Below are 60,948 nucleotides of genomic sequence, written 5' to 3'. Positions count from 1 at the left end.
AACTACAGGATGTTCTGAGGAACAAAGGAGGAAGACTCCTTACTCAACAACCACCGGAAGGCAGAAAACGACCCCCTTCACAGCAACTGAAGAATGCGCAGAGTACCTACAGTGCTTCACGGCCACGGACTAAAATGTATAAAAAAGGGACTGTTTGAACTGATCAGCACGGCAGTTGGCGGAGCGCAGACTCCCCTGTCGTCCAGTGCTGTCTTTGCTCATATTCTACTTGCTACAATTAATAAAATTATAATTGGATTGTGATCCGTTGTGGTCTCAATTTATAACACACAGGAACATACTCAGGTGGGTCCTGATGACCTCCGAGGGAGCAGGGCAGCCTGCTCCACTGCTCTGTCACCCTCACAGCAAAACAGTTTCGTTTGGGATTTAGTTTTTTTTTTTTTTGGTCATAACTCCAATTTTACTAACAAGCATCAGACTTTTATAATCAGCAGCAAAGCTTGCATGTTTATACTACTTCTAATTGGTCCTTTCTCTAAAAGCCAGCTGCACTTTTCTGCGATAAGCCTTACGGTTTCACATACTCCTTCAGCCTCCTCGTTGCTCGAGCTTGTTATCATGTAGGTATTCTTTCTTCTTTTCTCACAGTCAAGAGCAGCTCAAGGACAATCCACACATTAGTTCTCAAAGCATGGGTTGTTCACTGTTACCAGACCATGGCCTCTTTCAGACAGAAATTCCTCCACAATTCCCCCTTTTTCTTTTTGAGCAACTCAAGGTTGCATGTCTAATACTACTTACATCACTAATCAAGTCTTCTTCACCTTCACCATTTTTTTTTTTTGGTCCCACGTATCCACACCACCCCCCGTCTGTGGCCAATGATGCAGCTGATTTTTCTCCTTTGTCCCGCCCCCATTTCCTTCAGACTCCATCTTTGGTGGGTCGTGGCCCGGCTGACTTTTCTCCTTTGTCCCGCCCTCATTTCCGTCAGGCGCCATCTTTGGTAAGTCGTGGTGCAGTTGATTTTTCTCCTTTCTCGTTCCCGGCGCCGGCGACGTAGTCCTCGGCACTTCTCCCGGTATTACTGTCTCCCGCGTTTTCTTTTTCTTTGCTTCGCCTCGCGTGCCCAATGGTACCCAATCTAACATGGGGTCACGCTTCCCCACTCTCCCCTGATCCTCTTGCACCGTACTCCCGCCCGACTCCACCCACTCGGCATTCCCTGCCCACATCCTCTGCAACTCGTCTCAGGGGTAGCCCAGAGGGCTCCGCTCCGGGGCCTCACTCCTCATCCTCCTTCTCGCTACCAAGCCCGTGACATTCCGCGTCCCCATACAGTGACGGACCCGTCTGCGCTCCCAGATTCTCTACCTCTACGCTCCACATCTGAGCCTCCTGATCACTACAAACTCTCTCGTCTGTCTGCACTTTCCGCCCCTCCCCCCGGAGAGCTTCCCACGCCGATAGCCAAAACTGTCTCTCCTCTGCTGCCTTAGTCAGAGTCCTCTTAACATCTCCTCACTTCTAAAATCCTGACCCATCCCCTTGGTCCGCACCAAGGCGGCCTGCAACATCTCCATATAGCGCTGGTTGCATGATGTATAGAAGGGGTTTTCCCTTTGAACATCCAGTGTAGCACAGGCAGACATGGTGCCAAGAGGAGATAAGCTTCTGTGCCAATGACTTCTGAACCAGCTCAAAGTCCCTCATATGCTGCTAGTTTTTCTTTTTCAGTTGGGGTGTAGTGGGCTTCCGATCCTCGATATCCTCGGCTCTAAAATCCTAATGGTCGACCTTGGGTTTCTCCAGATGTTTTCTGCCAGAAGCTCCAGGTGAGACCCTGCTCTCCAGCTGCAGTGTAGAGGATATTTAGCATATCTGGTCCTGTACGGATGGGCCCAAGGGCGATTGCACGAGCTATTTCCTGTTTAATTTGTTGAAAAGCTTGTTGTTGCTCAAGGCCCCACTCAAAAGAGTTCTTCTTTCTGGTTACTCTAAAAAGAGGGCTCACAAGCTGACTATAACCTGGGATATGCATCCTCCAAAATCCCACAAGGCCCAGGAAAGTTTGTGTTTCTTATTAGTTGGTTGAGACATAGTCGCTATTTTGTTCACAACATCCATAGGCACATGCCGACATCCATCCTGCCATTTTATGCCCAAGAACTGGATCTCTTGTGCAGGTCCCTTTACTTTGTTTCTTTTTACAGCAAAACCGCTTCACCTCACACGGGGCACCACTTGCCGGTCTCGGGTCAGCCAGGATCAGGGCAAAACGCTGAAACATATGAAGCCCACTCTGGTTTGCTGAAGGGTTTCCTGTATGCAAGCTCCCAATTTATTGTAAAGAATTGCATAATCTCAGTTTTGGTTTTATATCCTGCTGACCTTCAGAGTTTGCCTATATTCCACTCTCACGCTGCTGCTTCTCACACTCACAACAGGGCATTCTGTAACATTACTTCATTTACTAACAATCAGTCTCATACTCTGAAGGTCATTTTACATTTTTTGCCAATTACCAGTTCTTTATTCCCACAGTTACTGAGGAACAAACCACTCTCTCTTCCCCAGAGCCCATGGATTCAGCTGCAGGTGTTTTTGTTGGGTGATATCCAACAAATAAACTGCAAATGACTCCTCGATTTGCTGAATCCATGCCCAGAAGGCAGCAGCATGCTTCTGCCTGGCAGCAGGTGGGTGAAAGCCCCTTGTCCTTGGTTTGTGGGGAATGCAGCAAGGTGCAGCATCTTCCACCGCAACGTGTTTGCTCCCCTAGTTCTAGCATGCTGTCCATCAGAGCTCTGCTCCTTGTGCATCGCCAGCCTTCTTCCTCAGACCTGTTCTGAGCCATATATGTTCCTGTCTGACATCTATCTCACAATGGGGAGCTTCTCTTGGTTAGAAGATGCTTTCTCTGTATCAGTTGTTTCCTTGCTGTCAAGAAGGGATACTGTGCGAGGTGGCATTGGCTCAGAAGTGAATTCTGAGGAGCAATTAGAAGATCCACAATGATTAACTAAATTTTATCGAGCTTTCCATTTTACATGTCCTGCAAAGACAGCTCATCTATCCAAAGTATATTCTTCCTTCTCTTTGTGCTAGAGGTCAATCTCTTTGCACTCTGGAGTTCCTAATTTCAATACAGGAGAAACATATGAGTTTGAAGCATCTTTTTTTCTGGAGTTAAGGTGGCTTCACCCGAGTAAATGAGACATCTGTGTTTGGATTTGTATTGTTTGTAATCAGCTAGGAAATCTTTGCCATTCTTCCAGTTACAAGCAGGAGTTTCCTGCAGGCAGTAAGGCTTTTCTGCAGTATTGCTTAGAGAGGACTCAATAGATAAGTTGTAGCTCCAGTCTGATGGAGTTTTGCTGCAGCCTATATTTTTAAAGGATTCTGCTGTCTTTGGACTGCCCTCACTACCACCTCAGCTGTCATCTAGTTCATGTTATTGCATGGGTATTTGTGGTAATTTGACCCTGGCTGGATGCCAAGTGCCCACCACACCGCTCTATCACTCACCTCCTCAGCAAGCCAGGGAAGGGGAGAAAATGAGAGCCTTGTGGGTTGAGATAAAAGCAGTTTAATAAAGAAGCAGCAAAGCCGTGCATGTGAGAAGCAAAGCAAAAGCAAATGAAGATGTTACTCTCTACTTCCCATCAGCAGCGATGTCCAGCCACCTCCTGAGAAGCAGGGCTTCGCTACATGTAATGGTTGTTTTTGGAAGGCCAAAATGAATCATGCCCCCCTTTCCTGCTCCTCTCCCCCAGTTTATATTACTGAGCTGTTGTCATATGGTATGGAATATCTCCTTGGTCAGCCTGGGTCAGCTGTCCTGGCCATGGTCCCTCCCAAGATTGTGCCCACCCACAGCTATTGGTGAAGGTGGGGGAAGGAATGCTGGAGGGACAGCCCTGATGCTGTGTGAGCAGTAGTCATAACATTGATGTGCTATCAATACCAACAGTAGGCACAGCACTACAAGGGCTGCTGTGGAAAATCACTACCATCACAGACTCACTACAGTATTGCATATTGAAAAAATAAATCTTGTCAATTTTTACCTTTTTTCTCTACTTCAGTTCCTGTTCTCTTTGATGAAGGAAAAATTAATATTGACTGCATTTGTTGGTGTTTCTTCTTTTCACACTCTTTTGACTACAGATGGGTGAGAAATCACTGAAATCACTGTCATCCAAATCTTCCAGGTGCATCCCCTCTTTGCTCTGTACTTCTGTAGGAGTAAGGCTCAGTTCCTGCTTCATGTTAATCTCCTGGGAGTTGTAATGTGTTAAAAACCTCTCAAGGGGTTGACAGTTCAATTTTTTCTGTAGAATAGGTGGTTGCTGAAACTGCTAGTGATAAAGATGGAGGCAGTTTCAACACATTGTTTAGCAAAGGAGTTTCCCAATCCTGTATGCTGTTGGAAGGCAGATTTGCATCTCCAAAGGAAAAATCATCTTTAGAAACAAGCTGTTTCTGAACAGGTTGCACTGTCTGGACTTTCAGACATTGGATGGATGGTCTGTTTTCAATATACTTGTGTCTCTGGCCACTCTCTTTTGTTTCTGTTGTGGCAGCATTTTTTATTAAATCCTTTGTGGTGGGGTTCTTTTCAGAGTGGAGGGACAAATCATCAGTTTTCTTCTTCAGGGGATGTGCTATCTGTAGGACTCCCTTAACTGAACTAGGGTGGTGGAACCATGGTGAGCTGAGATTTCCTTTGTAGGCATGTCCTTTGCTGATTCTCCTGGGGGTAGAGGTAAAAGGGACACTTTGTGGCTGGAGTGCTGCAGGACATGCCTTCATGTTTGTAGCATTTGAGGGGTGCTGGAGGCCTAGCTTCACTTTCTTTGGAGAGCTCTTTTCCCCAGGTGGCAAAGAGGGAGTTTTGGACACATTTTGGAGATATGTTTCCAGCTGTCCGATACCTGTTTGTGACAGGGGTAGAACATTTAATCCTTTTCTTCATCTCTTTGACCCTGTAAATGAGGCTGGTTTTAGATGATGTCATGCTTTCAGATAAATAACAGGGTCTTCAGAATAAACTAATGCTTTCATATCTTAAGGCTAAAGACTGAACTCAATGTCATGATTTCTGTTTTAATTGTTAGCAATCCACACAAGCATCAAAATCTCTCTGCCAGAATGCCTGAACTTCTGGAAAGGTCTATAGCAGTGTCACTGAAATCAGGAATAAACTCCTCAACACCAATGTAGCATTAAGAAGCAGGCATTCCTTTATTGCAGTGCTGAGTGCATGGGGGGTTGCTCCACCTAACATGCATCCCACATGCTGGGTTGAACAAAGCTTATATTCCCTTTTACATGCATTAGATTTCCCAGACATATGTATACCATTTGCTGGAACTATCATATTTACATAGTTACTTCCTATGTGGCCTGGGTCTCCCTTGGGCTTCCATGGGGGTCTTCGATGGTCTCTGGTGCTCCCTAGTGGTTGTTGAAGAGGTGTCTTACAGATTTCTTAAGTTCTTTATCTCGATGCCCCTTAGCAGTATTTTGAAGTGCTCCCTTGAACAGTGCATAACAGGTCAAAAGGGTGAAGATGGCCTCTGTTGCAGCAAAGGGGTTGCATTTCTGCACTTTATAATGCATCACAGCACAGTATCAGGACAAAACAAGCTAGTGCTCTCCACAGCACATCATAAAATCCCACAAGACACAATCTAGGACTTTTGTGGTAATCACAGTGGAGCTAATTAGCTCAGGTGATATGCATACATGGCTACAGTGTTCCTGGACCAGACTCATCGGTGCAACTGTGAAGAGCTGCTATCCCCTCAACTGTTTCCTTTACTCCTCTTCCCCTTCCTTAAGCTAAGAATCTAAGAAGATTCTTAGCAATTCACATACCTTGCATTTCCTGTAAAGTAGCAGCTTAAGGGGTGTCAGGTGATGCACAGATGCTCTCTGTTTCTTTTTTAATGTAGTCCTCTTGCCCCAGTTTGTATTGCAATTCTTTGTTTACAATTTAAACTGAACATGACTGTTAATCAGTGCTCTGAACAAGGCCTTGCACCAGGTGCTACAAGGGTGCCCATATGTTTTTGAGGGATAAAGTCCGTGTTATAACTGGAGTGAAGAAATGTTGATGAAAACTCCCAGGACTGTTACTGCACAGAGGATGCAAGATTGGTTGCAGACTGTGAGGAGATGGATGGTAACTCAGAATGAGTTTGCAAGGTAGCATTTGGGGATTTTGATTGGTTTATTTAAGTTTTGGTTTATTTGGCTTTTACCATACTAGTTCCCAGGATTGACTAGATGTCGTGGTTTGGCCCAGCTAGCAAAGAAGCACCACAACAGTCTCTCATTGAGTGCCCCCCATTCAACTCCACCCTCATTAGGACCTCAGAGGCCCCAGCAAGATAGGAGGAAAAAGATAACCAAGGCTGTGGATTGAGACAAGGGCAGGGAGGGTTCACTGCCAATTAGAGTTTCGGGCAAAAGAGACTCCAGTACTCAACTGAGAGAGGAAAATAGGAAAGTTTATTCTACTACCTACAAGAAACAGAATAAAACAAAAGCAAAAAGGGAGTAGGATGATTTAGAAAATTACAACCAGCACTTTAAGATCTCCCTCCCCCATCCCTCCTTTCTTCCCAGTCCCAGCTCACTGCTCCTGATATCTCTACCTCCAGCCCCCTCAAAGGCTCGGGGGGGGGGCAGGGAATGGGGGATGTGGTCAGTCTCTCAGAGATGGTCTTTGCCGCTTCTCTCTTATCAGATGAGGACAACTTCATGCATTCTTCCCCTGCTTCAATACGGGGTCCCTCCCCCAGGACACAGTCCTTAATGAACTCTGGTGTGGGTTCTTCCCAGCAGCTACGGCTTCTGCCAATACAGGGTCCCTCACATGGGATGCAGTCCTTAGTGAATATCTCTGGTGTGGATTCTTCTCCACGGTTGCAGCTTCTACAGATATTGAGTCCCTCCCTCAGGACATAGCCTCTTCTGGGCATAATTTTAATGACCTTCTTTGGCATGGGTCTTCCCCACAGTTACAGCTTCTGTGAATATTGGATCCCTCCCATGGGACACGGCCTCCTCTGGCCATAGTCACTGCCCCTGGCACAGGGTCTTTAACGAAGAGAATCACTGCCCCTGGCTCGGGGTCTTCTTTAGCAAAATGAGTCTCTACCCTTGATGCCAGGTTTTCAGCAAAATGAGTCACTGCCCCTGATACGGGGTCTTTAATGAAATGCAAACAAATCTCAGCTTCACCAGTCCTCTCCATAGAATGCAGGGGAGTCTCTGCTCCAGCACACCTCCTCCTCTCTTCCCTCACTGACCTTGGAGTCTACATGGTTGCTTCTCTCACTCTTCTCTCTCCTTGCATCACCACCAGTCAGAAAAGAAGAAGGAACAGAAAAAGAAATAAACAGGAAGAAGCCTCCTCTTCCGGCTTCTTCTTAAAAAGTGATCATGGAGGTGTCTAATTGTCTCAACCCCAGAAGTGGTCTGGCTCAGAGCTGGGGTAGAGTTTTGGGCAACTTCTTACAGGAGCCATCTTTACAGCCCCTTCCCCTTACCAGAAACAGCTGTCATGTCAAACCATGATATTGGGGGAACTGACAGTTGGCCTTAATTATTTTATTATCTTTATAATGAATGCTTGGAAAGGCTATGCATTTCTCTTCAAGAATTTAGTAGCAGATTTTGAAGCATGCTTTTTTTAAAAAAAAAAAATGATATCAAAGAAATTCTACTGTTGCCTTTCTGCTTGTTTTACCTGAGTTAATTTGCTTTGCCAAGGAGATTGTGCATGTTCCTTTTCCAACACCCTAATGCATTCCTTTAGCTACCAAAAGAAAATAAAGAAGGGGAAAAACTTATCAATCACACGCAGTCAAGGAACTGAATTTCATCAAACCTAACCTACCAACATAATATTTTCCCAGTGCACCTTTGACTCTGTCCTGGGTTTGGCCATGATAGGGTTAATTTTTACAAGGAGCCAGCAAGGGGCACAGCTAACATCCTGGGTTTGTCTGGGATAGGGTTAACATTTACAGGAAGGTAGGAAGGGGCACGACAACTGAGCCAGGCTGGCCAATGACATTCTTTACTATTTAATTCTTGTATCAGTAGAACCAAGCTTGAACTGGATTCTAGTAGTTAACAGATAATCTGCTGTCAAAAAAGTTTGTCATGTATATTTTCAAGTAATGTGCATGTTCTAGGCAGAGTTGAAATAAAGGACACCTGAGGAAGACTACCAGAAACCCCCACAGAGTCTAAATATGCAAGTGTTATGGTCACGTAACTATGATCAAAAAAATAGTTGGAATATGTATATTGATTCTGGGAAATGAAATGCATATGTATGTAACTTAGAAATGAAAATAAAAATTTGGCATGCATGCTTTGAGGTATGAACTTCTGTGTGCCCAGCACTGCAAATAAAGAATGCTTGCTTTCTAAAATTCCAAAACGAGTTTTAGAGAGTCTTTGATTTGCTGACGTACGGTAACAACCTAACACATGCACAATGAGAAATGAAAGAGCACTCCTTATATACATTACAGAAAAATAAACTACTCGCCTAACCATTATGCATGCAATACAAGGTGACATTTAATGTGATATGAGTGGAGAGTTGAGGAACATAGTCATATATGTTCGGCCTAGAGAAGACTGATAGGGGAATCTCATTAACACAAGTATTTAAAAGGTGTATGTCAAGAGGATGAGGCAGCGCTTTTTTCTGTTGTCTTAAGTGACAGGACAAGGGGTAATCGACAAAAGCTGGAACACAAAAAGTTCCACTTAAACATAAAGAAAAAAATACTTTACTGTAAGAGTGATGGAGCACTGGTACAGTCTGCTCAGGGAGGGTGTGGAGTCTCCTCTGGAGGTTTTCAAAACCTGCCTGGATGTATTCCTGTGCTACCTGATCTAGGTGAACCTGCTTGAGTAGGAGGGTTGGGCTAGCTGATCTATAGAGGTCCCAACCCCTACCATTATGTGATTCTGTGTTGTCGTGGTTTGGCCCAGCTAGCACAGCAGCACCACGACAGTCTCTCGCTTGGTGCCCCCATTCACCCCCACCCTCGTTAGGATGGCGGAGCCCCCAGCGAAATGGGAGTAAAAAGATAAGCAAGATTGTTGTGGATTAAAACAAGGGCAGGGAGGGCCTGCTGCCAGTTATGGTTTCGGGCAAAACAGACTCCAGTTCTCGACTTAGAGAGGAAAGTAGGAAAGTTTATTCTACAAGAAACAGAACGGAATAAAAGCAAAAAGGGAGTAGGATGATGAGAAAATTACAACCAGCACTTTAAGATCTCCCTCCCCCATCCCTCCTTTCTTCCCGGGCCCAGCTCACTGCTCCCGATATCTCTACCTCCTCCCCGTGTTGTAGGCGTCCGGAAGATCTCGGGTTGTAACGCGAGAGGTGGAGGGTACAGAAGAGGTGGGTACGGGGTGGAGTGAAAGGAGGTGCTTGTGTTAGCAGATTAAAGCACATGGTGTAAACAATTAGTTGGAATAAAGCATCATCCATATTGAGTATGCAGTGATCTTGTCCTCTCAGCGGAGCTGGGCTGAGTGATCCGTGCGGGCGGCCTGGTGATGTTGCCGGTAGCGGCAACGTATGGTGACTCCGACGTGATCGGCAGAACTCAGGACGTCCGCGGCCATGACACAGTTGGAACAAGTGATTAAGGTACTTAAGGCGGTGGCGCCTGATGTGGGCGTGTGGGTTCAATGGACGCCCACGGCCGCGTGCATCCTATGGAGGCGGGGTGCGGTACAGTACGGGCACCCACAAAGTGTCCAGAATTGGACGGCAGTAGAGGAGATGTTACAGGCTGCTTTGGCGGGGACCAAAGGGATGGATCAGCATCTTAAAGCGTGGGGGGAGATTAAGAGACTCTGTCTAAGGCAGCAGAGGAGAAACAGTTTTTGTTGTCGGTGCAGGAAGCTATCCAGGGGGAGGGTCAGAAAGCGCAGACAGAGGAGGGAGTTTGTTGTGATCAGGAGGCTCAGACGAGCGTGGAGGTGGAGAATCTGGGGGCGCAGACGGGTCCGTTACTATATGGGGACGCGGAATGTGATAAACTTGACAGCGAGGAGGAGAGTGAGGGGTGCGGCCCCGGAGCAGAGCCCCCGCGGGAGAGCTGCTTCCCAGTCGAGCCCAGCCCGCCGAGTTATCCCTGGGACGAGTTGCCGAGGATGCGGGCGGGGAATGCCGAGCGGGCGGAGTCGGTCGGGGGTACGGCGCAGGATGATCAGGGGAGAGTGGGGGAGCGCGACCCCGTGTTAGATTGGGCACCATCGGGCACGCGAGGGGGGACAAAAAAAAACCGCAGGAGAGAGTAATGCCGACTGCGCCGCAGGCGCCGGGGACGGCACGGAGTGAGCCAGACCCACCCCCGCCACCCCCCCATCCCCCTTTCCATCCGCAGTCGCTTCCCGCGCCCGTTAAGTTTCTCCGGAGCGCCCCCCCCCCCGCGCGCCGACACCACCGGCTATAAATGTGATGATGAATAGGGGTTTTCTTACAGTGGAAACTTTCTAAGGTGTTTTAGGTGTCACGAATGGAACTTGGAAGAACAGAACATTTTGGCATTGAGAAGTCAGTGACACATTAAAAAAAAAAAAAAGAGTGAAGAAGGTTTGTGGGAAGTGGTTTGTGTTTTGGACTCATTGGTAAAGGATTTTTTTTTTTTTTTTTTTTTTGATCAGGAGTAAAAAATAAATTTTGGTCTAGTCTTGTGCCTATACAGTTACCAAAGGGAATTTTTCTGATTTGTGGGGACCAGGCATGGCCTGGAATACCCTCGAGATTACAAGGGGGACTGTGCAGATTGGGACGACTGATGATCTTGATGCCTAATCACACAATGATTTGGAAACATCGTCATCCAAAACGATTTCTGCATGCATTTACTAGCGAATGTGATGACCATGTTACCCTTTGGTCTCCCTCAGCAATAATAGCAACTAGTATATTTGCTCCAGGTGTAGGAGTATCTGCTTTATTAACTCAGATACGCAAATTAGGATGCAAATTAGCAAACAAAGTAATTAAACCTCAATAACATTAGAAGGATTGATTAGTGATGTAAGTAGTATTAGACGTGCAACCTTGCTGTTTTAGTTTAGCAAGGAGCAGCTTTTGCTTGGTAACAGGGGGAGCGGGTTGCAGTAAAGACCCAGTAAAGAGTTTGTGGCTCCTAGGTTCACTCCTCCGGCCCGGCTGGGCCAATCTGGCGCCTCTGCGATCACTGTAAGAGTGATACGAGATGGCTTCTTAAAAAGGCTGGTCGGACTCTTCATTGTTGTACTACTCTGTGTTGGTTTATTTTGGTTATGTTTTGGGGTTTTAAGGTTATGTTTTAGTTGATGTTGCATTAAAATATTTTCTGTTTTTCTTCCCCAAGCCGAGTAGCCTGGTCTGTTTTGTCCTGAACCTTAAGTGGCAATTAAGCTCTCCCTGCCCTTTGGCAATTCTCAGACTCTTCGGTACTTGAGGCTAATCGTTGTCTTTTGTTCCCTGATGGGCCTAAACCAGGACACTTGCAAAATAGAGATGCTATAGATTTTTACTTTGAGCACAAGTGTAATAATTTTGTTTCTCAGCTGTGCTTTTTTTTTTTTTCAGTGTATAAAAAGAAGCTTACCAGGCATGAGTTGCTCAAAAAGAAAAAGGGGGAATTGTGGAGGAATTTCTGTCTGAAAGAGGCCACTGCCTGGTAACAGTGAACAACCCATGCTTTGAGAACTAATGTGTGGATTGTCCTTGAGCTGCTCTCAACTGTGAGAAAAGAAGAAGAGAGAATGCCTACATGATAACAAGCTTGAGCAAGGAGGAGGCTGAAGCAGTATGTGAAACCACAAGGCTTATTGCAGAAAGAAGCACACTTGGCTTTTAGAGAAAGGACCAATTAGAAGTAGTGTAAACATGCTAGTTTTGCTGCTGATTATAAAAGTCTGATGTTTGTTAGTAAAATTTGAGTTATGACCAAAAAAAAAAAAAAAAGCCTCTTAGATTCAAGGAAAGGCTGTGGGAACTGGGGTTGTTTGGTCTGGAGGAGACTGAGAAGAGATGTTATTGACATTTATAAATATCTAAATGGTGGATGTTGGGAGGTTGGGACATTCTTTTTTTCTATTGTAGCTAGTGACAGGACAAAGGGTGGTGGGATGAAGCTGGAACACAAAAACTTCCACTTAAATTAAAAAAAAAAACACACAAAAAACCCAAACTATTTCACTATGAGGGTGAGGGAACAGTGGAACAGGCTGCCTGGGGGGATTGTGGAGTCTTCTCCCTTGGAAGTCATCAGTCATCAGCCTGGACATGTTCCTATGTGACCTGGTCTGGGTGAACCTGCTTCTGTGGAGGTGGGGGGGGGTTGGACTGGGTGATCTCTGGGTATCCCTTCCAATCCCTGACATTCTAACATTCTATGATTCTATGACTGATGGGGGCAGATATGAATAAGCTCCTCTAGAAACAAAGGTTGTGAAGGAGCTGCATGGGACTGTAAAGACACACATTTACAGATGACTCATCAGACCAACACAGTAGCAGTGGTGTGGAAACAGGGAAACAGATGAGAGAAAATCTTGCATACTGACACCACAAAAGCGATGCAATATCTAGAGACCAAGGCTGCGCCCTTGCCTTGGAGGCATGGCATCCAACACCACTCAATATCATCACTGACTCGAGATTCGTTGCTGAACTAGTTCAACAATGTGCACGAGCCATTTGTGCCTCCACCAGTATAGCAGACCTCATATTGAATGCCTTACAAATTTGTGCTGCCCCCTGTTCTATTATACACATCAAAAGTCACGCCAATATTCTGGGGGATTTCACGGAAGGTAACCAAAAGGCGGATGAAGCAGCGATGCATGTATGGCCTATCTCCACCCAAGAGGATTTCCCAGCAACCAGACAGCTACATGCCTTTTTGCATTGTGAAGAACAGGCTCTACATCATCAGGCCAAGATCCCTCTCCAAGTGGCAAAGCAGATAGTTGCTGTTTGCCCTCAATGTGGTTCGGCGCTACCATGGGAAGCCAGAGTTAATCCCCGAGGGTTGCTCCCGAATCAGATCTGGCAAATGGATGTCACAATTTATGAGCCCTTTCATCCCAACCACCACCTCCGTGTCACCATTGACACCTACAGTGGCTACATACTAGTTACCCCCATGTGCTGAGCTACAGCGCGCCACGCGATTAGGCACTGGCTACAATGTATAGCTGTCTTAGGATGTCCTGAACAAATCAAAACTGACAATGGGCCTTGTTACACCACCCATGTGACACAAGAATTCTGTCAAACCTGGCAGATCAAATTGGTACATGGTATCCCTCACAATAGCCAGGGACAGGCAATCGTTGAATGTGCTCACACTACTCTAAAAGTACAGTTCAACTGTTTTAGGGAGGGGGAGAGCATGGGACATAGAATTACCCCCCATTGGCAACATGATATTTTAATGCGCTGTCTGTACGTCCTTAACCACTTTGTTCAAGGGTCAGGACCCATAGTGGCGCAAGCACACTTTAGGGAGCAAGAACTGGTAGCAGTAGATAAATTTCCAGCAGTCAAATTACAGCAAATCGACACTGGGGAATGGGATTCAGGGTGGAAGCTTAGATGCTTGGGCTGAGGGTATGCTTGTGTAGAAAAGGAGGGAACCAAGCAGTGGGTCCCAGCAAAACTAATACGACCAGAGATATGAGTTTAATGGTCTACTGAGTCTCTTTTGCAGGTTGATGTGTTCTCCAGAGTGCTCGCCATGACGCAGATCAAGATGGAGTCACTCAACTATTGGCGAGATTGAATAGTGAAGTGGAACGCGACCAGCACCTGTTTATATCTTCCCGCAATTGGCTCAGCTAGCACGTGTGCTGGGCAGACATGTTATGTATCAGCCCACGTCATGGGATGCTGGAGTCATCGAGCATAGGGAGGGGGAGATGTTGTAGGCGTCCAGAAGATCTTGGGTTGTAACGCGAGAGGTGGAATGTACAGAAGAGGCGGGCACAGGGTGGAGTGGAAGGAGGTGCTGGTGTTAGCAGATAAAAGCACATGGTGTAAACAATTAGTAGGAATAAAGCATCATCCATACTGACTATGCAGTGATCTTGTCCCCTCAGCAGGGTTGGGCTGAGTGATCTGTGCAGGCGGCCTGGTGATGTTGCCGGTAGTGGCAACATCCCCCCTCAACGGCTCAGGGGGGCAGGGAGTGGGGGATGTGGTCAGTCTCTCACAGATGGGCTCTGCCGCTTCTGTCTTCTCAGATGGGGATGACTCCTGGCATTCTTCCCCTGCTCCAACATGGGGTTCCTCCCCCAGGACACAGTCCTTAATGAACTCTGGTGTGGGTTGCTCCCAATAGCTGTGGCATCTGCCGATACAGGGTCTCTCACACGGGACGCAGTCCTTGGTGAATATCTCTGGTGTGGATTCTTTGCCATGGTTGCAGTTTCTGCATTTACAGGGTCCCTCTCTCGGGACAAGGCCTCTTCTGGCCATAAGTTTAATGAGCTGCTTTGTCGTGGGCTCCTCCCCACAGTTGCAGCTGTGGATATTGCGTCCCTTCCTCAGGACACGGCCTGCTCCGGCCATAGTGATAAAGTGTCCCTCCTTCGGGACACGGCCTCTTCTGGTCATAGTTTTAAAGAAGAAAAAATCACTTCCCCTGGCTCGGGGTCTGCAGTGCAGTGGTTGGATCACCCTCACGGGACACAGCCTCCTCCGGCCATAGTCACTGTCCCTGACTCGGGGCCTTTAATGAAGTGAATTGCTGCCCCTCGTCTGGGGCCAGCTTTAGCAAAATGAGTCTCTGCCCCTGATATGGGATCGTTATCAAAATGAGTCTCTACCACCGATGCGGGGTCTTTAAAGAAATGAAAATAAATCTCAGCATCACTAGTTCTCTCCATAGAATGCAGGGGAGTCTCTGCTCCAGCACATCTCCTCCTCTCTTTCATCACTGATCTTGAAGTCTGCATGGTTGTTTCTCTCACTGTTCCTACTCCTTGCACCACCACCAGCCAGAAGAAGAAGGGGCAGAAGAAGGAAGAAGATGGAGGAAAGAAAGAAAGCTCCTCTTCCGGCTTCTTAAAAAGTGATTGTGGAGGCGTCTAATTGGCTCAGTCCCAGAAGTGGGTCTGGCTCAGAGCTGGGGAGACTTGGAAGAATGCAAGGAGTCATCCTCATCTGAGAAGACAGAAGCAACAGAGCCCATCTGTGAGAGACTGACCACATCCCCCACTCCCTGCCCCCCTGAGCTGTTGAGGGGGGAGGAGGTAGAGATAATTGGGAGCAGTGAGCTGGGCCTGGGAAGAAAGGAGGGATGGGAGAGGGAGATCTTAAAGTGCTGGTTGTAATTTTCTCATCATCCTACTCCCTTTTTCCTTTTATTCTGTTCTATTTCTTGTAGAATAAATTTTCCTGCTTTCCTCTCTAAGTCGAGTACTGGAGTCTGTTTTGCCTGGAACCGTAATTGGCAGCGAGCCCTCCCTGCCCTTGTCTTAATCCACAACAACTTTGCTTATCTTTTTACTCCCGTCTCGCTAGGGCCTCTGCCGTCCTAACGAAGGTGGGGGTGAATGGGGGCACCAAGCAAGAGACTGTCATGGTGCTGCTGTGCTAGCTGGGCCAAACCACGACATATAGGTACAAGAATATCTCGCCCATCAGAATCTCTGATGTTCTGCAATCGAGCATATCCTTGTTGTATTTGATCGACATTGTCTATAAGGCTTAACAAATCTTTTTCATGTGCTAATAAATTAATAGATGTAGCTCCACTATCCCTAGCTCTCAAAATCCATGTCATTATGCTTTCTCCACTCCTTTGCTGATAAATCTCTAAAAATCCCCTTAACTATTTCGGGGTATAAGTACACGACCTGTCCTTCTCCCATCTGCTTCCTTTTGCTGCCCCATCATTTGTATGAGGGGATCATGCTTCTACCGCCTTTTAGATCCAGATCAAATTTATACTTAGTCTCTGAGACTGACGATTCACTCTGAATATTTCCATCCTATTCCTCAGGATCCCATGACTGTTTTGTGGTACGAACGTGGGAAATGGAAAATTTACTTTTCCCGTATTTCATAGAATCATAGAATGATAGGGGTTGGAAGGGACCTTTAGAGATCATCTAGTCCAACCCCTTGCAGAAGCAGGTTCACCTAGATCAGGTCACATAGGAACGTGTCCAGGCGGGTCTTGAAGACCTCCAAGGAAGGAGACTCCACAACCCCTCTGGGCAGCCTGTTCCACTGCTCCGTCACCCTCACAGTGAAAGTTTTTTCTTATGTTTAAGTGGAACTTTTTGTTTTCCAGCTTCATCCCATTATCCCTTGTCCTGTTGCTAGCTACTAGAGAAAAAAGGGATGTCCCAACCTCCTGACACTCACCCTTTAGATATTTATAAATGTTAATAAGATCTCCCCTCAGTCTCCTCCAGACTAAACAGCCCCAGTTCCTGCAGCCTTTCCTCGTATGAAAGATGTTCCATTCCCCTGATCATCTTGGTTGCCCTGCGCTGGACTCTCTCCAGCACTTCCCTGTCCCTCTTGAGCTGGGGAGCCCAGAACAGGACACAGTACTCCAGATGAGGCCTCACCAGGGTAGAGTAGAGGGGGAGAAGTACCTCCCTTGACCTGCTGGCCACACTCTTCTTGATGCATCCCAGGATGCCATTGGTCTTCTTGGCCATGAGGGCACATTGCTGGCTCATGTACAGTTTGTTATCAATCAGGACTTCCAGGTCTCTCTCTGCAGAGCTACGCTTCAGCAGTTTGACCCCCAGCCTGTACTGGTGCATGTGGTTGTTCCTTCCCAGATTCAGGACTCTGCACTTGTCCTTGTTGAACCTCATGAGGTTCCTCTCTGCCCAACTCTCAAGCCGGTCGAGATCCCACTGAATGGCAGCACAGTCTTCTGGGGAATCAGCCAGTCCTCCCAGTTTGCTGTCATCAGCGAACTTGCTGAGGGTACACTCTGTCCCCTCATCCAGGTCATTGATGAAGATGTTGAACAAGACTGGCCCCAGAATCAATCCCTGTGGAACTCCACTGGCCACAGGCCTCCAACTCGATTCTGTGCCATTGATCACCACCCTCCAGGCTCTGTCATTCAGTCAGCTCTCGATCCACCTCACTGTCCACTCATCCAAGCCATACTGCTTGAGCTTTCTGATGAGGATGTTATGGGAGACAGTGTCAAAAGCCTTGCTGAAGTCAAGGTGGATGACATCTGCTGCTCTCCCCTCATCTAGCCATGTGGTTATGCACTCATGGAAGGCTATCAGGTCGGTCAAACAGGATTTCCCCTTGGTGAAGCCATGTTGATCCCCTTGATAACCATCTTATCCTTCATATGTTCAGTGATAACTTTCAGGATGAGTTGTTCCATCACTTTTCCAGGGATGGAGGTGAGGCTGACCGGCCTGTAGTTTCCTGGTTCATCCTTCTTGCCCTTTTTGAAGCCTGGCGTGACATTGGCCTTTCTCTAGTCCTCGGGCACCTCACCTGTCCTCCATGATTGTTCAAAAATTATGGGGAGAGGCTTAGCAATCACATCAGCCAGCTCCCTCAGCACTCTAGGATGCATCCCATCAGGACCCATTGACTTATGAGGCTTAAGCTTGCCCAACAAGTCTTTAACCTCTTCCTCTTCCACCCAGGGCAAGTCCTCTGCTGTCCTGCCCATCCTGTTATCCTTGCCGGACTGGGCTTCCCGAGGGTCAGCCTTGGCCATAAAGACTGAAGCAAAGAAGGCATTCAGTACTTCAGCCTTCTCTGCATCCTCAGACACCAGGGTACCCTCAGCTTTTAGCAGCGGGCCCACATTCCCTCTGGCCATCCTTCTGCTGCTGATGTACTTGAAAAATGCCTTATTACTGTCCTTTACATCCCTGGCTAAATTTAATTAATCTCTTTTTATTAGCAATAGCAACTGCTCTACATTATCTTACAGGTCATAGCAGTGCTCTGCTTGAACAGTAATCACATCTTGCGTGATCATCTTGCATCTTGCAAAGTCCCGACTTCCTTATCCAATGCTCTCATTTTACTCTGTAATGCAACAATTTCATGATGAAGAGCTCTAAGGCCGGTAGCTAAAAATCTTCCCAATCTTCCTGCTGATTTGCAAGAAGAATCCGATGCTGCTTTCCATGGAACTGGTGCATAGCCCTTTCAATTGCCTGGGTGGTAACCACAGCTCCATCCTCTATTTCACACCATGCTTCTGACAGAGACAATTTAGCCAGGAAAGGAGCCTCAGGGGTCCAGTCCTCAGTACTGGATTATCCCAGAATATGGGGAATCATCCTCCTGGTGTCCCCAGTCCCCGATTTTTTTCTGAATAATCATGGCATGGCTGTTCCTAGATCCTGTTGACTATGCCAAATGTGTGAGTTGACACAGGCAGGATGCAGGAACAATCACAGAACCGCTGATAAAATGCCAAGAACAAATTTACCTCATGATCCAGGGCATCTCCAAAACAGCATCTGGGCAGAGGCATGCAAGCGGGGATGCAGCACTGTGGAGATTAATCCTGCCAGCAGTAGAGTGAAAAGACAAAGACTTGGAACCTGCTGCTTTTGCCTGCGAATCAAGGATTGTTTTTTTAGGTGTAATTTCCCACTGTGCTTAGATCTTTCTCACATCAAGGCAGGAATCTCAAGAGTATCTGATAGGTACCTCTGAGTCCATCACAGGTCTATGTTATCTAAACAAGGATGTTCTACTTGCTGAGCACACAGGGCTAAGCAACAATATGTTTTTCAGCACTCCAGCTGCAGATCACTTGAGCATGTTTACAATCCTCCTCGCCAATCTTTTGTTATAATCCCACAACCATACAATGCAACGTTACATAGATACACACAAAAACTATAATTACCAGTATAACTATAATAATGTCATTTCATCCCTTGAGATAGATCTGAGAACCCTGGCAACCATGATCTCATCTTTTCCCATAATTCCTGAAATCCCCAAGAAGAATTGTCCTTCTGTATTTCATGCAAAACTCTAACCTGTTCCCAAATTGCTTTCAGGCCAGTTACTACCTTCTGAGTTTGGTTTATATATATGCAACATATTTACCACAGCACAGACTCCTCCCTGGGCTGAGAGTGGGTCTCTGCTTCCCCGTGGTCCTCCATGGACTGCAGAGGGACAAGCCACCTCACCATGGTCCTCACCACAGGTCATAGAGGAGTCTTTCAGGGCATAAGCACCCTCCTCCTCCTTCTTCTCCACTGACCTTGGTGTCTGCAGAGATGTTTTCACATTCTCACTCCCTGTTGCTGCTGCAATTTAGCAACTGCACAACAACTTCTTCTCAAATATGTTATTCACAGAGGTGTTACCTCAGACACTAATTGGCCAGGCCTGGGTCAGGTGCAGGGTCCAGCTTAAAATTGACTGGCCCTAACCCTATGAGCTACAGGGGAAGCTTCTGGCAGCTTTTTGTTTAAAGAAGCCACCCCTGTAGCCCCCCTGCTACCAAAAACCTTGGACCAGGAAAAACCACTACAGTGGGTATTCTCCTTTCTAGTGATCCATTTCCCTATAAACTGCACATTCATTTCTTTTCAGGGGTATGCATTGTAATCTCCCCTTTACAGAGTTTCCTCTGTCCCTTCCTCTGTGTCCTCTAGTTCCCTGTCTTACTAAAGCTGCCATCAATCTTCTGTCTCTGTTTTTCTCTATTTTCTCTATTACCTCCTGATTATTATATACTTTCCAAGCAGTATCCAATAGCTTATTAAAATTTTGAGAGTCTGCTCTCTCTAGCTTTTGTAACTTATTTCTAATATCTGGAGTTGATTGTCCCACAAACAAGGTAATAAGTTGTAATGTGTTTCCTTCTTGTTCAGGATTCAAAGTCGGAGCTTCCAAATCTCCTTGCTTTCTAACATCCCTCACTAAGAGTGGGAAGTGAGGTGCAGCTGGATAAGGATTCAAAAATAAAGACTCAATAACAAGGGAGTTGTTATGAAGCAGGTATTCTTTAATGCAATGCTGGATGCACAGGGATCCTTTAACCAAACATACATGCCACAAGACAAAAGTAAACTCATTTTATACATTAAGACATGAATATTCAACACTTTCCATGGGGTTAGTTACCATAAACACGCTTACTCCGAAAAGTATGTTTAGTTTTACATCATTATTTCATGGTCTTTCATTGCCATCTAGCGTCTTTTTAGCGTTTCTGCGGTCACTGTGGTGGTTGGTCATTTTCTCTAGGGGTCTTTCTGATAGTCTTCCTCAGTTCTCTGCTGGATGAACTCCCTGATTCTGTTTGCTTCAGCATACACTCCTTTTGCTCTTATCTTCAAGCAGCTTCACCACCTGGTTATCTTTCTCTCCCCCTTGCTTGTGGTTATCTCTGCAGATGGCCTTGTGCTACTTCGCTATCTATGACTTCTTAGGTTATGGAAGGGTTAGTTTGGAGAAGTATCTAAGGGTAATTAGATTTACTACTTTGTTTTTCACAGTTTATTTTTCTACAAGCAGAGCATATGGTTATCATAAAATTCAGTAGTTCTAAACATTTCTTCACACTATATACTCATTTAGCAGCTTCAGGATCCAAATTGGTATATTTTCTAGCTGCTGTCATTAATTGTTTAAAAAATTCAGGAGATTCATCTCTTCTCTGTATTACCTGATACAATTTTGACACATTAATTGCTTTAGGAATGACATGTTTCATCCCAAATATAATTAATTGTTGATATCGGGTTAATCTTTCTCAATGACCTGGGTTATTAGGGACCCACTGAGGATCAGTGGATGGGAACTGATCATCCACTGTGCCCTGCTGTAATCCTTGAGCATATACTCTCTCTGCTTCCTCTCTAGCCTTCCCAAACACCATGTATTTCTCATCTACCATTAATAAAGTATCTAATGCAACCTGTATATAATTCCAGTCCAGACCTTGGGATCTAATTATAATTTCAATTTTTTTCGCAACATTTTCTGGGTCCTCCCTAAATAAGAAACAAACAAGTTTTCTTGTGAAAGACTCAGGTCAGGCTCTGCAGTGAAGTACTTTTATTAAGCGTTCTTGCAAGAGCAGGTGTCCTAGCTAGTAGGCCCACCTGATGGATACAAAGGTTGACTTTTTATTCCTTATTCCTGTCTGCCAGGTCCTTCCCTTGTTTCCCCATTGGTTGAGTAGTCCAAAGTTTACAACTTACCCGGGATGTCTCAAATTCCTATGAGCTATGTTTGATCTCCTGCACCCCTCTTTGATGTATTAATTCCTTCCTATGACAAGATTTTTGTCGAGGAGTAGTTAAGGGAGAATGGACATGGATCCCGGGGTATAATGTTAGGCCTGATGGGGCAAGGCAATCTGAGTTCTAGTTATATGAATTTAATGCACAATCAAGACCAGAGTCAGAACCATGGTTAAAACAGTTGCTGTCACGTAGTCAGTGCAGACAGCAGGCCGCTTTCTGCTCCTTCAAGGTTAGGCTGTTTTCAGCTAACGAGCTAACAGCTCAAGGTGGAAAACAACTTCGGAGAGAAACAAGATGGGAAAATGTGAGGGAGCTTGCTTATCGCAGAAACCGCAAGTAGGATGAACACAAGAATGTAATCTATTAGCTGCTGTTGCTGAGCTAGCTTTGAAGCTGCTGGATATAAGTTAGAGCCTGCTCTCAATAAAGAAGAAGATTTCTGCTATCACTCACATTGAGTAGGACTGATTTCTTCCCACCCAGCTGAGAATCGGACCCTGGGTTGATCGCCGCATGAAGTAGGCTTCGAGCCTGGGTTTTTCAGGCTTTGAGCCTGGGTTTTTCAGACTTAGAGTCTGGTTTCAGACTTAGGGTCTGGTTTCAGGCTTTGAGCCTGGGTTTCAGGCTTCGAGCCTGGGTTTTCCAGACTTAGAGTCTGGTTTCAGGCTTAGAGCCTGGTTTTCAGGCTTCGAGCCTGGGTTTCAGGCTTCGAGGCTGGGTTTCAGGCTTTGAGCCTGGTTTCAGGCTTCGAGCCTGGGTTTTCCAGACTTAGAGTCTGGTTTCAGGCTTTGAGCCTGGTTTTCAGGCTTCGAGCCTGGGTTTCAGGCTTCGAGGCTGGGTTTCAGGCTTTGAGCCTGGTTTCAGGCTTCGAGCCTGGGTTTTTCAGGCCAAGAGCCGAAAACTTCGCGGCAGATTTTCAGTAGTACATCCTGATAATTGGCACATGATTGATTTCCACTATTATTAATCATAGAATTGTAGAATCATAGAATGGTAGGGGTTGGAAGGCACCTTTAGAGATCATCTAGTCCAAATCCCCTGCCAAAGCAGGTCCACCTAGATCAGGTTTCATAGGAACGTGTCCAGGTGGGTTTTGAAGACCTCCAGAGAAGGAGACTGCACAACCCCCCTGGGCAGCCTGTGCCAGGACTCCCTCACCCTCACAGTGAAATAGTTTTTCCTTATGTTTAAATTGAACGTTTTGTGTTCCAGCTGGTGACAGAGAGGGTGTGGAGTCTCCTTCTCTGGAGATTTTCAAAACCTAACTGGATGTGTTTGTGGGAACATAATAGAAGATTGGAGAGGAGGATTGTAAATACTCTCAAGTGATCTGCAGGTCTTGGAATTTTATCTGTGGTGCTCTGTTTTTTCCTGCGTCCTGCCTGTGTTGTCTCACACATTTGACGTAGTCGGTAGGATCCAGGAACAACCATATCGTAGTTTAGGAAAAAGTCAGGAACTGGGGAGGCTGTGGCAGTGACTCCTCATATTCTGAGGTGGCCCAGTACTGAGGACTATTTAGTCTAGAGAAGAGGAGACTGAGGGAGGATCTCGTTAATATTTATAAGTATATAATGGTGGATGTCAGGAGGTTGGGACATCCCTTTTTTCTATTGTATCTAGTGACAGGAAAAGGGGTAATGGGATGAAGCTGGAAAACAAAAAGTTCCATTTAAACATAAGCAAAACCTATTTTACTGTGAGGGTGAGGGAGCACTGGAACAGGCTGCCCAGGGAGGTTGTGGAGTCTCTTTCTCTGGAGGACTTCAAGACCTGCCTGGATGTGTTCCTGTGTGACCTGATCTGAGTGGACTTTCTTCTGCAGGGGGATTGGGCTAGATGATCTCTAAAGGTCCCTTCCAACCCCTACCATTCTATGATTCTATGACTGGACCCCCTAGGCTGCTTTCCTGGCTAAATTGTCTGCACCAGAAGCATGGTCTGAATTAGATGATGGGGCGGTGGTCACCCCCCAGGCAATTAAAATAGCTATGCACAAGTTGCCATGGAAAGTAGCATGGGATTCTTGCAATTTATCAGGAAGATTGGGATGGTTTTTAGCTACCGGCCTTAGAGCTCTTCATCGTGAAGTTGTTGCATTGCGGAGTAAAATGAGAGAATTGGAAAAGGAGGTTTGGACTTTTCAAAATGCAAATATGATCATTCAAGAAGTAATTACTGTTGAAGCAGAGCATTTCTATGAGCTCTAAGAAAATGCAAAGCGGTAAGTAGCGTGTATTGCTAATGAGACAAATATGGGGAAAGTAAGGTTTCAATTTCCCAGATTTGTGCCCTCACTGCAAAACACTCATGGGATCCTGAGGAATGGAATGGAAATATCCAGAGTGAATCCTTAAACTCAGAGACTGAGTTAGATCTGGATTCAAAAAGCAGGGAAGTGCTGGAAACACAATCGTGCATGAAAATGATGGGGAGCAAGAGCAAGCAGATATGGGAGTACAAGTTGTGTATACTTACACAACAAAAGAGTTAAGGGAATTTTTAGAAATCTATCAGAAAGGAATGGAGAAAGCATACTGTCATGGACTTTGAAAGGAGAACCTGTCTCACTAAAACCCTTGTTTATACCAGCAGTGACAAATGCTATGGGTAATACAAGTGCCTAGCCCCTTGCTGTGAGGGGGATCAACACCACTGTGTTCCTTTAACTATGGAGTGGCAGTCTGATGGGATTTTACATGTATTAGCTCTCCTGGATACTGGAGCTGAAGTTACTGTACTGCATAGTGACAATGATAATAAAAAGCTGTATCACAAAAATCTGGATTGGAGGGAAGCTTGACCACTGCCCTCCAAGCTAAGGTTGCCTTAACAATAGGAAATACTATGCCACTTACCACTATGGTGTTAATTGCTCCAATTAAGGGATGCATTTTGAATATTAATGTGTTGGCAGGAAGCATGGTTGAAACTTTAAATGGTCACTTTTTTTTCTGGACTTCCCAAGCAGCATTTGCTATTCGATCTGTAACTGTCCTGCATGGATTCCCAAAGTGGGATCTGGTGTGCTGCCCATGCCTACCAAGGTGATGATAGATCTTGCTAATCCCTTCTTTTCTATAATTACTTCAGAAAACCAAGACCAGTTTGCCTTTACCTGGCAACAAAAGCATTGTACGTTCCAGTTATTGTCTCAGGGCTACAAATACAGTCTTTCCATTTGCCACCAAATGATAGCAGCTGATGTAGCACTATGGTCTGGTACTGTCACTGTTTACCATTGTATTGATGATCTATTGATTATATCAGACTCACAACCAGAAATTGAAACAGCTGCTGAATCGGTGACAGCACATTTAGAAGAGCAAACCTAGACAATTAATTCAAAGAGCACTTCCCTGTCCCTCCTGAGCTGAGGAGCCCAGAACTGGACACAGTACTCCAGATGAGGCCTCACCAGGGCAGAGTAGAGGGGAAGGAGAACCTCCCTTGACCTGCTGGCCACACTCTTCTTGATGCATCCCAGAATACCATTAGCCTTCTTGGCCACGAGGGCACATTGCTGGCTCATGGTTAGTTTATTATCAATCAGGACTCCCAGGTCTCTCTCTGCAGAGCTGCTCTTCAGCAGTTCGACCCCCAGCCTGTACTGGTGCAGGGGGTTGTTCCTTCCCAGATGCAGGACTCTGCACTTGTCCTTGTTGAACCTCATGAGGTTCCTCTCTGCCAAACTCTGAAGCTGATTGAGATCCCGCTGAATGGCAGCACAGCCTTCTGGTGAATCAGCCAGTCCTCCCAGTTTGGTGTCATCAGCGAACTTGCTGAGTTGAACATGCTATGCTAAAAGCAATCAATTGATCCAAATTATATGAAGATTAAACAAGAACTAAATGAATTCCTGTCTGCCTTCGTGGAGCGGCTAAAAGCCACTGCCAGGAAACATACTAATCTGGACTCTGAAAAAACAGAAGAAGCTGTTCAATTAGTTTCTATTTTTATTGGACAGTCATCCCCAAATATAAGAAAGAAACTTCAAAAATTAGGAAAGAAGACTCAAGGGATTTGGGAAAAGTGTTAAAATATTGTGGATGTTTTTTTAATAATAGAGAGAAGGAAACAGACAAAGAGGAAAGACATCTCCTTTTCTGCAATCCCACCTGGCAAAAGGGCAGTGTACTATTTGCAAGGAAAGAAGACACTGGAAATAGAATTGTCTAAAAAAAGGAGGGAACTGATGGATTTGTTCCCTAATATACCCTGGTAAGGCCTCATCTGGAGTCCTGTGTCCAGTTCTGGCCTCCCCAGCTCAAGAGGGACAAGGAACTTCTGGAGAGAGTCTAGCACAGGGCCACCAAGATGATCAGGGGACTGGAGCATCTTTCTTATGGGGAAAGGCTGCGGGATCTGGGACTGTTCAGCCTGGAGAAGAGGAGACTCATTAATACTTACAAGTATTTGAAAGGTGTATGTCAAGAGGATGGGACAGCACTTTATTCTGTAGTGTCCAGTGATAGGACTAGGGGTAATAGAAAAAAGCTGGAACACAAAAAGTTCCACTTAAGGATAAACTATTTTACTGTGAGGATGACGGAGCACTGGCACAGGCTGCCTAGGGATGTTAGGGATTCTCCTTCTCTGGAGGTTTTCAAAACCTGCCTGGACACATTCCTGTGACCTGATCTAGGTTGACCTGTCAGAGCAGGAGGATTGGGCTAGATGATCTTTAGAGGTCCCTTCCAACCCCTACCATTCTGTGATTCTGTGATTCTGTGATCAAGATTAATGACTCTGGATGAGGCTCGAAGTGGACTGGGGCAATCATCCCCAGCTGAGCCCCTGGTTACAATAAATTTGGGGAATGCGAAAGTAAAATTTTGAATAGATACTGGAGCTACGTTCGGTTTTAAATACTTGCAAAGGCAATTTAAGTAAAGAAAGTGTGTCTGTTATTGGTGCCATGGGAGGAAGGATAACAGGCTTTTCTTTCAACAAATTTGGAATTGGAAAACAAGTGTTAACCCATTAATTTCTTTATATATCTGAGTGTCCTGTGGTAGGGAGAGATATACTTAGTAAGCTCAATGCGCAAATTACCTTTGACAAAGGGAAAATTCAAGTGCATATACCTGAAGATAAGGCCCTGGAGGCCCAAGTGTTTATGTTGCAGGGTTAAAAAGAATCACCACAAATCCCAGAAGAAGTGGAAAACGCGCTGACTCCTGTCTGGGCTGCAGGAACCCCAGGCACTCACAGGCAGCCAGTAAACAATCCAACTGAAACCAGGCACCAGAATGGTAAGATTTATTACAAGAGTGATCTAAAGCATCCTACTTGAAATCAATAGCCAGGAACTGTTTGGTTTTGAATGGGAGAATCCTGAAACAGGTAGAAAAGTGCAATTATGCTGGACTGTGTTACCACAAGTGAGGGTGCGTGTTTAATTGAAAAAGCATATGATTTGGACCAGCCAGATATTTCCTTAGCTTGAAGACAGTTGGCAGTTGAATAAACAGTGTTATATAATAAGGGAGTTGGTAAAAGATGGAACAAGTTGATGCAGGAATAGAATGCTGAGGGGCTGAAGTTGACAAGCTGCTTCCAGTCATTAGGAGCAGGTGCTGCGTGTTCAGCATGTGAATAAGATAGAGTAATCAATTGAGCCTTGCATGATTATGTGGGCAGAAGTAGCATATATAAGGAAGTAGAAAGCAAACAAAAGCTGGCTTTGTATCAACCATATTGGTTGTGCTGTGTTGTCTGTGTGCGTCCCTGCATGAACCATAGAATCATAGAATGATAGGGGTTGGAAGGGACCTTTAGAGATCATCTAGTCCAACCCCCCTGCAGAAGCAGGTTCACCTAGATCAGGTCGCATACGAACATGTCCAGGCGGGTCTTGAAGACCTCCAAGGAAGGAGACTCCACAACCTCTCTGGGCAGCCTGTTCCACTGCTCCGTCACCCTCACAGTGAAATAGTTTTTTCTTATGTTTAAGTGGAACTTTTTGTGTTCCAGCTTTATCCCATTACCCCTTGTCCTGTTACTATCTACTATAGAAAAAAGGGATGTCCCAACCTCCTGTCACCCACCCTTTAGATATTTATAAATGTTAATAAGATCTCCCCTCAGTCTCCTCCAGACTAAACAGCCCTAGTTCCCGCAGCCTTTCCTCATGTGAAAGATGTTCCATTCCCCTGATCATCTTGGTGGCCCTGCGCTGGACTCTCTCCAGCACTTCCCTGTCCCTCTTGAGCTGGGGAGCCCAGAACAGGACACAGTACTCCAGATGAGGCCTCATCAGGGCAGAGTAGAGGGGGAGAAGAACCTCCCTTGGCCTGCTGGCAACACTCTTCTTGATGCATCCCGGGATGCCATTGGCCTTCTTGGCCACGAGGGCACATTGCTGGCTCATGTACAGTTTGTTATCAATCAGGACTTCCAGGTCTCTCTCTGCAGAGCTACGCTTCAGCAGTTCGACCCCCAGCCTGTACTGGTGCATGGGATTGTTCCTTCCCAGATTCAGGACTCTGCACTTCTCCTTGTTGAATCTCACAAGGTTCCTTTCTGCCCAGCTCTCAAGCTGAATGGCAGCACAGCCTTCTGGTGAATCAGCCAGTCCTCCCAGTTTGGTGTCATCAGCGAACTTGCTGAGGGTACACTCTGTCCCCCCATCCAGGTCATTGATGAAGATGTTGAACAAGACTGGACCCAGAACTGATCCCTATGGAACTCCACTGGCCACAGGCCTCCAACTCGATTCTGTGCCATTGATCACCACCCTCTGTTCACTGTCATTCAGCCAGCTCACTGTCCACTCATCCAAGCCATAATGCTTGAGCTTTCTAATGAGGATGTTATGGGAGACAGTGTCAAAAGCCTTGCTGAAGTCAAGGTAGATGACATCCTCTGCTCTCCCCTCATCTAGCCAGCCTGTTATGCCCTCATAGAATATGCATGTATTTTCCAAGGAGTATAATGAATATGTAACTCAACAATAAAAATAGCTGTCTTAGTGCGATAAGACACACTTTGGAGGAAATATCCCCATGTGTCTCCATTGCTGCAGCTTTGAATAAAAGAATGCAGCTTTCTAAAACTCCAAACTGAGTCTTAGAGAGTTTACTGAGATCAGTTTTTATTTTGTCAGTGTTTTTAATCTCTGGGAGAGGAATTAAAACCACTGTTTTGTTATCATGTGTAACAGGCAGCTTATCATATGATTGTATTTCTGATCATGGAGTCAGGATTGTATTTGTCATTCCTTTACCTCGGGCATTTCCTCTCAGAATTCATTAGTAATCACACAGAGGGGGATACTTTCTCCCATTTTCTCATCTTCCCTTTCTCCTCCAATCTAATTACACCAGCTTTTGAGAATTCTGAATACCTTTGGGACATTCCAGTCAGCATGCTGTTATCCCTGTATCTCATGAAGTTGTTCCAGTTCTTGTTTAGGGTTGCAAAATTTATTTTTAAGAGTGCCACCCAATGATCTGCTCCAAGGCTGGACAGACATGGGTGGAATGGCATGTTGGAAAATATGGGCAGGTATCTAGAGAACTTCTCACCCACAATGGTTTGGAACTTCACCCCTGAACAACTCCAGACTGATAGAGTGATGGAGTATTTGAAAGTGCTGTGGCTATTCTAAAGAGATACAATTTACTGGACTGTGCTGGGCCCTGGCCAGTATCTACCAAACATTGCTTGATATTAAACAGCATCCTCAGGGGAAAGGAGGTAAAACTGACTAGCAGGTACTATGGCTAGACCAACCCTTGTGACAAACACTGCAGCTTCCTCAACCCCAGCAACAGACATTGCAGCTGAATCAGAGAATCAACCCGTGCCAGTATCAATTGCCCCTATACAGAAAAAAGAAATACACAAAGAAATCAGTTTGTCTTGTGAGGGATGAAGATGAACCAGGGCCATCATGAGAATGGGAGGAAGAGGCAGAGCCAGAGATAATCACTTGGTCCCTTGTCCCTGAGTGAGCTTTGAGATATATGAAAGGATTTCAGCTGCCACCCAGGTGAGCACATTATCACCTGACTGCTCCAATGATGGGAGAATGGAGCCAACAGCAGGCAACTGGACTCCCTGTCTAGGGAAGGGGGCATTGACAAGGCAATTGGAAGAAAGACACAAGTCCTCAGCCTCTGGAGATGACTTCTGTCAGGCATGAAAGGAAAGATATCCCTTCAAGGAAGATCTTATATGCCAACGGGACAAGTAGACCACCATGGAGAGAGGCATCCAGTACCTGAGGGAGGTAGCTATGCTGAAGGTGATTTTTAATGAGCAGTCACCCACAAACCCAGATGAAATCCAATGCACAAAACCCATGTGGCAAAGGTTTCTACGAAGTGCACCACCATCTTATGCCAATTAATTGTCAGTCATGTCCTGGAAGGAAGGCAAGGGGCAAACGGTGGATGAAGTGGCTGCCCAACTCTGGCAATATGAAGGAGGTCTGTCTTTCTCCCTACAGGCCTGCGTCTCAGCTGTAGAGAAACTGTCACATGAGTTCCACCAATTTAAAGAAGACATGTCCCAACCTCTACCTGCATGATGCCTTATTTCAGCTATTAGGAGTAGATGCCCCTCTGTTCAAGAGAGGGGATATAGAGGCTATAAACAGGTTTTACCTGTGTGACCCGGGAGAGAATATGAGATAGGCAACCTACCTCCACCCTAAAGGCATAGGTACACGAGTTACTAAAGGGAATTCTTCCTGGAAAAATGCTGCTCCAGTTTCAAGTGGGCAGTTCTCTAGATGTAGCTCTCTAGAGTCGAAGGGCTAATCTAGTGTCTGATCCTCTTGAAGGGACTTCCATTTCTTTCCCACTAGAAGTGCATAATGAATGTCATGACCAGTACTAGATGATCCCTGTCTTCAGTTAGGTGGAGGAGGACAACTGGGTTTATTGAACTGTGTGGATTTGTTGGCCTGACATGTCAGATCCACAGGAGTACAAAGCTCTAGTGTATATTGGTGCATAATGTACCCTAATGCCATCCAGCTATAATCTGTATTGCCAGAGTGACAGGGGGATCTCAGCAGCTAACTATGATGGAGAGTGAAGTGAGCCTAACAGGGAATGAGTGGCACAAACACCCCATTGTGACTGGCCCAGATGCTCTGTGCATCCTTGGTATAGACTACCTCAAGAGAAGGTACTTCAAGGACCCAAAACGATACTGGTGTGCTTTTGGTGTATCTGCCTTGGAGACAGAACAGCCATCCAGTCTGCCTGATCTCTAAGAGGACCCTTCTGCTGTGGAGCTGCTGAGGGTTGAAGAACAACAGGTGCCAATTGCAACCACAATGGTGCACCAGCAGCAATATTGCACCGAGACACTGTGAATCCCATCCATGAGCTGATTCATCAACTGGAGAGCCAAGGTGTGATCAGCAAAGCTAACTCACCCTTTAACAGCCCCATATGGCCAGTGCGAAAGTCTAGTGGAAAGCAGAGACTGACAGTAGACTATCGTGGCCTGAATGAAGTCATGCTGCCGCTGAGTGCTGCTGTGCTGGACATGCTGGAACTCCAATATGAACTGGAGTCCAAGGCAAGTCAAATGGTACGCCACCATCAACATTGCCAATGCATTCTCAATACCATTGGCAGCTGAGTGCAGGCCACAGTTTGCTTTCACTTGCAGGGGTGTTCAGTATACCTGGAATCGACTGCCCCAGAGGTGGAAACACAGCCCCACCATCTGCCATGGATTGCAAAAGGGTGAGACCTCAGAACACCTACAATATATTGATGACATCATTGTGTGGGCAACACAACAGAGGAAGTTTTTGAGAAAGGGAAGAAAATAGTTCAAAACCTTCAGAAGGCTGTCTATGCCAGGTCAGAGTGTCTGTGCAGGAGATCCAGGTTTTAGGAATAAAATGGCAGGATGCACGTGGGCACATCCCAACAGATGTTGATTCATAGGTAAATAGATAAGTTTAGATTATGGAAGCTTGCTTATTAAAACTTACAATATTAGTTAGAAAATTGCATATAAAGTTTTATGAAATTACTAGTCCTGTAAGCCCACAAACAGAGCTATTGGAATGACACAGCTATTTCTTGTAACATAACTATTGCTTAAGCGCTGATAGTTTAAAGGCTGATGTGTTCCTAAACAAAGTTACTATTTCTTAGCGCTGATAGTTTCAAGGCCAGTATGTTCCTAAATGAAATTACTATCTAAGGATGGCAAAGCTATTATGTTAGTTCTACACTTGGACATTTGGACGTTGTACACCACTGATAATTACAAGGTCTGCCTAGCCCTACATGGAACTGTTATCTGGGATGACAGAGCTTTTAGGCCAGTTTTCATCCTGTCCAGGGACCCAGGGGTAAGATACATCACAAGGAAAGTTTGAATCTTAATCCAACAGCGATCCCTAATGACCACTGAAGGAAACAAGAGGACACCAAAAGAAGCATGACAGAGGCATAACTTGGGGGGACCAAGACAGGAGTATGGGCAGGCCCTTTCCTGGAAATGTAATGAATATTCATGCTTGCTGTAAATATAAACTGAAAATCCAAAGGCTGAGGTGGGCACATTTGGTGGAGAAATCCCTTGTGTTCCCCAGTGCTGCAATAAAGAATACCTGCTTAATAGTCACATTCGCTATTGAGTCCTGACTGGCTTCTTCATGGCATCAATGTGATCAACAAAATTGCATCCATGTCTCCACTGACTAGCAAAGAGGTGACTAGCTTTTGTAGGTGTTTTGGGCTTTTGGAGAATGCACATTCCAAACTACAGTCTGATTGTAAGTCCTCTCTTTCAAGTGACTCGGAAGAAAAACAGTTTCAAATGGGGTCAGCAACAAAGTTTTGAACAAATTAAACAGGAGACTGTTCATGCAATGGCTCTTGGGCCAGTTTGGACAGGACCAGGTGTGAAAAATGTGCTCTACACCACAGCCAGGGAGAATGGCCCTACCTGGAGCCTCTGGCAAAAAGCACCTGGTGAGACTTGAGATTGACCCCTTGGGTTTTGGAGCTGGGGATACAGAGGATCTGAGACCTGATACACTCCAATTGAGAAGGAGATACTGGCAGCATATGAAGGAGTTCGAGCTGCTTCAGAAGTGACTGGCACAGAAGCACAAATCCTCTTAGCACCCCAACTGTCAATGCTGGGCTGTATGTTCAAAGGGAGGTTCTCCTTCACACATCATCCGACTCATGTGTCATGGAGTAAATTGGTTGCATTGATCACACAAAAAGCTCACATAGGAAATTCCAGTCACCCTGGAATTCTATAAGTGCTCAAGAACTGGCCAGAGGGTAAAGGTTTTGAAATATCACCTGAGAAGGAGGTGACACATGTCAAAGAAGCCCTACTGTATGATAAACTGTTAAAAAACAGGAAGCAATATGCCCTGTTCACTGATGGGTCCTGTTGCAATGTGAGAAAGCATTAGAGGTGGGAGGTGGCTGTAGGGAATCCCCTATGCCGAAATGCAGAAACTGCGGGATGAGAGGGTGAATTGAGTCAGTTTGCAGAGGTGAAAGCCATTCAACTGGCTTTAGACATTGCTGAATGAGAAAAATGGCTGATACTTTATCTCTACACCAATTCATGGATGGTAGCAAATGCTCTGTGGGAGTGGCTAAAGCAATGGAAACAGAACAACTGGCAGTGCTGGGGCAAACCCATCTGGGCTGCCTGACTGTGGCAAGACAATGCTGGAGAAGTTGGTTGTGATGGTGCATCATGTATATGCCCACGTACCCAAGAACCGGGCCAATGAAGAACATCAGCATAACCATCAAGTGGACAAGGTTGCCAAGATTGAAGCGGCTCAGGTGGATTTGGACTGGCAACACAAAGGTCAGTTATTTATAGCTCAGTGGATCCATGATACCTTGGTCATCAAGGAAGAGATGCCACCTATAAATGGGCTTGTGATCAAGGGATGAACTTGACCTTGGACACCATCACTCGGGTTATCCATGAATGTGAGATGTGCTGCAATCAAACAAGCCAAGTGGTTACAGCCTCTGTGGTATGGAGGACAATGGCTGAAATATAAGTATGTGGAGGCCTGGCAGATTGACTATATCACACTCCCACAAACACCCCAAGGCAAACGTCATGTGCTCACCTTGGTGAAAGTGACCACTGAAAACATATCCTGTGCTTAATGTGACTGCCCAGAACACTATCCTGGGCCTTGAAAGGCAAGTCCTATGGCAACATGGCACCCCAGAAAGGATTGACTCAGATAATGGGATGCATTTTTGAAACAACCTCAAAGACACCTGGGCCAAACACCGACACAGCACCTCAGAAAGAACTGAGTCAGACAATGGGATGCATTTCTGAAACAACTTTATAGACACTTGGGCCAAAGAGCATGGCAATGAGTGGGTCTATCACATCCCCTATCATGCATCAGCTTCTGGGAAAAGTGAGCAATATAATGGACTGTTAAAGACTACATTGAGAGTGATATGGGATGCAACCTTGTCATGGTTCAGGCCCAGATGGCAATGAAGCACCACATAGCCTCTTGCTCACTCCCTCCATATATCCCCCACCTTCCTTAGGATAGTGGAGGCCCCAGCGAGATGGGAGGAAAATAGATAACTAAGGACCTTGTGGATTGAGACAAGGACAGGGAGGGCTCACTGCCAATTATAGTTCCAGGCAAAATAGACTTAAGAGAAGAAAGTAATAACAGTTTACTACCTACTAGAAACAGGACAGCAAAAAGAGAACAGGATGATGAGAAAAATACAACCAGTCCTTTAAGATCTCCTTCCCCCACTCCTCCCTTCTTCCCAGACTCAGCTACTTGCTCCTGATATCTTTACCTCCTGCCCCCTCAGCGGTGCAGGGGGCAGGGAATGGGGGATGCAGTCAGTCCCTCACAGAAGCTGTAACTGTGGGGAGGAACCCACGCCAAAGAAGATCATTAAAATTATGCCCAGAAGAGGCTATGTCCCGAGGGAGGGACCCTGTACCTGCAGAAACTTCAACCATGGTGAAGAATCCATTCCAGAGATATTCACTAAGGACTGTGTCCCATGTGAAGGACCCTGTATCGGCAGAAGCCATTGCTGCTGAGAAGAATCCACACCAGAGAAGTTCGTTAAGGACTGTGTCCTGGGGGAGGGACCTCGTATCAGAGCAGGGAAAGAATGCAGATTCGTCCTCATCTGAGAAGAGAGAAGAGGAAGAGACCATCTGTGAGAGACTGACCACATCCCCCATTCCCTGCCCCCCTGAGCCGTTGAAGAGGGGAGGAGGTAGAGATACTGGAAGCAGTGAGCTGAGCCCGGGAAGAAAGGAGGGATGAGGGAGGGAGATCTTAAAGTGCTGGTTGTAATTTTCTCATCATCCTGCTCCCTTTTTGCTTTTATTCTGTTCTGTTTCTTGTAGGTAGTAGAATAAACTTTCCTACTTTCCTCTGTAAGTGGAGTCTGTTTTGCCCGGAACCATAATTGTCAGTGAGCCCTCCCTGTCCTTGTCTCAATCCACAACAACCTTGCTTATCTTTTTACTCCCATTTTGCTGGGGCCTCCGCCATCCTAACAAGGGTAGGGGTGAATGGGGGGCACCGAGCAAGAGACTGTCGTGGTGCTTCTTTGCTATCTGGGCCAAACCACGACATATGATTATTATAAGAAGGGAAATCTGCAGTGGAAGAGGAGGTGGAGGAGTGGTACGAGATGGAGGTGACCATGTGTCATGGGAAGAACTAGAGAAAAAAACTAAACCTCATGGGTTGAGATAAGAACAGTATAATAACTAAAATGAAAATAAAATGTAATAATACAATGTGGTATGTTAACCACATATTGGAGCAGGGGAAGAATGCAAGGAGTCGTCCTCTTCCTCTGAGAAGAAAGAAGTGGCAGAGACCATCTGTGAGGAACTGAGCACATCCCCCATTCCCTACCCCCTTGTGCTATTGAGGGGGGAGAATTATCGGGAACAGTGAGCTGAGCCTGGGAAGAAGGGAGGGGTGGGGGAAGAAGATCTTAAAGTGCTGGTTGCATTTCTTATCATCATCCTGCTCTGTTTTTGTTTTCTGTCTGTTATGTTTCTAGTAGGTAGTAGAATAAATTGTTCTTACTTTCCTCTCTAAGCCGGGTAGTAGAGTCTGTTTTGCCTGGAATTGTAATTGACAGTGAACCTTCCCCATCCTTGTCTCAATCCACAAGGTCCTTGGTTATCTTTTTTTCTCCCATCTTGCTGGGGCTTCTACCGCCCTAAGGAGGGTGGGAGTAGATGGGGGGCACCGAGAAAGAGACTGTGTGGTGCTTCATTGCTGGCTATGTTGCAAATCTGCTGGGAAGAAAAATTATCTCTGCAAAAGTTAGATAAGCAGAGATGTCCTTTATTTGACAATGCATCGGGGACACGGGATCATTCTCAAAGAATGTCCAATGAAGCATCAAAATGAACAGATATTTATACTCAACATTCTTTTATTCTTTTTTACTCTGCATATAAAGCCTGCTTAGAATTGTTCATTAAATTTGCCCTTTACCTTGACTGGTTATTTGTTACTTTTACACATTACATCACTCATTGATTGGTCCCTTATTACACAAGTTATACATATTCATATATATTTCAAAATCACTTGACCAACTAACTGATTTAAGCTATTTATTATTTGATGTTCTGGACCAGAATGGTACTAATTATCTGGCGCTCAGGACCAGAATGTTATGGGGGTTCAGGACAGTGAACAGCCTAATGGTTAATATAACAAGCTCTTTTCTTTCTCTGATGCAATCACTCCCAACGTTGTTCTTAGATGTTTTATGGCTTGCAGATGCATAGATCTAAACAATTCCCCTCATTATCACTCTTATTCTCATTGTGCCTGGTTTCTCATGCATGTTCTTCTCTTTGGGAGCAGCTTCACCAAGGAGGCCTAATTTTGCTTAGTTATGCTAACTTACTTATAAATTTTACTAAAAAATAACTATTCAATAAAATCACTTGAATTCTTATACCTTCTATAACAGCTAGGTCAAAACCATGCAGTCATGATTTAAGCCCAGCCAGCAACAAAGCACCATGTAGCCACTTGGTCATCTCCCCCACACACACTCCCACCTCCTGTGGTGGAGGCACATTCTGCTCCAATGGCACCTTCCCACAGAGTCACAGACTCCACTGGGCACAATCACCCCTTGTTCTTAAGAAAGTAAGAAGAGTTTAATCTACTACCAACTAGAAACAGAACACAAACCTACGACAAGGGACATCATCCACAACCTCTCTAGGCAACCTGTTTCAGTGTTTCAACACACACACACACACACAAAATCTCAAGGGCTGGAAGGGACCTCAAAAGATCATCTAGATGCCAAGATCATCTTCAGACTGAACAACCTGGGAGGTGCCATTCTCCATTTCCCCCCCAACAAGAGAAGAAAGATGTAATTCTTAATTGTTTCCATGAGATGATTCCTGGGGTACTGGGATGGCAGCAATGCCTGGTCCAAATACCAGATTCAGCTCAAGGCCAGTGCTCTCACAGGTAAGGAGATAAAATTGAAGTCAAAACCAACATGGCAAACAGCAAAAATCAAAAGCAGCCACTAACAAGTCTTGGAGTCTGATGTATAGCAAAAGAGGGAGTACACTGTGAGCAGGTGAGGGAAAAAATATACCAATATTGAGAGTAAACAAGTCAACATCCTAGAATCATAGAATCATAGAATATCTCAAGTTGGAAGGGACTCATAAGGACTGTCAAGTGCAACTCCTTGCTCCTCACAGGACTACCTAAAACTAAACCATTTGACTAAGAGTGTCATCCAGATGCTCCTTGAACTCTGACAGGCTTCGTGCTATGACCACTTTCCTGGAGAATCTGTTCCAGTGACTGACCATCCTCTCAGTGAAGAATCTTTTCGTATGTCCAATCTGAACTTCTCCTGATGCATCTTCACTCCATGTCCTATTGCTGGTCACTAGAGAGAGATCAGCACCTTCCCCTCCCCTGCCTCCCATGAGGAAGTTGTAGACTCCAATGAGGTCACCCCTCAGTCTTTTCTTCTCTAAGCTGAACAAGCCAAGTGACCTCAGCTGCTCCTCAGAAATCTTGCCCTTGAATTTTTTCATCATCTTGGTCATCCTCCTCTGGACACACTCTAATAGTTTGATGTCCTTCTTATATTGAGGCACCCAAAACTGCATGCAGCACTCGAGGCAGAGCTACACTAGTGCAGTGTAGAGTGGGACAATCCCCTCCCTCGACTGGCTAGCTGTACTGTGCTTGATGCACCTCAGGAGACAGCTGAACCTTTTGGGGTTCATATTCATATTTGGCTCATATTCATATTTGACTCTGTAGTGGGTCTGGGATGGTAGTGATTTTCCACAGCAACTCCTGCAGTGCTGTGCTTACTGTTGATATCAATATTATGACTACCGCTTGCACAGTATCAGGGCTGTCCCTCCAGCATTCCTTCCCCCACCTTCACCAATAGCTGTGGGTGGGCATGATCTTGGGAGGGACTATGGCCAGGACAGCTGACCCAGGCTGACCAAGGAGATATTCCATACCATATGACGTCAGCTCAGTAATATAAACTGGGGGAGAGGAGCAGGAAGGGGAGGCGAGATTCATTTCTGGCCTTCCCAAAGCAACCGCTATGCGTACTGAAGCCCTGCTTCTCGGGAGGTGGCCGGACATTGCTGCTGATGGGAAGTAGAGAGTAACAGCTTTATCTGCTTTTGCTTTGCTTCCCGCGCACGCGGCTTTGCTGCTTCTTTATTAAACTGCTTTTATCTCAACCTACGAGACTCCCATCTTATTTTCTTCCCTTCCCTGGCTTGCTGAGGAGGTGGGGGATAAAGCAGTGTGGTGGGCACCTGGCATCCAGCCAGGCTCAAACTACCACAGCCCTTTTGGCGCCCAACGTGGGGCCCGATAATAGCAGTTTTACATTAACTGCATTGCAATTACAGTAAGCCAATGAGTGCAAAGTTCTGGTGCTGGTCACAGAGCCTTGCTGTTATGCAGCTTATCTTACACTTTCTAATGTTTGGGAACACGATGCTACTAACATTGACTCTGTGCTGTGCTTTAGCCTTAATAGCTTTGCTAAGCTGGCTATATAATTTTGTGAAGAGGATGAAAGGGCCTGGGAACATGATGGCCCAAATAATAATAGCAAGTCTCATTCTGTTACTGATGAATTTACTGTGCTGTGGGAGCTATCTTGTGGAGGCCATGGGGCAAAGCACCTCTTTCCCCTCAGCTCGGACTGATCTAGAAAATTTTGTTATACAGACTTCCCAGCTCCTTAGTCACTCTTATACGAGAGTTTTAATATTACTAATTAACATGGTTGGTATATTATATATCTTGTGGAATCTGGACTCATCTGGGTATCAGAGAGGACAAATTTGCGATGGAAACGTTAAAATGCCCCATGAAGCGGCCAGTCCCTGGGTGGCAGGGTGTGTGGATGAATTTGGGCAAATTCCTAAGATGGTTATCACCTCCTGGAACCTGGGATTTTACACCTGAACAGATAAAAAACCCTGCTTTACTGGCACGCCACCTGATAGAAGGGTGTCTTACCTACCCTAATGAGGCCCATCAGGTTCAGGCACTATACTGGGGCCTAGCCTCTGCCTATCGAGCTGCATTCCAGTCCTCTCAGAGAACTATGATTGAAGTGGAAACTCAAACAGTACCTGAGACCAACATGGTTGAGTCAGTCACAGTCCAGTCCTCTCAGAGAACTATGGCCGAGGTGGAAATTCAAACTATACCTGAGACTACCATGGTTGAGTCAGGGAATCAAACAACAACCACAGTGGTTGCCCCAGTAGTGAAAAAGAAGCAGTGGATAAGGAGGTCAAGTCCATATCATCGATTAGTAAGGGCAGAAGAGGACGAAGAGGAAAGGCTAGAAGAAGAAACTGGTCCTTCGGTAAGGAGATCATGAGAAGGAGTGAAAGAAATCGAAAAGGAAATGGAAACTACTCGGTCCCTCACCTCAACAGAACTTAGAGATATGTGAAAAGATTACAGTCGCCAGCCAGGTGAGCGGATTGGTGCCTGGCTGCTCCGATGCTGGGATAACGGGGCTGACAGTCAGCAATTGGAAGGCAGAGAAGCCCAACAGCTAGGATCTCTTGCTAGGGACCGGGGAATTGACAGAGGCATTGGAAAGAAGACCTCAATTTGCAGTCTCTGGAAACAGCTCCTCTCAAGTGTACGGGCAAGATACCCATTCAAGGAAGACCTTGTAAATGCCCAAGGAAAGTGGACTAGAGCTGATGAAGGGATCCAATATCTAAGGGAATTAGCTGTGTTGGAAGTCATCTATGGTGATCTAGATAATGCCAAGGCCTCCACAGATCCAGACGATGTCCAGTGTACATGGGCCATGTTGAGAAAAGTGATTCAGAGTGCCCCAGCTACATATTCTAATATCCTGGCAATGGTGTATCATCCAGACATGGATATACCAACAGTGGAGAGGGTATCTTCTTGGTTACAGAACTATGAAGAGAGCCTCTGCACCTCCTCATCAGTGTAGGATGATGGTCTGACTGTCAGAACTGCCTCAAGAATTCAGTCATCCACTGTCCCAACCAGGGGAAAAAGGAAGTCCCAGATGCAGGAGTACACCACAAAATGAACTCTGGCTCTTTTTGCGTGGCCAAGGAGAGGATATGAGGAAGTGGGATGGTGAACCCACTTTTAAGCTGGAAGCGTGTGTACGTGAACTAAGGGGGAAGACAGCTGTTAGAAAAGGACCACCCAAGAGGGCTGTCAGCATAGTAGCTGCCAAAACAAAAGAGGACAATCAACAATCTCCAAGACATAGAAGAACTGCAACTACTTCCTTCGATGCCAATGAGGAGACTTCAGGTCTACAATTGCAAGGATCAGATAGCGAATACTCTGATGAAGAACAGAAATAGAGGGTCCCTGCCTCCAGCCAGGAGGAGGAAAGGGATGACCGAATCTACTAGACTGTGTGGTTTCGATGGCCTGGCACATAAGACCCACAAAGGTATAAAGACTTAGTAGACACAGAGGCACAGTTTACATTGATGCCATCAAGATATAGAGGCACAGATTCTGTCTCGATCTCTGGAGTGACAGGGGGATGTCAAGAATTATCTGTATTAGAGACTGAAGTGAGCTTAACAGGGGACAAATGGGAAAAACACCCCATTGTGACTGGTCCAGAGGCCCCTTGTATTCTTGGCATAGATTACCTTAGGAGAGGGTACTTCAAGACCCCAAGGGGTATCAATGGGTTTTTGGTATAGCCACTGTAGATACAGAGAAAATCAAACAACTCTCCAGTTTACCTGGCCTCTCAGAAGATCCTTTTGTTGTGGGATTGCTGCGAGTTCAAGAATAACAGAATGCTACGATTGACATTGCTAATGCATTTTTCTCAATTCCATTGGCAGCAGAGTGCAGGCCACAATTTGCCTTCACATGGAGAGATGTCCAATATACCTGGAATTGATTGCCCCAAGGGTGGAAACATAGTCCTACTATTTGTCATGGTCTAATCCAAACTGTGCTGGAAACGGGTGATGTCCCCGAATATTTACAGTACATTGATGACATAATTGTATGGGGCAACAAGGCAGAAGAAGTGTTTGAGAAAGGGAAAAGAATAATACAGATTCTCCTGAAAGCTGGTTTTGCTATAAAAAGAAACAAAGTAAAGGGACCTGCACAAGAGATACAGTTTTTGGGCATAAAATGTCAAGATGTGCCTATGGATGTTGTGAACAAAATAGCGACTATGTCTCAACCAACTAATAAGAAAGAAACACAAGCTTTCCTGGGCCTTGTGGGATTCTGGAGGATGCATATCCCAGGTTATAGTCAGCTTGTGAGCCCTCTTTTTAGAGTCACCAGAAAGAAGAACTGTTTTGAGTGGGGCCTTGAGCAACAACAAGCTTTTCAACAAATTAAACAGGAAATAGCTCGTGCAGTCGCACTTGGGCCCATCCGTACAGAATCAGATGTGCAAAATATCCTCTGTACTGGAAGGCAGGGTCTCACCTGGAGCCTCTGGCAGAAAACATCTGGAGAAACCCGAGGTCGACCATTAGGGTTTTGGAGCCAAGGATATCAAGGATCAGAAGCCCACTACACCTCAACTGAATAAGAAATATTAGCAGCATATGGGGCCTCGAGCTGCTTCAGAAGTCATTGGCACAGAAGTTTACCTCCTCTTGGCACCACATCTGCCTGTGCTACACTGCATGTTCAAAGGGAAAACCCCTTCTATAGATCATGTAACCAGCCCTACATGGAGTAAGTGGATGGCGTTGATTACACAACGATCTCGGCTGGGGAAATCTAATCACCCAGGAATCCTGGAAGGAATCATGGACTGGCCAGAAGGCAGAGATTTTGGAGCATTGCCTGAGGAAGTAGCTCGTGCCCAAGAGGCACCACCAGATAATGAACTATCAGAAGATGAGAGGCATTATGCTTTGTTTACTGACGGATCCTGCCACGTGGTAGGAAATCATCGTAAGTGGAAAGCTGCTGTGTGGAGTCCCACACAACGAGTTGTTGAGGCCACTAAAGGAGAAGGTGAGTCAAGTCAGTTTGCTGAAGTGAAAGCCATCCAACTAGCTCTAAAGATTGCAGAACGAGAGAAGTGGCCAGTACTCTATCTTTATACTGACTCCTGGATGGTGGCTAATTCCCTATGGGGATGGCTAGAGCAATGGAAGAAGACCAACTGGCAGCGCAAGGGTAAACCCATCTGGGCTGCTGCATTATGGCAAGACATTGCTGCTCGGGTGGAAAATATGACTCTGAAAGTACGTCATGTAGATGCTCACGTGCCCAAAAGCCGTGCCAATGAAGAACAATGGAACAACCAACAGGTAGATAAAGCTGCCAAAATTGAAGTAGCTCAGGTAGACCTAGACTGGGAGCGTAAAGGTGAGCTATTTATAGCTCGATGGGCCCATGAAACATCAGGACATCTGGGAAGAGGTGCAACATATAGATGGGCTCGTGATCGAGGGGTGGACTTGACCATGGAAGCCATTACACAGGTCACCCACAAATGTGAAACGTGCTGCAATCAAGCGAGCCACACGAATCAAGTCTCCCTGGAACAGAGGCCGATGGCTGGGTTTTCAATATGGTGAGGCCTAGCAAATTGACTATGTTGGACCACTACCATGAACACACCAAGGCAAGCATTATATACTCATCATGGTGGAAACAACTACTGGTTGGTTAGAAACATACCCTGTAAACCATGCCACTGCCCGAAATAGTCTTGGGCCTTTGAAGGCAAGTTTTGTGGTGACACGGTACTCCAGAAAGAATTGAATCAGATAATGGGACTAATTTTCGAAATAATCTCATAAACTCCTGGGCAAAGAAACACGGCATTGAGTGGATATACCACATCCCCTATCACCCACAAGCCTCTGGAAAGATTGAGAGATATAATGGATTACTAAAGACAATGTGGAGAGCACTGGGCAATGGGCCATTGAAGCAGTGGGATAAAAATTTAGCAGAAGCCACTTGGCTAGTTAACAGCAGAGGTTCAACTAACCGTCCTGGTCCTGCCCAAACAAAACCCCTACATACTGTGGGAGGAGATAAGGTCCCTGTAGTGCACCCAGGGAAATGGCTGGGGAAGGCAGTATGGGTTGCACTTCCCATGGTAAAGGGCAAACCCATTCTTGGGATTGCCTTTGCTCAGGGGCCTGGGTGTACTTTTGGATGATGAGAAAGGACATCGCTGAGGTGGCTGGACATCGCTGCTGATGGGAAGTAGAGAGTAACAGCTTTGTTTGCTTTTACTTCGCTTCCCGCATGCTCAGCTTTGCTGCTTCTTTATTAAACTGCTTTTATCTCAACCCACGAGATTCCCATCTTACTTTCTCCCCTTCTCTGGCTTGCTGAGGAGGTGGGGGATAGAGTGGTGTAGTGGGCACCTGGCATCCAGCCAGGCTCAAACTACCACAGTATTTTGGTGCCCAACGTGGGGCACGATAATAGCAGTTTTACATTAAATGCATTGTAATTACAGTAAGCTAATGAATGCAAAGCTCCTGTGCTGCTCACGGAGTCTTGGTGTAATGCAGCTTATCTTTCACTTTGAGTTTTAATATTACTAATTGACATGGCTGGTATATTCCACAGGGATCGATTCTGGGGCCAGTCTTGTTCAACATCTTCATCAACGACCTGAATTAGGGGACAGAGTGTACCCTCAGCAAGTTCGCTGATGACACCAAAATGGGAGGACTGGCTGATTCCCCAGAAGGCTTTGCTGTCATTCAGCGGGATCTCGACCAGCTTGAGAATTGGGCAGAGAGGAACCTCATGAGGTTCAACAAGGACAAGTGCAGAGTCCTGCATCTGGGAAGGAAAAACCACATGCACCAGTACTGGCTGGGGGTTGAAATGCTGAAGAGCATCTCTGCAGAGAGACTCCTGGGAGTCCTGATTGATAATAAGCTAAATATGAGCCAGCAATGTGCCCTCATGGCCAAGAAGGCCAATGGCATCCTGGGATGTATCAAGAACAGTGTGGCCAGCAGGTCAATAGAGGTTCTTCTCCCTCTCTACTCTGCCCTGGTGAGGCCTCATCTGGAGTACTGTGTCCAGTTCTGGGCTCCTCAGCTCAAGAGGGACAGGAAAGTGCTAGAAAGAGTCCAGTGCAGGGCCACCAAGATGATCAGGGGAATAGAACATCTTTCATAGGAGAAAAGGTTGCGGGAACTGGGGCTGTATAGTTTGGAGGAGATTGAGCTGTGATCAGATTAACATTTATAAATATCTAAAGGGTGGGTGTCAGGAGGTTGGGACATCCCTTTTTTCTATGGTAGATAGTAACAGGGCAAAGGGTAATGGGATGAAGCTGGAACACAAAAAGTTCCTCTTAAACATAAGAAAAAACTATTTCACAATGAGGGTGACGGAGCAGTGGAACAGGCTGCCCAGAGGGGTTGTGGAGTCTCCTTCCTTGGAGGTCTTCAAGAACCGCCTGGACATGTTCCTACGCAACCTGATCTAGGTGAACCTGCTTCTGCAGGGGGGTTGGACTAGATGATCTATAAAGGTCCCTTCTAATACCTACCATTCTATGACCATTCTATGATTACATACTGGACTTATCTGGGTATCAGAGAGGATAAATTTGGGATGGAAAGATGTTAAAATGCCCTCTGAAGAGGCCAGTCCCTGGGTGGCAGGGTGTGTGGATGAATTTGGGCAAATTCCTAGGACGGTTATCACCTCCTGTAACGGGGGATTTTACACCTGAACAGATAAAAAACCATGCTTTACTGTCACGCCACCTGATAGAAGGGTGTCTTACCTACCCTAATGAGGCCCATCAGGTTCAGGCACTATACTGGGGCACTCCAGTCCTCTCAGAGAACTGTGGCCGAGGTGGAAATTCAAACTGTATCTGAGACCACCATGATTGAGTCAGGGAATCAAACGCCTCTGCACCTCCTCACCCATGTGGGATAATGGCCTGACTGTCAGAACTACCCCAAGAATTTGGTCATCCACTGTCCCGACCAGGGGAAAAAGGAAGTCCCAGACGCAGGAGTACACCACGAAATTAACTCTGGCTCTTTTTACGTGGCCAAGGAAAGGATATGAGGAAATGGGATGGTGAACCCACTTTTAAGCTGGAAGCACGTGTACGTGAACTAAGGGGAAAGACAACTGTTAGAAATGGATCACCCAAGAGGGCTGTCAGCGTAGTAGCTGCCAGAACAAAAGAAGACAATCAGCAGTCTCCAAGACATAGAACCCCAACCGCTTCCTTCAATGCCAATGAGGACATTTCAGGTCAACCCACGAGATTTCATCTCAACCCACGAGATTCCCATCTTACTTTCTCCCCTTCCCTGGCTTGCTGAGGAGATGGGGGATAGATGGTGTGGTGGGCACCTGGCATCCAGTCAGGGTCAAACTACCACAATCCTGTATCAATACTGAAATTATGTCTCTGCTAATTTTTGTCATCTCTGTGCTTCCTTCTCTGACAACAGGATTCTCTAAATTCTGTAAAGGCCAGCTTTTTGGCCAATAGGACAACAGAACAATGGTTACATCTGCAGGCTTCTCTCATGTTGACCAAAGTTGCAGTCTACGGGAGAGCCTGCAGGATCTTACAATCATGGTTAGCGTTAGCAGTTGCCAAGTGCAATCCCATTTCCACTTTAACTTCAGCTGACATATTTGGTATACGATCCAGAGCTGCTCTTAAATGGTCTAAGAAAGTCATAAAAGGTTCATTGGGCTTCTGTATAATGGTTGTGTACGGGGGAACTGGCACTCCCATTTCAGGGGTGGTCTTAAATACTTGACGAAGCAGCATCTATGTTGTTGTAAAATAGCTTCACGTAGTCAGGCTTGTACCTTAGGGTCAGCAAATGGTTCTTTTCCTAATATCATATCAGCTGTGGGACTCATCGCAGATCTCCCTGCTGTAAATCCATATTTTCTGCTACTACCACATCTACTCTTTTTTCCCTTTCAGATTCCCATAGTAATACCTGAGTGAGCTTCAAGAAGGTTTCTGCTAGCTTCTAGCAGTCATTAATCCACTGGCGAAAATATGATCTAACAATGTTTGAACGTATAGGTTGGTCAAGCCATATTGCATCACAGCATTCTGGCCTTCCCTTATCAACTTCCAATCCAAAGATGCCCATTGTCATCGCGCGGAATTATTATGTACTGTTATTATTGGAAAGGCTTGCGGAATGAATTCTCCTTCAATTACTGCATCACATATGAGGCCTCTCCATTTCTTAGCTGGATCATAATCATCTGGACGGGGGTCTCTGACCACCTGTGGGGGTGAAAATTTAACATCTGGTTTAGTTAATTCGTTAAGCCATTTTGACAGTTGATTAGCTGTTGCTTTTGGCTTTTCTATCAGTTCCTCCAAGTGGGCCAAAGTCTGTTTCATATCTTCTCCGTGCCTTATTAATTCTTCCTGTAACAACTTTCTTTGTTGATCTTCCCCTTCACTAGATGTTGGAGGTGATGATGGAAGCGGAATACACTCAGGGATTGATGAGCTCAGGGGCAATGGCAGATCCATAGTATAGTGGGCAAAGCATAACTTTCGTTCCCTGCCAGGTACTCTCTCAGACATGGCAGCAGGATGGGACGGGGCAGGACGGGGAAGGGTGGGTGAGAGGGGAGAAGAAGCAGTGTGCACGTTCGGCTGCTTGGACATTGACCTAGGGGGTTCTAGGGGGGTGGGCTCACATCCATACTTTCCTCCTCTAGAGGTGGAGCTGAGGATACTATGACATTATCACCTCCAAAGAATCTCTTGGTATTTTCTTCTAGATGTGGAGCCGATGGCATTATAAAGTCACCACCTCCAAAGAACCTCTTAGCATCTACTGGGAACACAGATGGCATAGGATTTTCTGCATTCACAGCAGCAGCTGCAGCCCGCTCACCTTGTAGCTGTTGCAGAATGGATGATATCAGTTTACACAGGCCAACAGCATCATTCAATGTGTTTCCTAGATTTTGCCAATGTCCCATTTCCTATACATCCTGTGGGGAGGCAAAGAAACCTACATCCTGTCCCCATCTTACAAGTCTTAATAAAAATCTCTCTTTCATAGTTGAATCCTTTCTCAGAAAGGATATGCTGGAGCATGTCAATAGAGTTTTCCTCTTTGCTCATTACCTTTCCCCTTATCCCAGTTTAGACAGCTCACTTGCCTTTTCAAATGTCTTTCAGGCAGGAACCTGGACAATTTTCTGCCAAGAGTTCTAATCCAACAAATTCGGCTGATCACATCGCAGTCACCAAGTGTTTTAATGGTACAAGCAATATTCATTTAAAAATGTAGAGAAGGTAGATAACGCACATTCAGAGACATACACAGGCAACATAGTGCAACCAAGAGAGTTGACTAAAAGCTACACTTTGCTTGCTAGCTACTTTCTTATATGTTTCTTCTGCCCATGTGATCACCCAGAGCCCAATTAATTAACTTGCAGCAACTGTTTTTGATAATTGGAAGCAGCTTGCCAGCTGCATTGTCTTGTCCCTACCATCTTTATTCAAGCTGACTGGTCCAAGTCATATTTGTACCTACATCACAGTAAAATAGTTTTTTCTTATATTTAAGTGGAATTTTTTGTGTTCCAGCTTCATCCTATTACCCCTTGTCCTGTCACTAGATACTATAGAAAAAAGGGATGCCCCAAGTTCCTGAAATCCACCATTTAGATACTTGTAAATATTAATGAGATCCTCCCACAGTCTCCTCTTTTCCAGACTAAACAGCCCCTGTTCCCACAGCCTTTCCTCATAAGGAAGATGATCCAGTCCCCTGATCATCTTGGTGGCTCTGCGCTGGACTCTCTCCAGCACTTCCTGTCCCTCTTGAGCTGAGGAGCCCAGAACTGGACACAGGACTCCAGATGAGGCCTCACGAGGGCAGAGTAGAGAGGAAGGAGAACCTCCCTTGACCTGCTGGCTACACTCTTCTTGATGCATCCCAGGATGCCATTGGCCTTGGCCACGAGGGCACACTGCTGGCTCATGTTTAGTTTATTATCAACCAGGACTCCTAGGTCTCTCTCTGCAGAGTCGCTCTCCAGTAGGTTAATCCCAGCCTGTACTGGTGCATGGGGCAGTTCCTTCCCACGTGCAGGACTCTGCACTTGTCCTTGTGGAACCTTATAAGGTTTCTCTCTGCCAACTCTCAAGCTGATCAGCCTTCTGGTGAATCAGCCAGTCCTCCCAGTTTGGTGTCATTAGTGAACTTGCTAAGACTACACTCTATCCCCTCATCCAGGTCGTTGATGAAGATGTTGAACAAGACTGGCCCCAGAACCCATCCCTGTGGAACTCCACTGGCCACAGGCCTCCAACTCGATTCTGTGCCATTGATCACCACCCTCTGGGCTGTCATTCAGACAATTCTCAATCCACCTCACTGTCCACTCATGCAAGTCACACTGCCTGAGCTTTCCGATGAGGATGTTATGGGAGACAGTGTCAAAAGCCTTGCTGAATTCAAGGTAGATGACATTTGCTGCTCTCCCCTCATCTAGCCTGCCAGTTATGTCCTTGTAGAAGGCTATCAGGTTGGTCAAACTGATTTCCCCTGGAATCCATGTTGACTCCCCCTGATAACCATCTTTTCCTTCATATGTTTGGTAACAAATGGTTAACAGCAGAGGTTCAACTAACCGTCCTGGTCCTGCCCAAACAAAACCCCTACATACTGTGGGAGGAGATAAGGTCACTGTAGTGCACCCATGGAAGTGGCTGGGGAAGGCAGTATGGGTTGAACCTCCCATGGGAAAAGCCAAACCTATTTGTGGGATTGTCTTTGCTCAGGGGTCTGGGTGTACTTGGTGGGTAATGAGAAAGGATGGGGAAACTCGATGTGTACCTCAAGGAAATTTAACCTTGGGGGAATAATAACCTGTTCAGTTGTCTGTTGTAGGAAGTAATGTAGCAGAAACAACCTGAGTTGATGAGACGTGAACCTCGCAAGAAACCAGATGAGTGGACAAACCAACCAACACCCAACACACTGTTTCTCCTGGCCTGGATACCCATCTTGATGGATGAGACACAAGTCATGGCCTGCTCCAGTGAACATCTGTAGAGGATGGAAGATAAAAGAATGTTGGTTGTCTGTTAGATGCAAGATGGAATATAAGAATGGTGTTTGTTTGTTGAAGAGTGGGGGGTACTGGTTAATGAGATTGTATAAGAATGTGTATGGGTTGTTAAGATGGTTTGTCTGAGCATGACATAAATGGTATGGAATGACATAAATGGATGGAGATTGTGGTGATTTGACCCTGGCTGGATGCCAGGTGCCTACCATGCCACTCTATCACCTCTCTCCTCAGCAAGCGAGGGAGGGGAGAAAATAAGATAGGAGTCTTGTGAGCTTATATAAAAGCAGTTTAATAAAGAAATAGCAAAGTCATTAGAGTAAGAAGCGAAGCAAAGCAAATAAAGCTGTTACTCTCTACTTCCCATCAGCAGCGATGTCCAGCCATCTCCCGAGAAGGAGGGCTTTGGTACGCATAACAGTTGCTTTGAAAGACCAAAATGAATCTCGCCTCCCCTTTCTGCTCCTCTCCCCAAGTTTATATTACTGAGCTGACGTCTTATGGTATGGAATATATCCTTGGTCACCCTGGGTCAGCTGTCCTGGCTATGGTCCCTCCCAAGATTGTACCCACCCACAGCTATAGGTGAAGGTGGGGAAGGAATGCTGGAGGGACCTTTAGAGACCATCTAGTCCAAACGCCCTGCAGAAGCAGGTTCACCTAAATCAGGTCGCATAGGAACGTGTCCAGGCGGGTCTTGAAGACTTACAAGGAAAGAGACTCCACAACCCCTCTGGGCAGCTGTCGTGGTTTTGCCCAGCTGGAGCAAAGGGGAAGAAAACCATGACTCCTCCCCCTCCCCCTCTCGACAGAATGCAGAGGGGATCAGAGAGGGAGAAAAAAAAAAAAGTAAAAGAGCCCGCGTAAGTTGAAATAAGAACAGTTTACTGGGGAAAATTGAAGAGTAACAACTATAACAAAGACAAGGGGATATTACAAAGAAAACTGGTGAGTGATACAGTTGCTCACCACCTGGGACCCGACGTGAGTGACCGCTCCGGACCGGCGACCGAGAGATCCGCGCCCCCCGGAAGAGCTTCTTCCGGTCAGCCCCCACCTATACCCTGGGCATGACGGTTAGGATGGTATTGAATACCTGCTGGCCAGCCTGGGTCAGTTGTTCAGGTTGTGCCCTTTCCTGGTTCCTCACGGGAATTAACTCTATCCTGGCTCAAACCAGGACATTCCACCCCTTATCCTATACCATCTACACGTCATGTCTAGGTTTAAACATCATAATCATCTACACATACATAACGGAGAGCAACTATAGGAATCATGACATTCAACAGCTATCATTATACAATTTAATTCACGGGTTATTCTCACCCAGAATTAAATTCCCTTGAGGCACACATTGGGTCTTCCTATCCTTGCACATCACCCACCAAGTACACCCAGGTCCCTGAGCAAAAATAATCCCACGGATGGGTTTGCCTTTACCTGAGGCAGGACACACCCAGACTGCCTTCCCTAACATGTCTTTTATATGTAACACAGGGACTTTGTCCCCTTCTACAATATGTAAGGGTTCTGATTGGGCAGGGCCAGCTCGATTGACAGATCCTCTAGAGTTGACTAACCAGGTGGCCTTTTCCAGGTGTGTATCCCAATGCTTGAAAGTTCCACCTCCCATTGCTTTCAGTGTGGTTTTCAATAACCCATTGGATCTCTCAACTTTTCCTGAGGCTGGTGCATGATAGGGAATATGATAAACCCATTCAAAGCCATGCTCTTTGGCCCAGGCATCTATGAGGTTGTTTCTGAAGTGTGTCCCATTGTCTGACTCAGTTCTTTTTGGGGTGCCATGTCGCCAGAGGACTTTCCTTTCAAGGCCCTGAATAGTGTTCCGGGCTGTGGCATGAGCCACAGGATATGTTTCCAACCATCCTGTGGTTGCCTCCACCATTGTGAGCACATGACGTTTGCCTTGGCGAGTCTGTGGCAGTGTGATGTAATCAATCTGCCAGGCCTCTCCGTATTTATATTTCTGCCATCATTCTCCATACCATATGGGCTTCAATCGTTTTGCTTGTTTAATTGTAGCACGTCTCACACTCATGGATAACCTGTGCAATAGTGTCCAAGGTTAAGTCCACCCCTCGATCACGAGCCCATTTATAGGTAGCATCTCTGCCTTGATGACCTGAGGTATCATGGGCCCATCGAGCTAAAAATAAGTCCCCCTTATGTTGCCAATCCCGATCTATCTGAAAAATCTTAGCAGCCTTGTCAACTTGCTGGTTATGCAGATGTTCTTCTGTGGCCCACTTTTTAGGTACATGAGCATCTACATGGCGCACCTTCACAACTAGTTTCTCCATTCGAGCAGCAATGTCCTGCCATAGTGGAGCAGCACAGACGGGTTTGCCCCGTCGTTGCCAGTTGTCCTGTCTCCATTGCTGTAGCCATCCCCATAGAGCGTTTGCCACCATCCACAAATCAGTGTAGAGGTAGATCCTTGGCCATTTTTCCCGTTCAGCAATGTCTAAAGCCAACTGGATGGCTTTTACCTCTGCAAACTGACTGGATTCACCCTCTCCTTCTGCTACTTCTGAAATTTTGTGTAGAGGACTCCATACAGCTGCCTTCCATCTCTAATGCCTTCCCATAAGGCAGCAGGACCCATCAGTAAACAGGGCATACCGCTTCTCATCTTCTGACAGTTCATCATACGATGGGGCCTCGTCAACACGTGTCACCTTCTCTGGTGATATTTCACCATCTTCGCACTCTGGCCAGTTTGTGATCACCTCCAGGATACCAGGGCGACTAGGTTTCCCTATGTGAGTTCATTGTGTGATCAGTGCGATCCACTTACTCCATGTAGCATCAGTTACATGATGCGTAGGGAGTGCCTTCCCCTTGAACATCCAGCCTAGCACTGGCAGTCGAGGTGCCAGGAAGAGTTGTGTTTCTGTGCCAATCACTTCTGATGCAGCTTGAACTCCTTCATATGCTGCCAGTATCTCCTTCTCGGTTGGAGTGTATCGGGCCTCGGATCCTCTGTATCCCTGACTCCAGAATCCAAGGGATCGGCCTCGAGTCTCCCCAGGTGCTCTCTGCCAAAGACTCCAAGTAGGGCCATTCTCCCCAGCTGCGGTGTAGAGCACATTTTTAACATCTGGTCCTGTCCGGACTGGCCCAAGCGCCATCACATGAACAATTTCCTGTTTAATTTGTTCAAGACTTTGTTGTTGTTCAGGACCCCATTCAAAATCATTCTTCTTCCGTGTCACATGGTAGAGGGGGCGCACAATCATACTGTAATTTGGAATATGCATTCTCCAAAAACCCACAACACCTAAGAAAGCTAGTGTTTCCTTTTTGTTAGTTGGTGGAGACATGGCTGCAATCTTTTATCACCTCTATTGGAATATGATGACGTCCATCCTGCCATTTTACTCCTAAAAACTGAATCTCCTGTGCAGGTCCTTTGACTTTACTGCGTTTAATGGCAAAGCCAGCCTTTAGAAGAATTTGAATTATTTTCTTTCCTTTATCAAGGTGTAGTGGGTCTGGGACGGTAGTGATTTTCCACAGCAGCTCCTGCAGTGCTGTGCTTACTGTTGATATCAATATTATGACTACCGCTTGCACAACATCGGGGCTGTCCCTCCAGCATTCCTTCCCCCACCTTCACCAATAGCTGTGAGTGGGCATGATCTTGGGAGGGACTATGGCCCGAACAGCTGACCCAGGCTGACCAAGGAGATATTCCATACCATATGACATCAGCTCAGTAATATAAACTGGGGGAAAGGAGCAGGAAGGGGAGGCAAGATTCATTTCTGGCCTTCCCAAAGCAACCGCTACGCGTACTGAAGCCCTGCTTCTCGGGAGGTGGCCGGACATCGCTGCTGATGGGAAGTAGAGAGTAACAGCTTATCTGCTTTTGCTTTGCTTCCCGCGCGCGCGACTTTGCTGCTTATTTATTAAACTGCTTTTATCTCAACCCACGAGATTCCCATCTTATTTTCTCCCCTTCCCTGGCTTGCTGAGGAGGTGGGGGGTAAAGCGGTGTGGTGGGCACCTGGCATCCAGCCAGGCTCAAACTACCACACAAGGACTTCCACTGCTGACTCACCCCACACCACAATATCATCAATGTATTGCAGATGTTCTGGGGCCTCACCCTCCTCCAGCGTGGCCTGGATCAGTCCGTGGCAAATGGTGGGGCTGTGTTTCCACCCCTGGGGCAGTCGATTCCAAGTATACCGCACCCCTCTCCAAGTGAAAGCAAACTGAGGCCTGCACTCTTTTGCTAAAGGGATTGAGAAGAATGCATTGGCAATATCAATGGTGGCATACCATTTGGCTGCCTTGGACTCCAATTCGTATTGCAGTTCCAACATGTCTGGCACAGCCGCGCTCAGCGGTGGCGTGACTTCATTCAGGCCACGATAATCTACTGTCAGTCTCCACTCTCCAGTAGACTTTTGTACTGGCCATATAGGGCTGTTAAAGGGTGAGTGAGTTTTGCTGATCACCCCTTGGCTCTCCAATTGGCGAATCAACTTATGAATGGGAATCACAGAGTCTCTGTTGGTGCGGTATTGCCGACGGTGCACTGTTGTGGTTGCAATTGGTACCTGTTGCTCCTCAACCTTCAGCAACCCCACAACAGAAGGGTCCTCTGAAAGGCCAGGCATGCTGGATAATTGTTCAATCTCTTCTGCCTCCACTGCAGCCACACCAAAGGCCCACCTGTATCCTTTTGGGTCCTTAAAATACCCTCTCTTAAAATAATCTATACTTAAGATGCATGGAGCTTTGGGGCCTGTCGCAATAGGATGCTTGTGCCAATTTGTGCCAGTCAGACTCACTTCAGCTTTTAATACAGATAGCTGTTGAGATCCCCCTGCCACTCCAGAAATACAAATGGATTCTGTCCCTTTAAAATTTGATGTCATCAGAGTACATTGTGCACCGGTGTCCACTAAAGCCTTGTATTCTTGTGGATCTGATGTGCCAGGCCAACAAATCCACACAGTCCAATAAACCCGACTATCCCTTTCCTCCACCTGGCTGGAGGCAGGACCCCCCCTAATACTGGTCATTGCAGTCATCATTTACTGTTTCCCAGGAAACACCAGAGGTCCCCTCGAGGGAATCAGAATTGAAATCAACCCTCCTATCTTGTCTAGGGGGTTGCTCACTGGAAACTGGAGCGACATTCCTCCAAGGAGAGTTACTTCTTTTAACCTTTCCTTTACGCAACTCCCATGCCTGTGCTCGTGGAGTAGATGGGGTAGGTGGCCTATCCCACTTGCTCATATTCTCTCCTTGGTCTGTGAATGGGACCGTGAAACATCCTGGGGTGTATACTCCTTATGTTCCTGCTCTTGAGCACGGGGACATTTATTCTTAAAAGCTGGAGTACTGACAGTTGGAGAGCGAGATACGAATTGGTCAAACTTCCGTGACATTTTCTCTACAGCTGAAACAACAGCCTGTAGGGGACAAGACACATTTTCTTCATATTGCCTAAGTTGAGCGGCTAGTTGTTCCACCATTTGCGTCTCGTCTTCTTTCCAGGAGACAACTGCCAACGAACTGGCATAGTTTGGTGGTGCACTTTGTAGGAACTTTCGCCACATAACTTGTGTGCATTGAACTTCATCTGGGTCTGTGGGCGCATAGTCATTATAAATAATCTCCAGCACAGCTAACTCCCTCAAATATTGAATGCCTTTCTCCATGGTGGTCCACTTGCTTGTAATATCTTCCTTGAAGGGGTATCTTTCCTTCACGCCCAACAAAAGTCACCTCCAGAGGCTGAGGGTTTGTGACGATCTTCCCATAGCCTTATCAATGCCCCCGTCCCGGGACAAGGAGCCCAATTGCCTGGCTTCTTTGCCCTCTAAGTCCAAACTGTGGGCTCCATTTTCCCAGCATCGGAGCATCCAGGTGATAATGTGCTCACTTGGATGACGGCTATAATCTTTCCGCACATCTTGCAGTTCACTCAGGGACAAGGACCGGCTGATTATCTCTGGCTCCAACTCTTCTTCCCTCTATAATATCCCTTCTTCATCTTCATCCTTAGTGCTGCAAACTGTTTTTTTGGTGTATTTCTTTTTCTGTACAGGGGCAACTGATACTGGCACAAATTGATACTCTGATTCAACAACAATTGTATCAGTTGTCTCAGTTTGAGTGGCCGCAGTTGTAACAGCAACAGTCTGGGTTTGAGCATCCACAGTTGTAGCAGCAGTCTGAGTGGACACAACAACAATATTCACAGTCTGGGTATGAGTGTCCACAGTGGTAACAGCAACAGTGTCAGCAGTCTGGGTATGAGTGTTCACAGCTGCAACTGCAACATCCACTGCTGAAGTTGGAACAGCAACTGGTTCTGGCACAGATGAATTAGGAATGGGTTCCTGTGTTCTCTAAATCTTTACAGGTAAAAAGCTCCCTGGACACCTGTCCATATTCTGTATGCCTTTCCTCACAGCTCTCAAAAAAAATTTTACAATCCGAGCTGAGGTGAAAACATGGGAAAATAATACAAACATGGTAATTAGAACATTCCAAGTATTATTGTTAGAATCCATTAGAAGCACCTTGAAGAAATGAGGGTGACATAGTGGGAGGAATTAAACATGTCAGCTTTTCCCATAAATTGAGTGCCATTATTAAGTTCTAGGAGAAAATGTGGAAGAGACAGAAAAGCCATGTACACATTCCAAATCAACTTAATAATCCATGACAAAATCATATCATAAGCCAATCCCATCCAGTGCAGTAGCATGAGAATTTTCATACACTTTCCACCGACGAGAAACACTATCACAGGACATACATGATGCAGATAAGAGGGTATGTAATACCACCATACAAGCATATCAACCAACATTGTGATCAGCAATTGTTTTGCTTTGATTTCTACCAGTGTAATTTATATAAAAGCATCAGTCATCCCTCATGGTTCCAAGTTCTTGCGGCTCTAATGCTGCTCGTGGTAAATATGGCATCCATCCATCAATTGTTTTATTGTAAATAATATTACAGACAGCCTTTACCCCAGTACCCTCACACAATTTAAGTCATTTTTGGTTACTCAGAGGAACTCCTACCAAGCAAGTTGTAGTGGGTCTGGGACGGTAGTGATTTTCCACAGCAGCTCCTGCAGTGCTGTGCTTACTGTTTATATAAATATTATGACTACCGCTTGCACAACATCAGGGCTGTCCCTCCAGCATTCCTTCCCCCACCAATAGCTGTGGGTGGGCATGATCTTGGGAGGGACTATGGCCAGGACAGCTGACCCAGGCTGACCAAGGAGGTATTCCATACCATATGATGTCAGCTCAGTAATATAAACTGGGGGAGAGGAGCAGGAAGGAGAGGCGAGATTCATTTCTGGCCTTCCCAAAGCAACCGCTATGCGTACTGAAGCCCTGCTTCTCGGGAGGTGGCCGGACATTGCTGCTGATGGGAAGTAGAGAGTAACAGATTTATCTGCTTCTGCTTTGCTTCCCGCGCGCGCGGCTTTGCTGCTTCTTTATTAAACTGCTTTTATCTCAACCCACGAGACTCCCATCTTATTTTCTCCCCTTCCCTGGCTTGCTGAGGAGGTGGGGGATAAAGTGGTGTGGTGGGCACCTGGCATCCAGCCAGGCTCAAACTACCACAGCCCTTTTGGCGCCCAAAAGTTGTTTGATTTTCTCTGTATCTACAGTGGCTATACCAAAAGCCCATCGATACCCCTTGGGGTCTTTGAAGTACCCTCTCCTGAGGTAATCTATGCCAAGAATACAAGGGGCCTCTGGACCAGTCACAATGGGGTGTTTTTTCCATTTGTCCCCTCTTAAGCTCACTTCAGCCTCTAATACAGATAATTCTTCACATCCCCCTGTCACTCCAGAGATCCAGACAGAATCTGTGCCTCTATACCTTGATGGCATCAATGTACACTGTGCCCCTGTGTCTACTAAGGCTTTATACTTTTGTGGGTTTGATGTGCCAGGCCATCGAACCCACACAGTCCAGTAGATTCGGTCATCCCTTTCCTCCTCCTGGCTGGAGGCAGGGACCCTCTATTTCTGTTCTTCATCAGAGTATTCGCTATCTGATCCTTGCAATTGCAGACCTGAAGTCTCCTCATTGGCTTCGAAGGAAGTAGTTGCAGTTCTTCTATGTCTTGGAGACTGTTGATTGTCCTCTTTTGTTTTGGCAGCCACTCTGCTGACAGCCCTCTTGGGCGGTCCTTTTCTAACAGCTGCCTTCCGCCTTAGTTCACGTACACGCGCTTCTAGCTTAAAAGTGGGTTCACCATCCCACTTCCTCATATCCTCTCCTTGGCCACGCAAAAAGAGCCAGAGTTCATTTCGCGGTGTACTCCTGCGTCTGGGACTTCCCTTTCCCCTGGTCGGGACAGTGGATGACTGAATTCTTGAGGCAGATCTAACAATCAGGCCATCATCCCACACTGATGAGGAGGTGCAGAGGCTCTCTTCATAGTTCTGTAACCAAGAAGATACCCTCTCCACTGTTGGTATGTCCATGTCTGGATGATACACCATTGCCAGGATATTAGAATATGTAGCTGGGGCACTCTGGATCACTTTTCTCAACATGGCCCGTGTACACTGGACATCGTCTGGATCTATGGAGGCCTCGACATTATCCAGATCACCATAAATGACTTCCAACACAGCTAATTCCCTTAGATATTGGATCCCTTCATCAGCTCTAGTCCACTTTCCTCGGGCATTTACAAGGTCTTCCTTGAATGGGTATCTTGCCCGTACACTTGAGAGGAGTCGTTTCCAGAGACTACAAACTGAGGTTTTCTTTCCAATGCCTTTATCAATTCCCCGGTCCCTAGCAAGAGATCCTAGCTGTTGGGCTTCTCTGCCTTCCAATTGTTGACTGTCAGCCCCGTTATCCCAGCATCGGAGCAGCCAGGCACCAATCCGCTCACCTGGCTGGCGACTGTAATCTTTTCGCATATCTCTAAGTTCTGTTGAGGTGAGGGACCGAGTAGTTTCCATTTCCTTTTCGATTTCTCTCACTTCTCCTGATCTCCTTACCGAAGGACCAGTTTCTTCTTCTAGCCTTTCCTCTTCCTCCTCGTCTGCCCTTACTAATCGATGATATGGACTTGACCTCCTTATCCACTGCTTCTTTTTCACTACTGGGGCAACCACTGTGGTTGTTGTTTGGTTCCCTGACTCAACCATGTTAGTCTCAGGTATAGTTTGAATTTCCACCTCGGCCATAGTTCTCTGAGAGGGCTGGACTGCGACTGACTCAACTATGTTGGTCTCAGATATAGTTTGAATTTCCACCTCGGCCATAGTTCTCTGAGAGGGCTGGACTGCGACTGACTCAACTATGTTGGTCTCAGGTACCGTTTGAGTTTCCATTTCAATTACAGTTCTCTGAGAGGACTGGAATGCAGCTCGGTAGGCAGAGGCTAGGCCCCAGTACAGTGCCTGAACCTGATGGGCCTCATTAGGGTAGGTAAGACACCCTTCTATCAGGTAGCGTGTCAGTAAAGCAGGGTTTTTTATCTGTTCAGATGTAAAATCCCAGATTACAGGAGGTGATAACCGTCCTAGGAATTTGCCTAAATTCATCCACATACCCTGCCACCCAGGGACTGGCCGCTTCAGGGGGCATTTTAACATGTTTCCATCGCAAATTTGTACTCTCTGATACCCAGATGACTCCAGATTCCACAAGATATATAATATACCAACCATGTTAATTAGTAATATTAAAACTCTCGTATAAGGGTGACTAAGGACCTGGAAAGTCTGTGTAACAGAATTGTCTAGATCAGTCCGAGCTGAGGAGAAAGAGGTGCTTTGCCCCATGGCCTCCACAAGATAGCTCCCACAGCACACTAAATTCATCAGTAACAGAATGAGACTTGCTATTATTATTTGGGCCATCATGTTCCCAGGCCCTTTCATCCTCTTCACAAAATTATATAGCCAGCTTAGCAAAGCTATTAAGGTTAAAGCACAGCCGAGAGTCAATGTTAGGAGCATCATGTTCCCAAACATTAGAAAGTGTAAGATAAGCTGCATAACAGCAAGGCTCCGTGACCAGCACAGGAACTTTGCTCTCATTGGTTTACTGTAATTGCAATGCAGTTAATGTAAATCTGCTATTATCTCGCCCCACGTTGGGCGCCAAAAGGGCTGTGGTAGTTTGAGCCTGGCTGGATGCCAGGTGCCCACCACACCGCTTTACCCCCCACCTCCTCAGCAAGCCAGGGAAGGGGAGAAAATAAGATGGGAATCTCGTGGGTTGAGATAAAAGCAGTTTAATAAATAAGCAGCAAAGCCGCGCGCGCGGGAAGCAAAGCAGAAGCAGATAAGCTGTTACTCTCTACTTCCCATCAGCAGCGATGTCCGGCCACCTCCCGAGAAGCAGGGCTTCAGTACGCGTAGCGGTTGCTTTGGGAAGGCCAGAAATGAATCTCGCCTCCCCTTCCTGCTCCTTTCCCCCAGTTTATATTCCTGAGCTGACGTCATATGGTATGGAATATCTCCTTGGTCAGCCTGGGTCAGCTGTCCTGGCCATAGTCCCTCCGAAGATCATGCCCACTCACAGCTATTGGTGAAGGTGGGGGAAGGAATGCTGGAGGGACAGCCCCGATGTTGTGCAAGCGGTAGTCATAATATTGATATCAACAGTAAGCACAGCACTGCAGGAGCTGCTGTGGAAAATCACTACCGTCCCAGACCCACTACAGTCTCCACCCCTTATTCCATACCATTTATGTCATGCTCAGACAAACCATCTTAACAATCCATATACATTCTTATATACTCTCATTAACCAGTACCCCCACTCTTCAACAGACAAACATCATTCTTGTATTCCCTCTTGCATCTTGCATCAAACAAACAAACAACATTCTTATATCTTTCATCCTCTGTAGATGTTCACTGGAGCAGGTCATAACTTCTGTCTCATCCATCAAGATGAATATCCAGGCCAGGGGAAACAGTATGTTCAGTGTTGGGCACCAGCACCGGCTTGGTTCGTCCACTTGTTCGGTTTTTCTTGCAAAGTTCATCTACAACAGATAACTCACATAACAGGTTATTTTTCCCCCAAGGTTAAGTCTCCTTGAGGTACACATCGAGTTTCCCCATCCTTTCTCATCACCCACCAAGTACAGCCAGGCCCTTGAGCAAAGACAATCCCACGAATGGGTTTGCCTTTTCCCATGGGAGGTGCAACCCATACTGCCTTCCCCAGCCATTTCCCTGGGTGCACTACGGGGACCTTATCTCCTCCCACAGTATGTAGTGGTTTTGTTTGGGCAGGACCAGGACGGTTAGTTGAACCTCTGCTATTGACCAGCCAAGTGGCTTCTGCTAAATTTTTATCCCACTGCTTCCATGCCCCATTGCCCAGTGCTCTCAACATGGTCTTTAGTAACCCATTATATCTCTCAATCTTTCCAGAGGCTTGTGGGTGATAGGGGATGTGGTATATCCACTCAATGCCATGTTTCTTTGCCCAGGAGTTTATGAGATTATTTCGAAAATGAGTTCCATTATCTGATTCAATTCTTTCCGGAGTGCCGTGTCGCCACAAAACTTGCCTTTCAAGACCCAAGACAGTATTTCGGGCAGTGGCGTGGTTGACAGAGTATGTTTCCAACCAACCAGTAGTTGCTTCCACCATGGTGAGTATATACCGCTTGCCTTGATGTGTTCGTGGTAGTGGTCCAACATAGTCAATTTGCCAGGCCTCACCATACTGAAAACCCAGCCATCGGCCTCTGTTCCAGGGAGACTTGATTCGTGTGGCTCGCTTGATTGCGGCACACGTTTCACATTCATGGGTGACCTGTGTGATGGCTTCCATGGTCAAGTCCACCCCTCGATCACGAGCCCATCTATATGTTGCATCTCTTCCCAGATGTCCTGATGTTTCATGGGCCCATCGAGCTATAAATAGCTCACCTTTACGCTCCCAGTCTAGATCTACCTGAGCTAGTTCAATTTTAGCAGCTTTATCTACCTGTTGGTTATTCCATTGTTCTTCATTGGCATGGCTTTTTGGCACATGAGCATCTACATGACGTACTTTCA

General features: G+C 46.2%; 2 pseudogenes; both read right to left on the bottom strand.

Annotated features, from left to right (window-relative positions):
- Nucleotides 1–2,485: 2,485 nt before the first annotated feature.
- Nucleotides 2,486–3,712, bottom strand: LOC133628590 (uncharacterized; annotated as a pseudogene).
- A 278-nt stretch (nt 3,713–3,990) lies between these two features.
- On the bottom strand, nt 3,991–4,984 carry LOC133628589 (kinesin-like protein KIF24; annotated as a pseudogene).
- Between the last annotated feature and the right edge of the window lie 55,964 nt (nt 4,985–60,948).

Source organism: Colius striatus, chromosome W, assembly GCF_028858725.1.
Source record: "Colius striatus isolate bColStr4 chromosome W, bColStr4.1.hap1, whole genome shotgun sequence".
NCBI lineage: Eukaryota > Metazoa > Chordata > Aves > Coliiformes > Coliidae > Colius > Colius striatus.
This window is presented reverse-complemented; position numbering and strand designations above follow the sequence as displayed.